Genomic DNA, 72089 nt, shown 5'->3' with positions numbered 1-72089 from the left:
CTGGCTGTCTGTTTGTCCATAACACTTTATTCACACTCTGATTGGTTGTCTGAAATGTCCCTCGCCCCATCATTTTTGATGGGCAATTTGCTAGTATCAGAGATATCTAACTATGAGAGCTAGAGCTGGTTGGGAATTTTTCAGTGGGTCTTCATTCAAAACTTCCTAATTAAAATGGGAAAAAGAACAAGACCCAAACAAGCATCCTTTCACAAATGTGAACAATCAACCAGTATTTTAGTATGAGTCTCACCAAAGTTGCATGCTGAGGTAGTATCACCTCTTTACTCCTGGGTCAGCAGTTAGGATACTTGCCACACATTAAGAAACCCTAGATCCAATTCCTGTTCCAGTAAGGTATAATTGTATAAGATGGAATAGCTGCCAAAGGAGAAGGGCCCATTCTGAAGGACCTTACTGGCTATAGTGCTCTTTTGTGAGATGGGAGACTGTGGTGCAGGTTCCTGGTCTGAATCAGGCCGAGTAGGGTCTCCTACATCCCTGGGTCTTGGGTCTTCTACATCCCATCAGAGTGCCTTAACCAATGAGCTATTGCCCACTCTGGGAGGGAGGGGTCTCTTTCTGTGAAAAATTTTACAATACATTCTTGGATTTATCCTGATGCAGAAGGGGAACACATTTGAGATCTTAAAAAAAATTGTGGGAGAGAAAAGGCATTTCCCACCCAGATCCAAAAAAGAACTTATTTCCAGGACCTCACAACCTTACTGTTAGATAGCTTGCTTGTTTGGAATATTTCTCTATAGGACTGGATAGACTCTTATCCCTTTCCTTCATTTTAGATCTATATAATAAGTCATGTAATACATAGTCTAATAATTTTCTGCATTGTTTTTAATATGATTCCTATTTTCCTCCGTCTCTAATATTTTTCACCTGCAGAAGTGTGGTAGGCGCATTCACTCAACACCAATAAGATAGAGTTTAGGCAGCGGAGACATTTTAGCAATAATGCAACACTTGCAATTTGAGATGTATTATGTTAAATAGTTGCTGACAGTGCACCCCTGGGGAAATCTGCAAACTGGGCCCAGAGCTTCAGTTTAAACTTGAATTCTGCTTGTTAAATCCCCAGTAGATCAGTGCTACAGTGTCTGCGTTCAGGTAACTGGAGACAAGAAGTAATGGAGATGACACCTCATTACTAACAAAATCAAAACATTGGATGACAAATGAGGTTTCCTTTCTTCTCCTTGTCCTTGTATCAGTTTATCTTTACCAATTTTAACTTATTTCCTCTTTGAAGAAAAATAACAATATTGTGTACGCTTTTTTAAACATGTCACAACGTCAGTAACACAATATATTTATATACTGAAGCATATCATTACTTTCCAGTGACAGTCTTGCTGTATTCAGATCCTACTCTGTTCTTTAAAATGGAAAAGTGACCTTACCAACCACTTGCTACAAATGAACAGAAATACTAAAGCAGTTCATACAAAATCATTATAAAATATCTAAATTGAACAGGAAGCCATCAGTACATTGTGTCTTGTTTTGAATGAAGGATAACTGAAAGCTGCCTATAACCTGTTGTCATGGAGCAATCCAGATTTTTGTACCTGTTGTATTAAAGGTTAAAACATTTTTTGTTTCATTCTATTTTCTTGTACAGTATTGTTGCCCCCTGCCTAGGTTACAAGTTCTGTTAGCTGTCATTTGGCTTCTTTCTTTGGATGCAGAACATATAACATGTGAGTCAGAAGAAAGCTTATAGTTTAAAGCAGCCTTTTAGGTGTGGGCATGAGAGACCAGTGTAATAGGGCCAACCTTTTAGTGTATTTGAATTCCTACATAGGTATTACTAAATGGTGGCTAGAGGCACTGTGCTAGATACTGCACAAACACATTATCATAGAATCATAGAGAAGTAGGACTGGAAGGGACCTCCAGAGCTCATCTAGTCCTGTGCCAGAGGCAGGATCATCCCTATCTAAACCATCCCATGCAAACCATAAGTTAAACTCTACATAAGACTACTCTCAACCCTGACACAACATAAACCTAATAGCCTAACTTGCCACAGATAAAGCAGGGAACCATGGAACCCAATGTCCTGCTCCTATAAAATGTCAATATATTGTCAAGAAGCCCTGGGTAGAAGGCCATGCCCCCAACTATAGAGGAAGGCAACCCCCCCCCCCCCAGTCCATACCAATCTGACCATGGGGTAAAATTCCTTCCTGACTCCAAATATGGTGATCAGTCTAACCCTGAGCAAAGAGGCAAGACCTCTTAGCCAGGAACGTCCGGCTTTGGTCCTAGCAGCACCATTGGTACACCCCAGTCAAAGAACCCAGCCTTGGCTGCAGCCAACACCCAATGCATCTGGGAAGCCTTAAAAATACCCTGACATATAACGACACACATTCTTGGTGTGACTTTGCTGAAGTCAATAGACTATAAAAGGAAAATCCCAACCTTGAAAAGCTGTTGGTATTGTCAATGGCAATGATTAAAAAAATGGCAGGTGCCCAAAATTATGATTTTTAAAATAAGATAATAGATTTTGAATTCTTTTAATTTATTTTCTGGTTCTATTTTATGGAGAACTTCACAGTTACAAAGTTTTTTTCCCTCTGAAAACAAGGGTTAGATACTTATCAGTACTTAAATATAATTAGATTTTATATTCTTCTGCTATTTCTTGAATCCAGCCATTGCAGCTTTAAAAATAAATACCAACTGTTGCAAAACTCACAAGACTTACAGGGCAAGTAGGTAAATTCAGCAGTTTTGAGCCTGTCTTTTAGTGAGAGAGGCTGTGTCCAAACACGTACCGACGTTTGGTTCCCTGGAGACAACTAGCAGTGGGACACCTTGTGCTGCTGCTAGTTGTCCCTGGGGAATGCCCCGCTACATGTCCTCTGGCGCATGGCAAGGTACCCCAGGTGGGGTAGGGGAGGTTGGAGCCAGCACTGAGATTGTCCCAGCAGCCTTACCTGGGGTCCCAAGGGCTGGGGAAGCTGCAGCCACATTGCTCCTGCAGCTTGGAGCAGCCAGAGTACGGCTCCAGCTGGCCAGTCTCTGGTTTTAGGTGGTGCATGCTGTCCTGAAGTGCACGCCCCACTTTCTTCTGCATTTTTTTTTGACCTCTCCATCTCCAGGGATCAGCCTCCCCCACCCTCTCACCCTTCCGTGCTGCAAGGTAGCAGCATGGGAAATGCCTGAATGTGCGGTGTTTGGCACCACAGACAGGTCTGCAGTGCCATATACTGCACGGATGCGCTCGTCTGGTTGTGGCCAGCGAGATCAGAAGCTTCTATCTGTCACAAATTCAAAAGTGGTGCTTGTTCATGGGGAACTCGCATTGCTCTGTGATGGGTTCATAGATTTCAAACAGTAACATGAGAAAGTTTTTTTTGTCCTAATTTACTTTTTCCATCTACTGTATCCATTTCTTACTTCTCAGAAACACTTTATTTTTGATGAACTATAGTGTTTATGAAAAGCAGAATGAAAGCTTGAACTCAATAAATAATGAAAGGAACTATATTACAAATATTTTATTTAAACATTTTGTTGAAATTTGCCTCCTATAAGCTGTGCAAGGAATGAAAACATGAATACTTTATTTGAAAAAAATATCATTAAATGCACTGAATAAATTATTTCAAGAATATTATTCAACTACCTTTAGGGCAAGCAGTTTCAAGAATATTATTCAACTATCTTTAGGGCAAGCAGAAAAATATCCATGCTTCTGATTTTGAACCTTCAATATTCAGGTTAATCTTATCTTATGTGCTGAATTTGAGTGGTTACACAGGCATAAAAATAAAACTGAAAAGTACTATACTGTTTATCCAGTCAAAATGTGAAGTTGGGAGTGATAATTTTTATTAGCATCTTGGGCATATTTTATTAGTTTACTTTTGTGAGAATGTTAGTATTATAATGAGTATTTACTTCTACCTCTTGTTTCCTTGTCTGCCTCTGATGTGACTCAGGAATCTCTACACTCTGTAACAGGCATTGAGAAAATCTCTTTTGGTGCAAAGGCTTAGGCATATGTTTAACTCTACTGGCAGTGAGGAGTTTCACTGAAGATCCTGTCTTTAGAGCTAATTTGAACAGGCATGTGCATTCTTATTCCATTCCTTGTCCAGGAGCACTTCTATGAAGCATGTCCCACATGCTAACTCCCACCCTACATGTTACATGCTAAAGAAATATAAGGGAAGAGCTATTTGGCACATACCCAAAGCCGATCTCAGGCTCTGGGTTTCCATTACACTAAAGTGGAGTGTGCATAGCACTGCTCTGAGAGCAGCTCCCTTACACTTTGCGGGGGAGTAGGAGTGAAGGGCAGGGTATGCTTTGTGATGGTCCCTGGTGCAACATGGAGACAATATTGACCTAAAGGACTTCCCAGTGAAAAAAGTTAAGCATGAAGTTAAGTCTCTGTAGGACTGGGGCTTTGATCTCTCTGGGCATGTCTACACATGCTATTAATGTACTTTAAGCTTACTGTGCAGTAAAATAAGGCACAGTTGGTTTTCCACAGGAGCGTGTCTACACAGGTGCCCATCAGGAGCAAATTTACTCTTGACGGGAGCAGTTCAGTGCAGGGTTACTCCTGCTCTGCTCTGCCCCCTTATAGCAACTAGGGGGAGCTCCAGACTCCCCTGGGTGCCAGCCCCACATTGGCAGTTTCCATCAGGGTCAGGCCTAGGCTCCAGGGGGTGGGCGGTGTTGTCCTGTCTCCAGGGCAGCAGCTTCCTAGCTTCATGTCCTGATCAGCAGATTGGGCAGGGGCTTGGAAACAGTCCCCTGCCCTAGGCAGCTGCCTGCTTCCCAGCCCTGTGCCTTGATCTACCAATCTGCATTCTAAATAAATACTGTACAGGTCCTTGCCTGGTTTGATGACTGCTTTGTAGGAGACACTTAATAGGGGAAGCTCAAAAGATACAGAGTAGAGCAGTGTAATTGATACGTTGTGATAAAATATTTGTTAATCCATCAATATCTGTCTTCTTTATCTTGCTAGCTCATGCTTGAAGATTCCAGGAATTCAAGTGCACACAGCTGCTTTTCTACTGCCTGCAAGTTTTCTTCTTAGCCTGCCTCTACTCTCTCCTGCCCCCTGCCTTCTTAAAAATTTTAAACACCATCATTTGAAACTGAATGGGTGCATCTACATGAGACACTAAATATGCAGTACCCCAATACCATTGCGTGTTAGTGTGTCACAGCATAAACTGTGCTAATACAACTAATATGTAGTAGTATTAAGCTACTGTGTATTAGCATCACTAAAAATGCAAGTGCTGGTGCTACTGTGCAGTAGCTCCAGTCACTGCACATTTACTTAGTACTTGATTAAGTATTAAAGTTAATTAATTAAGTACTAAATTAAATGAGCAGTAACTACACCGCATTAATTCATGTGTAGACATGCCCAGTGGGTTGTAGTTAATGGCACGGGCTAAGCAAAATTCCTTTCCCAGATGCCAGGGAAAAACATGTTTACTCTGCCATTAGAATGTCCCATGACTTGAAAGCTCCTGGAGTCACTGAATACTGGATGGTCTCTTTCTTTACCCACTCATCTCAATCTGAAGAAAGGCTTCAGCCTACCGCATACAAAGTTTTGCATCCATCCATGGTGTTTTTTCCCCCAGTATCTCATCAAGATTTTGTTTTCTCTTCCTTCTTCATTCAATCACTTACCTTTCCAACTCCTTTCACTCAGCATCTTGATTTACAGCAAAAAAACAGTGAATTTCGGTCACCATAATGTTATCATGGATCTCTTCCCCTTGTTTCAGCCAGAAGAACAAAAGGTGAACTGCAAAGGAATGATTTGCTTATATACCTGTTGTTATAATCTATATATATATATAAAGGGCTTAGTCCGTCTGTCTGTGTGTCTGTCTGCATGTCTATCTGTCCATAACACTCTTTAAGGGTTCCAGGAGCCTGGCACAGCAAGGAGGGTACAGGAAGGGGCCAGTTGAGGAAAAGTGGGAGACGGACTCCCGGCTACTGTGAGGCTACCATGAGCACTGGCGTTATTTGAAATTCATCCGTCATTCTTGATGGGCAATTCGCTAATTTTATGGTAAAGACATAAAACTCCTAGATATTTCTAGCATCTGACTTATTTTTATTTTATTTCTAAAAGCTTCCTTTATATCTCTGACTGAAACATGAAAGTATTTTCTGTTAGAGGACCCTTTGGAGGACGACAAAGGATTAGAGTGAGAGAATCACCCCAATGAGCTGAAAATCCAAGCAACACTTTTCCCATTTCTATTGTGAAACTAAGGAGGAGATTTTGTGCCATCCAGAAGCAAAAGTAGTAGAGTTGTCTTAGTGTTTTGCTTCTCAAGTGATCTTTAAAACAGTTACAATGAAATCTTGCTATACATTAGACTACTATGATGTAATATGTGCCACTGCCTTTGCAGGCTGCCATAGTTATTTTTTTCTTGTGTTTTGCTTTGGCACCAATGGCATCCCTCATTAGATTCTTTATAAGTACGTTTAAATACTCCTTTAGCATCATTAAGTCTGAAATGGTTTTATTTTGGTTTTATTCTTCATTCAGCAGTATTTGTGTTCAACATGTTTTCACAGCTCTTCCTACAAGGCTTCTTATGACAGATGTTATGACGCAATTGAAGGAATGTGAACGAAATTTTAGGTAATGGTCCATGCTTATTTGTTTTGTGTAAGCTGTGGTTTCTATAGCTACTGTACATCTGTTTCATGTGGTTTGCTGTTCATTTTCTGTAGCTATCTTAGGCCAGGTATTTAAATCACACTGTACTGATTCTGCTCAGAACAGCAATCTGATAGTTTCTCAATATTTGAGCCAAGTTGCAAATTTGGAAATACATTTGAAAACAGTGTTTAATTCTACTTGGCATATCTGACTCTCCAGCTTGCACAGAGGCCATCTTGATAGAAATTGTGACACATGTAGGACCGAATTTAGCAAAGTATGTAAAAAATATGCATAACCTGAAATGTGACTAAAATGAGACATGTCAGTGGGGGGCAACCCCTTTGTCAGGTTAAGCCCTGCACCCTCCCAAGTGCCATTCTGATCCTCTTCCCCTGCCTGATCTAATGCTCTGCTTTCTGCTCCCTGCACTATCTGCCGGTGTATTGCCCATCCTCTCCCCAGTTTGCCACACAAAAGCTATCTGTGCTACTTCTGGCACTTGTGCCACAAGTTGGCCAGCCCTGCCTTGTGTAATTTTGCTGAAATCAGTGGAGTGGGACCAGTGATGCATATGGCCCAGTATTTCTCACTTTTACTGATGTTTCTCTGCTGACATTGAAGCATAATGGAAGTTGCTTGGGCTCTCAAACTGTGTCTTCACCCATGCAAGTTCCAGGTATCCTTTATTTAATTTTAAGGAAGTCTCATTACTTGCATTTTATCTTGCTTGGTCATCAGCAGGGATCTGGGTCTTCTGTTTGTCAGGAACAACACATATTTTCTCCTTTAAATTGGATTTTCCCCTTCAAAGGAGAAAAACTGAGGAAATTGTAGATTTCTCCTTGCAGGCTGGCAGAGTCCGAGCCTGCAAGGGGCTGCTTTGGGTTGGGGGGAGTGGGATGCAGGGGGCACCATGTGCATGTGTGCACATTCACACCTGCACGTGGCTGGGAATACAGACCCAGGCAGCGGTGGAGAGCAGCTCCCCTAGTTGCCTGCAGGTAAGTCTATGGGGGAGGGCATAGGTGACATGGGGGGGGAGGGGCGAAGGGATATTGATGTGGTCACTGTGAGGAAGCAAGCAGGGCAGGGTTGGTAACTGGGCAGGAGGCAATGTCCAGCCAGGATCATTATGGGGCCCAGAGCTGGGGTTGATTTTTTGTATCCTTGAAAACTACTTTTAAAAACATTTCTGGACTTCAGGAAGCATGTTAAAATTTCTACCTATTGTTGTGTAATAGAAGTTTTCTTATATGAGTTAAATAGACTCCTTTGTTTAAAATAGGATGGAAGGTGACCTGGTACATTGATTTGTCCTGGGTAATTGTAATATTTAAAGGTCCATTTTAAAAATTGAATTATAGAATCACAGAATCATAGAAAATTATGTTTGGAAGGGACCTCAGGAGGCCATCTAGTCCAACCCCCTGCTCAAAGCAGGACCATCACGACCAATATCATTCTGGCCAAGGCTTTATCTAGCTGAGCCTTAAAAACTTTCAAGGATGGAGATTCCACAGCCTCTGGCTAACGTGTCCCAGTGCTTTACTGCTCTCCTGGTGAGCAAGTTTTTCCTAATATCTAACCTAAACTTCTCTTGCTGCCATTGCTCCTTTGTTCTATCATCTTCCATCACTGAGAACAGTCTAGCTCCATCCTCCATCCTCTTTTGAACCACCCAGTTGAAGGCTGCTATTAAATCCCCCTCAGTCTTCTCTTCTCCAGACTAAATAAGCCCAGTTCCCTCAGTCTCTCCTCAGAAGTCATATCTTGGTACCGAGATCATGGTGCCTCTTGGTGGCAGTGGTCTCGATTCTCCCAACCTTGGGGATGCCTGGCCTTGTCTCTTCTTCCAGTGGAACATGCTCTCCTCCTCTGTTGCTAGGGCTCCATATCTGTTCTTCAGGCAAACTGCTGCAGGTAGAGATGAAGACTTCTGCTTGCTACCAGAGGTCACAAGCTTCCAGCTTCCATTTACTTGGGAGTCTATGTCCTCTTTCTTCTCTAGTGCAGCTTTTGGCAGTCATTCCTCTGCAGTCCTAGAGGTCTCCTTCAGCATCCAATCAATGAAGTCCTCATAGTGAAGGATGCTTCGGAGCCTTGCCGCCTCCTCCTATAGCTTTCTTGCCTGCTTCCTGGGGGACACCACCAGGAGGCACCACTCGTACCGCAGGCACTCCCCCACCTGACTGTCACTGGAAGGAATCTGACCTGGGTGGAAGCCTTGACAGTGAGCAGTCCTGTCTGGATAGAAATCTTACAGGTGCAAGCAGAGGAAGAGCTGGCAGTGGCAGTGGCTCTGGCATTTGGATAGAGATGTTCCTGCCATAAACAAAGAATTACAGTAGATAACCTCCTGTGTAATCTACTTAGACCTATTCTTCTTTTATTGTAGCCTATCATTTTTTAAATTATCCATCCCATAGTCTTGTCAGCGCACACTGAGTTTTGGTTATAGTTTTACTAAGAAGCTTATTATGTGCAAAGAACTAGGGTTTTAACTATATTTAGAACTGTATCCCTAATAAAAAGAGAAATTAAACTCTTCATTCCAGAAAGTGACTTAAACAAGAAAACATGAGTTAAATGTGCATATTTATATACAGTAAAAGAGTTTATAAGTAGACAAAAAAGCCCAGTCATTTTCCTCCTCAGCTTGAGGTTCTCAAACTTGTTTTACTAGTGAAATTTATCATGGTAAAATGGACAGGAGCACATGATTTTCACTGTTTACAACACTGCAACAAAGGATATGATTGATCATTTTTTCCATTTTGCTCAGAAGAGTGTTTCATTTTTCATTTATAAGAGTTTCTGTGGCTCCTCTCCAGCAGTTTATACTGTTGATGTGGCAATAAAATGTGTGACACACTCAGTTGTTGTGCTGCTGGCTAGAATTGCATGAACTACTTGTCCTCCAGGGAGTGAATATGAAGCCTGTTACTGCAAAGTAAAGATAAAGCTGTACTTTCACTGAGGCTGCTAAATGGCTCTATAGACCATAGCAGGTGATCACATGAAATAACAGCTGGCTAGAAAATTTGTAACAGCTCTCTTAGGAATGGAATTTTTGTTCAAGTGTTCTGCACAGATAGGACTTTCAGTTACATTGGCAACATTGCTATTTCAGGTTTGCTTGTATCCTTTGAAAGGAAAATGGGGATTGGGGCAAAGGTGAGTTTCTTAAAGGTGACACTGACTGAGTACAGTCAGTAACTATGTTGGTCTTTGTACATAACTCAACCCAATTATTGCTCTGTTTGTTGTTCAAAGATGTGACTAATTCATACTTGTCAACTAGAATGCAGTTCAATATGACAGATCACCAGAAAAGGGCAGATAACACCACTACTATTGTATTTGTTACATGAGGTAGCCTATACTAACTAGGACACAATCTTGTACTTAAGTCTCTTCTGCATCTCAGTATTTAGCAGCATTGTGGCTAGGAGTTTATGGTTCATAGATTCATAGATGTTAGGGTCGGAAGGGACCTCAATAGATCATCGAGTCCGACCCCCTGCATAAGCAGGAAAGAGTGCTGGGTCTAGATGACCCCAGCTAGATACTCATCTAACCTCCTCTTGAAGACCCCCAGGGTAGGGGAGAGCACCACCTCCCTTGGGAGCCCGTTCCAGACCTTGGCCACTCGAACTGTGAAGAAGTTCTTCCTAATGTCCAATCTAAATCTGCTCTCTGCTAGCTTGTGGCCATTGTTTCTTGTAACCCCCAGGGGCGCCTTGGTGAATAAATACTCACCAATTCCCTTCTGTGCCCCCGTGATGAACTTAGAGGCAGCCACAAGGTCGCCTCTCAACCTTCTCTTGCGGAGGCTGAAAAGGTCCATTTTCTCTAGTCTCTCCTCGTAGGGCTTGGTGTGCAGGCCCTTGACCATACGAGATGCCCTTCTCTGGACCCTCTCCAGGTTATCCGCATCCTTCTTGAAGTGTGGCACCCAGAATTGCACGCAGTAATCCAACTGCGGTCTGACCAGCGCCCTATAGAGGGGAAGTATCACCTCCCTGGACCTATTCGTCATGCATCTGCTGATGCACAATAAAGTGCCATTGGCTTTTCTGATGGCTTCGTCACACTGCCGGCTCATGTTCATCTTGGAGTCCACTAGGATTCCAAGATCCCTTTCCACCTCTGTGCCACCCAGCAGGTCATTCCCTAGGCTGTAGGTGTGCTGGACATTTTTCCTCCCTAGGTGCAGCACTTTGCATTTCTCCTTGTTGAACTGCATCCTGTTGTTTTCTGCCCACTTGTCCAACCTATCCAGGTCTGCCTGCAGCTGTTCCCTGCCCTCCGGTGTGTCCACTTCTCCCCATAGCTTTGTGTCATCTGCAAACTTGGACAGAGTACATTTGACTCCCTCGTCCAAGTTGCTGATGAAGACATTAAAGAGTATCGGTCCAAGGACCGAGGCCTGCGGGACCCCACTGCCCACACCCTTCCAGGTCGAGACCGACCCATCCACCACGACTCTTTGGGTGCGACCCTCTAGCCAATTTGCCACCCACTGGACTGTGCAGTCATCCACATCACAGCCTCTTAGCTTGTTCACCAGTATGGGGTGGGATACCGTATCGAAGGCCTTCCTGAAGTCTAAGTATACAACATCCACCCCTCCTCCTGTGTCCAGGCATTTCGTAACCTGGTCATAGAAAGAGACTAGATTGGTCAGGCACGATCTGCCCGCCACAAACCCATGCTGGTTTCCCCTCAGCATAATTTGCTCTGCCGGGCTCTCTCAGATGTGAGCCTTGATAATTTTTTCAAAGACTTTACCAAGGATGGAGGTGAGACTGACTGGCCTATAGTTGCCCGGGTCCTCCTTCCTCCCCTTTTTGAAAATGGGGACCACATTAGCCCTTTTCCAGTCCTCCGGGACTTGGCCCGTGCGCCACGAGCGTTCGAATATTCCTGCCAGTGGCTCTGCAATGATGTTGGTAGTTCATCATTTATTAGTTCAATATGCAGAAGTGTTAAATTAGGGTTAAAAAAGAGTTCTGTTTGCCATGCCATAGCTGCATATTGAATTGCTGAATTCAGAAAAAAAATAAATCATTCACCTATAACATTATAGTTATCAATTCCTTTTAACATTCTTTTAAAATCAGAAATGGAATGTAAAATCTTTTTATTATGCCTTGTTTAAAGTATTTATAACAACACGATTTTTCCTATATATTGCTAAATTGTCCATTTAAAAAAATGCTGACATTAAATATCACAGCAGTCTTCTTAAAAAAACATGTAGGTTATATTCTCAGCCCAGAAGCTGGCAACACTGGATCAGCAAAACAGGGAAGTTTGAGTGAGGAATTCGCTTGGGAGCTTTCCTGGTCACCTTCTTTCTTTCCCTTCTTTCACTTTAATCTTGCTGAGAGGAAACAGGTGAAGGAGGAAGATGGGATTTTTTTCTAGAAGTAGTAGCAGAAGAAGAAGAAAGAGTTAGCAGGAGAATCAATAGGATAGCTGGAAGACATCTCAGTGCTAAAACCCCTGTCACTGCCAGCTGTTCTTCTTGTACCTGTGTGGGCTCTGTTCAGGCACCATACCCAAACTCCATTGTCACTGGTAATAATTTAGGGACACGACGAGTATAAAGTCCACAAGATCTTAAATTCCAAGTGAAGACAGGGGAAGCTGCACTACTGGTTAGTCTTGGTGGGAGGTGAGGAAGGGGCAAGGTATAGGACTGAAGATTGCATAGAAGCATAGAAAATTAGGGTTGGAAGGGACCTCAGGAGGTCATCTAGTCCAGCCCCCTGCTTAAAGCAGGACCATCCTCAAATAGATCTTTCCAGCCAGTGCTTTGCAAAGCCAAGCCATAAAAACCTCCAAGGATGGAGATTCTACCACCTCTCTGAGTAACTTGTTCCAGTGTTTTGCTACCCTCATAGTGAGAATATTCTTCCTTATATCTAACGTAAACTTCACTTTCTGCAACTTGAGACCATTGCTCCTTATTCTGTCATCTTCCAACAATGAGAACAATCTAGCTCCATCCTTTTTTGACCCCCCCTTCAGGTGGTTGAAGGCTACTATTAAATCTTCCTTTAGTCTTCTCTTCTCTAGACTAAATAAGCCCAGTTTCCTCAGCCTGTCCTCATAAGAAATGTACCCAAGCCCCCTCACCATTCTTGTTGCCCTCTGTTGGACTCTCTCCAATTTGTTCACATCCTTTCTGTAGTGGGGGGCCCAAAACTGAACATAGTACTTCAGAAGTGGCCTCACCAGTGCTGAATAGAGGGGAATAATCACTTCCCTTGACCTACTGGCAACACCCCTACCAATGTAGCCCAGTATGCCATTAACCTTCTTGGGAACAAAGGCACAGTGCTGGCTCATATCCATGTTATTGGCCACTGTAACCCCCAGGTCCTTTTCTGTAGAGCTGCTGCCCAGCCTGTCAGCCCCCAGCCTGTACTGATGCATGGGATTGTTCTGTCCCAAGGGAAGGACATTGCATTTGCCCTTGTTGAACCTCATGAGCAGGGCTGCCCATGGTGGGGGTGACTGCCCCAGGCCCTGCGCTTTGGGGGGCCCCACGGAGCTGGGCAGAGCAGTGGTGGCACAGAGCTGGGTGGAGCAGTGGCTAAGCGTTCAGCTACTCGCTACCCCACCACCGCTGCCGCTGCTGCCAATGGCAGTGACAGCTTTTTTGAGGCCAGGGCCCATGGGATCAGAGTGGGGATGGGGCCCTGCATGGCTGATTTGCTCTGGGCCGCACACCCTGCTTGGGCCACCTCTGCTCATGAGATTCACTTGGCCCAATCATCCAATTTCTCTAGGCCACTCTGAATCCTAGCCCTACTCTCCAGCACATCTATTACTCTTCCCAGCTGGCTGTCATCTGAGGGTGCAATCTATGCCATCTTCCAGGTTGTTGATGAAGACATTGAAGAAACCTGGCCCCAGAACTGACCCCTGGGGCACTCCACTTGATACAGGCTGCCAAATAGACATTGAGCCATTGATTAGTACTCTCTGAGCCCAAAGCTCCAGCCAGTTTTCTATCCACCTTACAGTCCATTCATCCAGCCCTTACTTCCTTAGCTTGCTTGGGAGAATGCTGTGGGAGATTGTATCAAATCAAGGTACACCACCTCCACCCATCTCCCCGCATCCACAGAGCCAGTTATCTCATCATAGAAGGTAATCAGGTTGGTCAGGCATGACTTGCCCTTGGTAAATCCATGCTAACTGCTCCTAATTATCTTTTTCTCCTTAAAGTGCTTAGAAATATATTCCTTGATGACCTGCTTCATGATTTTTCCAGGGACTGGGGTGATTCTGACTGGTCTACAGTTTCCTGGATCCTACTTTTCCCCTTTCTTAAATATGTGCACTATATTTGCCCTTTGCTAATCATCTCAGACCTCTCCAGATCACTATGAGTTTTCAAAGATGATTGCCAATGGCTCTGCAATCACATCAGCCAACTCCCTCAGCCCCCTTGGGTGCATCTCACCTGGCCCCATGGACTTGTACAGGTCCAGCTTTTCTAAATAGTTTCTAACCTGTTCTTTCACCGCTGAGGGCTGCTGACCTCCTCTCCAAAATGTGCTGCCCAGTGCAATAGTCTGGGAACTGCCTTTGCCTGTGAAGATGGAAGTGAAAAAGGCATTGAACACTTCAGCCTTTTCTGCATCCTCTATCACAAGGTTGCCTCCCCTATTCAGTAAGGGACCCACACTTTCCCTGCTCCTCCTCTTGCTACTGACATACTTGTAGAAACCCTTCCTGTTACTATTCACAACCCTTGCTAGTTGCAACTCCAGTTGTGCTTTGGTCTTCCTGACTTCATCCCTGCATGCCCAAGCACTGCTCTTATATTCTTCCCTAGTTATTTGTCCAAGTTTCCACTTCTTATAAGCTTCCTTTTTGTGACTTAGTTTACGAAAGTGTTCCCTGCTAAGCTAAGCTGGTCTTCTGCCATACTTGCTAGTCTTCCTGTGCATTGGGATGGTTTGTTCCTGCACTCTCAGTAAGTCTTCTTTAAAGTATAGCCAGCTCTCCTAGACTCCTCTCCCCTTTAGACTGGCTTCCCAGGGAGTCTCTCCCATGAGTTCCCTGGGCAAGCCAAAGTCTGCTTTTCTGAAGTCCAGGGTCCTTATTCTGCTGCTCTCCTTCCTTTCCTTAGGATCCTGATTTCTTATCTCATTGTCACTGCTGACCAAGTTGCCATCCTCTACTACATTCCCCACCAATTCATCCCTGTTTGTGAGCAGCAGGTCAAGTAGAGCGTGGCTCCTAGTTGGCCACTCTAACACTTGCGCAAGGAAGTTGTCCCCAGCACTCTCCAAAAAATTCCTGGATTGCCCTCCCAGCAGGTTTATTGAATTCCGCCATGAGAACCAGGGCCTATGATTGGGAAACTTCCACTAGCTTTTTGAAGAAAGCATCATTTACCACTTCCTCCTGGTCTGGTGTTCTATAGAAGACCCCCACCATGACATCACCCTTGTGTCTTTCCTCTCTGATCTTAACCCAGAGACTCTCAACAGGCCTCTTTCCAGTTTCATACTGAAGCTCTGAGCATTAAGTGCAACTCCTCCTCCTCTTCTCCCCTACCTGTCCTTCCTGAACAGTTTGTACCCATCCATGATAGTGCTCCAGTCATGTGAGCTATCCCACCAAGTCTCTGTTATTCCAATCGTGTCATAGTTCCAAGATTGTGCAAGGATTTCCAAATCTTCCTGTTTGCTTCCCAGGCTCTGTGCATTTGTGTACAGGTACCTGAGGTAACTAGTTGATTGCCCTGATTGCTCAGGAAGTATGAGAGCACCTCCCATGCTTCCCCCTTCTCCTTGCTCTTCCTCTAGGTCTCATACTTCCCACTTACCTCAGGGTTTTCCTCACCATCCCTGATGAACCTAGTTTAAAGCCCTTCTCACTAAGATAGTGAGCCTGTCTGCAAAGATACTCTTCCTTCTCTTCATCAGGTTGGTTCCCATCTATTCCCAATCCTTCTTCTTGGAAGAACATCCCATGGTTGAAGAAGCCAAAGTCCTGCTGGTGACCCCACCTGTGCAGCCAGGTGTTGTTCTGCAGGATGCACCTGCTCCTGCCCGAGCCCTTTCCCTTGACCAGGAGGATCAATGAAAACATAACCTGAGCCCCAGACCCCCACACCCTTGCACCCAGAGCCCTGTAGTCACTTTTGATATGCTCAGGTCCTCCCCTGGCAGTATCATTGGTGCCCACATGGATGAGCAGCATGGGGCTGGATGAGCCTCGGTAGTTGCTCTGTGACATCTCAGATCTGGGCTCTGGATAAGCAGCAGACTTCCTGAGACAATAGGTCAGGTTGGCAGATGGCTCCCTCTCTTCCCTGCAGAAGTGAGTCTCCAACCACCACCACCAGTCGCTAATTCTTTGTGGCAGTCATCTTGATCTTTCTCACCTTCATAAGGCCTGGCCTGTCCTCCTCCACCAATGGAACATGCTCCTCCCTCTCTGTTGCCAGGGCAGCATATCTGTTCTCCAGATGAATCACTGCTGGTGGAGGTGAAGGTCTCTGCTTGCTGCCAGAAGTCACAAGCCTCCAGCTTCCACTCTCTTAGGTATCCATGCCCTCTCTTCTTGAGTGCTGCCTCTGGCATTTCTTTCTTCACAGTCCCGGAGGTCTTTTCCAGCATCAAATCAATGAACTCCCTATGGTAGAGGATGCTTTGGAGTCTCACCATCTTCTCCTGTAGTTCTCTTTCCTGTTCCCTGAGAGACACCACCAGAAGGCACCACTCACATCATAGGCACTCCTTAACCTGGCTGTCACTGGAAGGAAACTGCAAACCACAGTCCCCACAGCGCCAAACCTGGACCTAGGTGAAAGTGTTGATGGTGAGTGCTCCTGCCTAGACAGAAAGCTCACAGGTGCAAGCAGAGACAGTGGCAGTGGCTCTGGCATTGCAACATCCTCCAACCATTTCCCTGGGTCTTTTAATTTGTCTTTTCTCTCTTACTGCTCTTCTTCCAAGCACACCTTCCCTAGGGAACTTGCTTGGAAGCTGGTCTGGATGCTCATTGGCCCCAAAAGGTTCCTTCTTTTCCTGCTTCCTCATGTCAAGCTGAAAGGCTTGCCCTTCAAAAAGGCAAACTCCCTGAAAACGTCTAACCCTGTTTTCAGCCCCTGTTCACAGACTTCCTGGTCACTGGCTTCCTGGTCACCTGGGGAGTCTCCTTTTATATCCTGCTAGGCCTAGACTGGCTCCGCCCCCTCACTAGGGCTTCTGTCAGGCCTGCAATCAGCAATCACTCAGTCAGTAACACTCCCAGCTGCTCAGAGCACATGCTGCAAACACACACAGCCTACCAAACAAACATCAAAGGCATAGGCAGCTCTGGATCCCTTACCTTTGATGCACAGGATCTGGTGCCTGGTGCCTGGCTTCTCTCCCCTTTCCCCCTCTTGCCTCTTCTGTTGCATGTGGGAGGCAAAAGAAAACAGCTATGGTCCTGATCTGCTGAAAAATTATATGAAGACTACACTAAGAACCTGTCCCAGTGCCCCCCAGGAACTACCATTTGGGGGATGTCAGGCCAGAGCCTCAAACCTGGGGCCTCAGCCTGACCAGCACAACTGTTCCCCCGGCCTGCTACTGTACAGTTGGTCACCTATATTAGTCAAGGCTGTCTTGAAGCCTTCGTCAGGGCCTAGCCCTCCGCCCACTCACTGGCACTGGCCAGGTCAGCAGACCCTCCAGTTCCCATATATAAATCTCTGATGCAGGACAGGAAGTATCTGGTCAACAGGGTCTTGATGTCAGACTGCCCTGCTGTTCCCTCCATCTTGTTCCTTGATCCTGCTATCTGCTTGATTTCCTGGCTTCCTGACCCAGTTTGTTCTCTGACTGCTCTACCTGTCCCCTGGCTTCCTGACTTGCCTTGTTCCTGACTCTGCTTGGATTGACTTCTAGACTTCCTGACCTCGTTTGTCACTTGAATCTGCTTGTTTCTCCCAGCTGTGGTGGGCTCCTTGATCCCTGAGTAACCCTAGGCCCAGCTACACATGGCCCAGAATGACAGGTGGCTCCTTCTTGGCTGCATTTTAAAACAAAATGCATATAACATATTTTGTATGGAACCTGACCCGATCAATTTGTGTTAGTCATGTTCAGAGAACACCAACTCAGTTGGGTCTCTCAAGGGACTTAGGTGGAAGGATGCCTTATTTCTTATCCCAATCAGGTTTATCTATGAAGTAGGCTTTGAGCTATTCAAACTGGGGCTGTTCTTAGAATATCATGACATCAAACTTTAGGTACCAAATAGCCTTAAACAGCAAGTTGCTTAGTGAGTTTATGTGCCGCTAGCATTAGGCAGCAGCTAAATGGGGATTTTTAAATCATACATTTAGACTGAGGTGCCTAACTTCCCCCAAAGTTCCACTTTCATCATCTAGAGGAGATCCACAAAATAATATAGGTGTGTAAAATAGGACATAGATAGACTTTGGGGTCATTTATACATGTGCTCTGGGAGGCAGTGGGGGCGCGCTTTAGAGTGGCTCCGAGAGCCACTCTAGTTAAAGTGCCTGGATCATCACATGTATTGGTGTCCCTGCACTGAAAAGTGGCAGCGGAGCTTAAGTTAAAGCTCCCACCACCATTTTTCAGTGCAGGGACGCTGATACATGCGATACTGGAGTCTGCTGGAGCACGGTAATTACAACGCTCCAGCAGACTTGATTAATAGAGTCTGCTCTGATACACTGTAATTACAGAGCATCAGAGCAGCCTGAGTATATGTGTATAAGTGTCCTGGGTGCCTAGATCCAAACGGTCAATTCAGAATACCCTAAAATTAATTATTCACCTCTTGGTTTGACTCAAAAGTTCTCCAGGCATCTATAGTCCTACTTCTGCACATGCCCAGAACTGCCTGGCCTAAGCAGCTACAGCATGGGTTTTCAACCTTTTTGGATCAGTGTACTCCTGGTGGCCAGACATGGAGCGGGGGAGGCGAGGTGGCACATGGCCAAATGTGGAGCAGCAGCAGCAGCAGCTGCATGTGAGCTTCCCCCCCTCCCCGCATTTAGCCAGGAGGGCAACGCCTGCACAGCAGCATGCGATGGTGCATGGCGGTGCTCTGTCCCTGCCCACCCACCTGCGCATACCCCCTAGGTCCTTCTTAAGTACCCCTGGGGGTATGTGTACCCCTGGTTGACAACCCCTGAGCTAGTGGGTTACCTGCTGCCTAAGCCCTCCTGGGATCCAGAAACTAGAAAGAGCAGCACCTATGTCTCCTGATGGGTTCTCTTCATCAAGCAGGCTCAGGACAAACCTGCTACATGGACAGTATCAGGTCTCTTCACACAATGCTGTTGTTAACTGATTTATTTTTAACAAAAGAAGTAGAAGTAAATGATGATTTAAAATACTAGTGACTATAAAACATTGACCTAAAATACCAGTGCCTGTCTTTTATTTAATAGGCTTGTGATTAAAGTGGTCACTCAGGAAATGGGAGACTTGGGCCTTCCTCTGAATCATCCATGGCTGACCACTCTTAAAGATAGGCTACTATGAGATCTCAGGTCTGATCCAATATGGCAGGTCCTCCATGCAATGGGAGTGCCAGCAGCAGTCGGTGGAATACTAGTTATTGACTCAGTTCTTTCAGTACCAGAGTTATTCACTAAGGAAACCAACAATTATACCTCTACATATTGGAGGCACAAAGTTTCCCTACCTAGAAAACATTGCTTTGCTAGGAGAGTATTCCAATATAGAGGGCTCCATTTCACACAGTTTTTAATCATACCAGCCAGTGTTGGTTCTCCTGATTCCATGCTGCTGCTGTTTTATGGGGCTTCTTGCCTGTCTAGAGACTTAACCTGACAAGCAATCAGCCTTTCATCTTTAAAGTTTTTGGCTAGGGAAAGAAGTTACACATAAACCCATTTAAGCCATCTGAAACTGTTTTAAACCTGTAACACAACAGAAGTTCAGTGTACATAAACCAGTTTCAAAATGGCTGAAATTGGTTTAAGATAAACGTGGTTGAATGTAGTATCAGACTTAACTGATTGAGTTCAAAACAGTTTATGAAACTTCTGTCCCAGACCCCTTCCTGTTTCAAGTTAAATCACAGTCCCCCAGCAACCCCAGGATGCACCTAAGACCACCTGCTGATTGCCCAAGAAGGACTTTCTAAATACCTGGGTGTAAAGAAACAGTCTGCCCTCAGGATTACGTAAGACTCATGCAAGGCTTTCTCTTGTTTTTTTGGTTTATTACATTCCATTTTAAGTTAGACTAAGTTGTTTGTGCTCTCACTGTGTTTTACTGGGCTGTATCTTAGCTTAAGCAAAGATTTTTGGTTGTTCTTTGTTGTGTGCTTGAGGTTGCAAATTACTGTGTTCAATACATACTCGCTTCAGAGAAAGGACTATTCTTGTTCAAGCTTTTATGAATTCAGTGCTACTACCTTTTTCCCCACCAACCTCCTCCTCAGCCTGGCAGGGGCTGCCTTCTCCCCGCTCAAGAGAGGAGTAGGCCGGAAGCCTGGCAGGCACTGCCCTTCTACCCAGGCAGACCTGGGCTGGGGTTCTGTGTAGGCCAGGGAGGGGATTTAAGCCCCCAACCTACAGCATGCTATCCTTGCGCTGGGGCCTGGCCAAGCCCCCTTTGCTCAAGCAGGGAGAGGGGAAAACCTTGGAGCTTCAGTCCTTTCCCTCTGGCAGTGGCTGGCAGGCTGGGAGGCATGCTCTAGTGTCCCCTGGCTTCTGGCCTGAACCACTGCAGGCATGCAGCTGCATTTCCTGAATCAAAAGTGAATGTCTGTGCCTTGCTTTTCAGTTTGATCTCTGCAGCGGTGACAATGCATAGGGGTGCACCGGGGTGCATGTGCACCCCCTAAGAGCTCTGGTACACCTCCTGACAGAAGTGTTCCCTGTTTAGACGATGGGCAGGGGACACAGGCGAGGGTGCTGGTGCCTCCCCTGAGAGCCCCAGCCAGGGAATGGGGGCACCAGGAGAAGCAATCCCTGTGGCCAATTGCACCGACAGGGGGCAGAGGGTTCCCCCATAGCTGATCACTCTGACCCAGAAGTGCCAGCAGTGTGCCCAGAAGTGCCAGTGGCACAACACTTCTGGGTCAGTGTGAATGGCTGCAGGGGAACGCCCTCATCCCAGTCAGCACGATCAGCCATGGGGGGACCTCCCCCCCAGTCAGCATAATTGACTGTGTCCCACCCCAGTTGTTGAGTGGCCGGTGACTCAGGAGGTACCAGTTGCCCATGCTCTGCAATAGGAGTGTGCGAAACAGACCGTATTCAATTCAGATTTCAATTCAGCCAATCCCACGCTTCTGTGGGATGCTGAGCTGATTATGCCAACCCAGAAGTGCCAGCAGTGTGCCACTGGCACTTCTGGGCATGCTGCTGGCACTTCTGGGTCAGCGTAATTGGCCACAGGGGAACCCCCTGGCCCCGGTTGGTGCGATCAGCCATGGGGATTGCTTCTCTTGGTGCCCCCACTCCTCGGCCAGCACTCTCAGGGAGGGCACCAGCACTCTTACCTGTGCCCCCTGCCCATTGCTTAAGCAGGGAATGCTTCTGTCAGGGGGTGCACCAGTGCTCTCAGGGGGTGCATGTGCAACCCTGTGCACCCCTATGCATCAGCAATTGTGCAGAGATTAACCTGAGAAGCAAGGTACAGACATTCATGTTTGATTCAGGAAATGCAGCCAAATGCCTTTCACTGGTACTTCTGGTCCACTTCCAGGTCTGCCAGTGAGTGCACAGGGGGGCCCCCTGCACCCCTGGCTCAGAAATTGGCTGTGGAAGTACCCCAGGTACTCCCCCCCCCCCCAGGCCCAGGAGACACCAGTCACCAGGCTAACATAAGGGAGTTTGCTGATTATTAAAGTAGATCATCAGATACCTTCTTTACAGTTTCTTCCTCTGCTACATTTTTCTATTCTTCTTTTATAAACTATTACTTTCTAGCAAGAGATAGTAGTGTGTAGAATATCATCCTACAGCACATGGCTCTTTCAATGCTTGCAACTTCTCAGTTGTGCTAGGGTTTTTTTTCTGTCTTGCCTGGGTGTTTCTCTCCCCCATCCCATACCCTCATCTCTGTTTTTTTAGCTATTGAGAATCAACAACTCTGTAACCTACTTCCCAACCTCAGGATAAGTAAAAATAACTGCTGTCCTAATTTCTGGACAGATTTGGATGCCATTATTTTATATCTTCCTCGCATTCTCTTTCATATCAATAGAAACCAGTGTCTTTCTCTCCCAATCCTAGATAAGAGAAATTTCAGGTGTTTTGCTGTATTTGGATTGTTTTCTCTTGTGGTGATGGTTATTATATTTTGATTTATAATACCAGCAAAAAACCCCACCTATTCCAGTTTTTGACATTTCACTTAAATTACAGTATTCTGGTTCTACCTCCTTACCAAGAGCCAGCGGAAGCTACACAGTTTATATAGGAGAAAAACCCTCTCCAAGATTATTATGGATAGAGATCACATTGCCTGAGGAAGGGAGGCCGACTTAGATGCCCCACTTATTATCTGCAGGTAGTCTACTTAACTCACCAAACCAATACATAGAAAATGAAGAGAAATAATGAAATCATAGACATTCATTCCCCATGCTTTCTGTGGTAAGGTTCATCCCTGCAGCTTCTTTCCCTGCTGTCTACTCTTTCTAAGAATATAGACCTTTCACATTCAGCGCAGCTACTTTTATCATAAGGCATAAGACTCCCCAAGGGCTTCAAGTGTTCTCTCTCCAATTCATTGAGCATTGTAAGAGCTCCCTTGGGTTTAATTTCTTTTAATATTCCCACTTCAAACTCCAGTGCTTTAAGTGGCTTTCAAAACCTATAAGGAAATAATATCACTTAATAAGCTTTTTAAATTGGGAAGGATTAAGGATTTCTTATTTTTAATTGATAATTTTCAGTCTCCTAGTAAAGTATGTTCTATTTTACCTCATGTCTTGTAATTTGTCCCTTGTGGCTACTTTATTTTTGCTTGGGTGTCTCATTTCATATTATTTATTTGTCTTTGCAAAATGAATCTATAAGGTATGTTATTCAAGAAGCCAAAGCAACAGATTCCGCTAGATCACTATCAGCTAGTGTAAACACTAGCTGAGATGACCAGTCACCAGTGAGTAATATACCATAATATGTCAGTGCTTGGCTTAGTACTTTTCAACATCTTTATTAATGATTTGGATTTGGGGTTGAAGAGTTTACCAGCCAAGTTTGAGGATGACATCAAGTTATGGGGAAGTGTGGTCACACTTGAAGATAGGCTGTAGTTACAGGCGGACCTAGACAGGCTGGCAAGTTGGGCGGATCAGAATCTGATGAAGTTCAACATCGAGAAATGTAAAGTGCTCCACATTGGGACGAGCAACCCCCAACACACCTACTGGCTTGGCAGCACCAAACTGACTAGCACCACGAATGAAAGGGCCCTGGGGGTAATAATAGACCACAGTATGAATATGAGTTGGCAGTGCAATGCTGTAGCCAGTAGAGCAAATAATACTGTGGCATGCATCAACTGATGCATCTCCAGCAAAACCAAGGAGCTGATTCTTCTACTCTGCTCAGGACTGGTGAGAACGCAGCTGGAGTAATGTGTCCAGTTCTGGGCACCACACTTTAACAAGGACGTGGACAAACTTGAGAGAGTCCAAAGAAGAGCCACCCATATGATCAGAGTCATACACGGCAAGCTATATGAGGAAAGGCTGAGTGATCTGGCACTCTTCAGCCTGAGGAAAAGAAGGCTGAGAGGGGACCTGGTAGCAGCTTGCTGCTACAGTAGGGGAGTACATCAAGGGCTCGGTAAGCAACTGTTCACCAGGGCACCTGAGGGGAAGACCAGAAAAATTAGCTACAAACTCCTGGGGGATCAATTCAGGCTCAAAATTAGGAAAAACTTCTTCATAATCAGGGTGTCCCGACTGTGGAATAAGCTCCCTCCAGAAGTGATGCGATCCCTACCCTGGAAATCTTCAAGAGGAGATTAGACAATCACCTTGTTGCAGTCACCTGTCCCCCAGTTATCTTTCCTGATTGGTGCTGGGGGCTGGACCCAATGATCTTCCAAGGTCCCTTCCAGACTTACAATCAATGAATCTATGTTTCTAAAGTTGTGATTTCCCCCTCCTCAGCCCTTCATACAAGTCAAGCCTTGTTTTTGGTCTTGGCCTTATAGCTTCTGGGGAAGTCAGCACCATCTTCAATGGTTTAACTTAATCTCTTTTATAGATTATAAAACTTGACATCTTTTCTAAAATAAAAATTAAAGGGGTATCATCTATATATACAAGAAAATGGCAAATTAAAAATAGGTCCAGTTCAAAATGGATTTATAAGTTTTATAACATTAAGTAGTGATTAAGCAAAAAACACTGCTTTATTTCATCAAATTTTGGAGACTGAAGTAAAGCATTATAATATGTTTGTTATTAAATATGAATGACCCCTCTGATTAGCCTTTTCTTTCACTGCTGTGAAATAAGATGGGATATCAGGAGGGACTCTTAAATAATAATATTGATTGAACAGGTTGGGACAGGTTTTTTGTTTGGTGGGGTTTTTTTTTAATTTACCTACCAAGGATGAAGAATTGTGATATTTTTTTTCCAATCGCACAAAAGAAATACAAGCCTGCCAGTGTAATTTTAAGATCCTGCTCCTGCAGCTGTAGCTTATTGCAGGATCAAGGTCTTGCTCCCTACTAATATTTTTCAGGAAGTCTCCCACACTGCTACTCTTTTACAGGAGGTAGTTCTACAGTGAACAGACTCAGCTGTTTTCATTATTATATTGTCTGGACCAACTAGTAATGTGGTTCAAAACATGGGCAGAGGTAAGTGTGAGCCTCCAGGTCATGTCTGAATGGGTCCAAGTTTTAGAAAACTTTGGGAGTTTAGTGAGAGCTCTTCAAATTGTGTATGTAGTGCTTGTAGTGTAAAATTTAACTTAATGTTGGAACTTTAACAGAGATTTTCATTGTTTTTAATATTTAAATAGTAGCTAACATAATACCAGAGTTTATGCCTATAAAAATACTAGAAGCTCATCTGTTGAAGTTTTATGCTGATGTAGTATGTTGCATTCTTGTGTTATGGTTTTGTCAGACACGTTTTAGCTGGAGTGTAGAGAGGTCATGGATAGTGTATTTAATATTACTTTTCATGTTTTTGTATTCAAAATCTTATTTTCCCTTGTGTCATCTTTTGAGTAAGGGGGCATATGGAATTCCTTCTCTTGTGTATGCTCAAATGAGTCACAAGTGTTTATAGATAAGTTTACTGAAGTTTCTCAAAGATTCTAATGGTGCAAATAAAATCACCAAGTACACTAGTTCATGTTTCAAAGGTGACTCACAAAAGCTAGCAATTTATTATGGGATCCTTTATGGACCTATTTTTGGTCTCACAACCTGACTGAAGAATCCCAGGTGTTCTCACTCAGAGCAAAGTGAAATCGTAAGGACTGCCCTGAAAGGAGTGAACACGCTCATTAAAAATGATTTCTGGTAGCAGACTAAGACAACTGGCAGTAAGAACTTCTTCCTGTTGTGACCCCTTTCCTCTCTGCAGAGGTATGATGCACAGATGCATTTGGGCACAGTGAACACTTGTTTTGGGGAATACTAAGGGCAAACTGGAGGACATTTGGGAATTACTGGCTATTGCTAAAAATAAACTGAATAAGTGTTTTACATCTTAGGTATATACTACTTTCCACTCATATTTCTCTTGCTACTGAGAAACTTGTGAATACTCAGGAGAAATGGACATTGGTTAATCAATTTGATTTTAAATGATGAATCTGTTCAGATGAATTAGAAAAAGAAATAATTCTAAAATAATATTTTTACTTACATATTTATATGATAACCCTCAGTATAAATTGGAATGTGATTTGAAATTCTGTTAAGACACTGGAGTGAAAAGTACAGTCAGGTGAAATAATTCAGCTATCTGTTAAATTTCATTTACTTTTATATAATATCACTCTGCTTGACTAAATATACCCCCGAAAAGAGTAGAGTTGATCTCTTGTCTGTAACAAACATCAGCGTGATGCTTGTGCCTTTGTCTTATTTTGGGAAAGGAGGGTGCATTGCTGTAAAAATGCAATGGGTTATGAATGTGGTGACTGTTTTGATAAATACAGTATTGGAAGATAATTGGATTCTTATTTTTATGGACAGCTGAATTTGCAAGAAGCAGTTTACAGGTATAGTATTACTTGCATTATATTAAAACATGAAGTAGCATTGGACATTGTTGAAAACCAAAATGTAGAGTTGCAAATGATTTGGAGGCCTAGGACCTTTTGATAAGCAATGTAATTAGTATTTCTGGATCAGTGGAAAGTAATAATTTTTTATATATTTTGAAATGTTAAAAAAAATGTTTTAGCTTGTAACTTATAAATGACCAAAAAAACCTACTTAAAAATAATAAAACCTGAAGCAAGATGCAATTATTGCTAGCCTTCCCTAATCTTTTATTTGAGTTTATATAGCATGCCGCTTACAGTGACCCATTATGCAACAAAATGTAGAAGCTGAAACTTCTTCCCTGGAAGCCTTTTAAAAGAAGGGTTATAAATGTTTTATGTTGCATCTCAGGGTATTATGTTGTTTCCCCAGGAGGCCAAATCTTCAGTGCATAGCTTTCAAAATGCAGCAGGTTAACTATCTGCTTCCTCATCTTACTGTCTTCATCAGCTAAGTGTTCTTTACACTAACCATGAAGTAATGAGTGTCAATGAAGGTAATTTATTTGGTACTGAGAATGTGTGTACCTGGGAACATATTATATGTTCAGGTATGCTGATTTTTTTTTAATGATATCCATTTTCTTGAATATCTATTCCTCCTGATAAGGATAGTCTGGATAGTCTTTACACTGCATTTGATTCCTCATTCCTAAAGCTCTTTAATGGCTTTTTGGTTTAAGAAAAAAAACACCTATCTTCTAAATTAATTTAATACAGCTGTCCCTTATATACACACTTACACCCACACAACACAGTATTTCGGTACAGATGTGAGATAAATCGCTTAAGAACAGAATTCATAGATTCATAGACATTAGGGCTGGAACGGACCTTGAAGATCAAGTCCAGCCTCCTACCCCAGTGGCATGAAGTCAGCTAGGGTCAAAGGATCCCAGCAAGATAAGCATCCAAATGTTTCTTGAATGAATCCAGAGTAGGTGCCTGCACCACTTCTGGAGGGAGTCTATTCCAGGCCTTGGGGGCTTGGACAGTAGAGAAGTTTTTCCTTTATTGAAAGACACTGTTTTGTTGCAACCTGATGCATGTAGTATTACACTGGACCTAAATACTGCAATCTTTTCTCAGGCAAAGCTGGAATTCAGACAGCACATCTGAGATCTCTGAAACAGAAATGTAACAGGGCAACTGACCTGCCGGTGGCAAGGGCAGAGTTGGCGACAGCTGCTATGTTGTAACCCCTGTCTTCCCCTGCCAACTGGGCACCTGGGGTTTCTGCCCCAGTTGCCACCATTTCCCTTCCCCCTTAGTTACACTACTGCTCTGAAAGATGCTTTCTGTGAATCACCCAGTCTTCCTCTACTAGAAGGCTATGCTTCATATCTTATGAGGCATAATAGATTAAAATATATAGCACTAACCCCGGGGTGGGCAATTATTTTGGCTGGCAGGCTGCTTAACAAGTTTTGGTGAGCTGTTGAGAGCTACCTAGTCCCACCCCTTGACAGGTGCTTTGACCCCTGGTTGCCATCTTGGGCCCAGAAGCCCTGACCTTTGCCACTGGAAGTCCTTCCCCTTGCCCCTGGAAGTACTCCTTTTGGGAAGGGGGCTGCCATCTTGGAACCAGAAACAAACAAATTATACTAAAAATCAAACATCTACTAGAACCATATTTTAATTCAAAAAATATTTTTGTCCTGATTTGTGTGTGTTTACATAGTGTACATAGGCGCGATTGCATAATAGTGCAAAATGAAGTCTTACTCCTGTATATTATTGGGTGGGAGGTATGGATGGGTATGGTTGGTATGGGTGGGTGGGTATGGGGTTTGTGCAGGGATGGGGTGTGTGTATGGGCGTGTAAGTGGGGGGTTGGGGGCGTGGGTATGACATTTGTGTGGGGGGGTGTTTGTGGAGATGTATGGGTGTGTGCATGCATGAGTGTGCAGGGTGTGGCAGGGCACTGGGTGTGCCTGCCACTTTAAGAGGTCGCGCAGCTTGTTAAGTCACCAACAGGTTGGGGTCAGGGCTAATTGCTGAGTCAGCTGACCCAGACGGCTGCAGTTGTGACTAGCCCTGATCAGAGGAGTCACCTGAGTGAAGGGAGTCTCCTGATTGAAAGAGGGCTGGGTTTAGACAGGGCATAAGCCCAGACCCTGAGAGCTGGGCTGGCAGTAAGATCTTGGGAGCTGGTGAAGGAACATCACACAGCAGGAAGGTCGCAACTCCTGACTGCCAGCAAGGAGATTAACAGCTGGAGGTTTGGGTAGGAACTAAGGGGATCCAATGTGGGGTCCAGAGCCCTGAGAAGGGGACTGAGTGCCTGAGGCCTGTGGAGAGGAGGGCTTAGGACAAGGCCAGAGAGGAGCTGTGTGCAGAGGGGTTTTGTGTGAGGTCAGGAGGGGCCCTCCTGGATAAGCTAAGAGAAGGGAAGTGCTGCCATAAGGAAGACCTATGGAGGGCTCCCAGCTTGCAGAGAGGAGAGGAAGTGACCTATGGAAGAGCCTGAGTGGGCGGACCCACAGAGAGGAGAGGGCTGTCCTCCAACCGCCAGCCCCTTGAAATCTTGACTAGGCTATGCCGGGGCCAGGGCCAAAGGGTGAGAGAGCCCACCATGAAAGATGGCCAGAGCTGGGAGAGCCTGAGTCTCTATTGGTCTGGTGGCAGGGCCAGAGTCCAGGAGAGGCACAAAGATCCTTGTGGGGCCACAGCTGAGAGGCAGGGGTCAGGAAGCATGCAGCCCAGGATGACAATGGCTGGTAGGGGGCCGAGTGTGAGCTGGGGGTCAGGGATAGAAGATTCTATGTGAAATGGAACCAGGGCCAGGGGGCCTGGTGGTTAGCAGCTCAGGAGAGGCATAGGGCATCTGGGGGAGATCCTGGAGAGTATGGATAAGACCATGAAGGACTGAAGACCAGTCCCGGGTAAGACCTAACACTGAAGCCTACTGGAGTTGGTGTGGTGGGGCTACCTGTGGCAGGGCAGCCTCCATGCTAGAGAAAATAATCAAAGAACACATTTGTGCAGGCCCAGCAGGGGAAACGATGCTGAGGGGAAACCAGCACGGGTTTGTCACAGGTAGATCCTGCCTGGCAAACCTTGTAGCCTTCTATGACCAGGTCACGCACTGCCTGGATGCGGGAGCCAAGGCTGATGTCATCTTCCTGGACTTTAGGAAGGCCTTTGACACAGTTTCACACCCTATCCTCATTGGTAAGCTAGCAGACTGCGGAGTGGACAGCTACACGGTCAGGTGGGTGGCCAACTGGCTTAGGGACCACACCCAGAGAGTGGTGGTGGATAGTTCCTTCTCGGCCTGGAGGGAGGGGGGCAGTGGGGTCCCGCAGGGTTCGGTCCTTGGACCAATATTATTCAATATCTTCATCAGCGATTTGGATGAGGGCGTGGAGAGCACCCTCTCCAAGTTCACTGATGATACCAAGTTATGGGGCAAAGTTAGTACACCAGAGGGCAGGGAGCAGATTCAGGCTGACCTGCACAGGTTGGATCAATGGGCAGAGAGAAATAGGATGCAATTTAATAAAGATAAACGTAAGGTACTCCACCTGGGAAGAAGGAACCCCCAGCACACCTATAAGTTGGGGAGTGTCCTTCTCAGCAGCTCGGAGGCAGAGAAGGATCTTGGAGTCATAATTTACTACAAGATGAACATGAGCCGGCAGTGTGACGAGGCCATCAACAAGGCCAATTGCACTTTGTCGTGCATTAGCAGGTGCATGACTAATAGAACAAAGGAGGTGATGCTCCCCCTCTATGTGGCACTGGTCAGGACACAGCTGGAGTACTGTGTCCAGTTTTGGGTACCGCACTTCAAGAGGGACGCGGGGAATCTCGAGAGGGTCCAGAGGAGGGCCGCTTTTATGATTAGTGGCCTTCGTGATAGACCCTACAGGGGGAGGTTGAGAGAGCTGAATCTCTTCAGCCTTCATAAGAGATGGCTGAGGGGAGATCTTCTGGCCGCCTATAAATTTATTAGGGGAGGTCAACGGGGAATGGGGGAAGTGCTGTTTACTAAGGCACCCCAGGGAGTGACTAGGAATAATGGGTGTAAACTAGATGAGAGTGGATTTAGGTTAGATATTAGGAAGAAATTTTTCACAGTAAGGGTGGCCAGGATCTGGAATGGGCTTCCAAGAGAGGTGGTGCTATCACCTAGCTTGGAGGTCTTCAAGAGGAGGCAAGATAGTTTTCTGGCTGGGGTCATCTGACCTCGGTCCTCTTTCCTGCCAGGGGCAGGGAGTCGGACATGATGATCCATTGTGGTCCCTTCCGACTCTACAATCTATGAATCTATGAAATGCCACATATGGGCCACTCCAGGGAAAGATGAGAATGGGGTGCCAGAAAGCCTCACTGCCACTGCCTTGTGGGTGACCCCCATGGAGGGGGAAGGCTAGGGGAGCACACCCCAAGAGAAAAGCACTTGACAGGGGAAGGTTGAGACTGTGTGGGTCCAGAGGCCCAGCAAGGGGCCTGAGGCCTAGACTGAGGACCAGCTGGCATACTGGAACTGGATGGGTCCAGCAGCCTGGAGAGGGGCCAGGAATAGAGTGTAGGGCAGGATGGGTCTGAGGGCCTGGAGAGTGGCCAAGAAAGTTCACCCTTGAGAGAGGCCAGGAGAGAAACCGAGGGGTCTGGTGGCCTAGGGAGTGGTTGGATGAGACTGAGGGGTCTATGGGCTGAGAGAAGGGCCAGAGGAGAGACTGAGGGGTCTGGTAACCAGAGAAGGGGCTATGAAGAGAGACCAAGAGGTCTGAGGCCTGGATTGAGGCTGAGAGAGGCCTAGGGAGGGGCTGTATCAGCAATGGGTAGAACATCTGCAAGGATGCCATCTGCAAGGCATGGGTTGTGGTGTAGGAGTGGATGTGGAGACACACAATTAGCCCTTAAGTCTTGAGGTGCTATCCGGGGGCACAGTTATGGAATGAGGCCCCAGGAGGGGCCTGAGTGCTGGTAGAAGCTGACAGGGGCTCACACAAAGGCCTGTAGGCAGCCTCCCTATTATCATAGTTACCATCAAGGCATGGCAGGTAAGACAGAAAGTCGCCCTAGGGACAGAACAAGGCATTGCTCTAGAGCCTCCAGGAGAATATCACAGCCACCCCTAGGACCCAATTCTGTGATGGGGATGTGGGTGTGGGGTATGCATGGGGGTATATGTGTGTGTGTGTGTGTGTGTGTGTGGTGGGGTGGGTGCGTGAGCCCCCTCCCCCTACAAACACACACATTATACACAACCCCTACCAACAGCAGGAGCAGAAGGTGGTGGGCTCTTGGGGTGCTCAGGGCAAGGCCTGTGGCTGGTGGACCCCTCCCCCCACCCCCAGCACACTGTCTTGGTAAGCCCCAGAACTGCACATGGCTGGGCCACTGGCTCCACCACACGGGGCTCATGTGCAGTTCCCAGGCTCTGTGGTCCTACCACCCTGCCCTGGGCCCCCGTTGACCCTGGGGGACCAGCAAGTGCCCCATGCTCCCACCCACCACTGTAACTTCCTTTGACTCCCCGACTGCCACCACTCTCCCTTCTCCTGCCCTCCCTGCCACCAGCTGCTGCTTCCCTACCTGCAAGGCTGGGGTCAGGCCTGTCCTGCAGGTGAGGGTTAGAGCACAGAGTGCACTGCTCCTGCAGAAGTGAGTGGGGCTTGGCTCCATGCAAGCACAGCAGGGGCAGCCCAGGGCTGGGCCAGATACAATGTACTGGTAGGCACCTGCCCACAAGCAGGATGAATCGCCTGGTGGGCCAAATCCAGCTCACAAGCCATATGTTGCCTGCCCCTGCACTAATCCCATAATTCTTTCCTTCTCTCTGCTGGTCATTCCAATAGTATCCTTTGGTTACTTATAGTCCCTTATACTCTATCTGTGATGAAACCTTTGTACTGAAAACAGTTACATGGCAGAAGGTGTAGGATGATGTTTGGGGATATCCACAGGTTTTGCTACTGACATGGAAGACTTTGGGCATTCAATAAAGCACGAGAAAGGCATGTTTCTGACATCCAGTATGCAAGTGTCATTTTATGCCCTTGGGGTGGTTATATCTTATTCCTATAGTGCCACTCCTTCCAACCACGATGAGTCAGCAAGCTAATGTCATGTTTCTGTTCAAACTGCAAGTAGTCTAATAGGTATGTGGACATCGTAATAAGCTTTGTTAGGATTCAGAGTTAATGCCCATTGTTGCTTAATGAAGGCTTTTGCACCATCTCCTGAAGTTGTTATAGGCCTTCTGTAGCCTGAAGTATACTCCACTGCTTCTGTTCTTCCATTAGACTTTGACCACTGGACTGTAGTACATACATCACTACAGTACAGGCAGTTCTTGGTGGAGAATTAAGTTATCAGAAGAAAAGAAACGTGCCACTGCATCATTTCTTTATAAATGTTATTAGATTAAATTACTTGATTTTTATAGAGAAATTACATGCAAGTGAAAAACTACTCTTGCAAATAAAAACCCAGCTGCTGGAGTATCATCTTCAAAGTGCATGGCAAATGTTAGCCTATCAAAAAATAAAGTTAAATCAGACCAATAAAAAAGAAATCAAGCATTATCATGTGAGCTACACTTATGAAGTGACACCTTCATATAGCCTCTACAAATGAAATGGCATATTAGCTTCATTTTCATAAAAAGGAAGAACTTGAGAAGCATATAAAAATTATCATGAATAATTAACATTGAGCTTGAAGCAGTTATCTAGCTAAGCACTGGCATTTCTCACTGGCACATCTGGTAATACTCACAGAATTAGGTTTTTCAATAAATGGCTTCCCCAAGATAAATCGCACTTGTGGCTGTTGTCAATCACTTTACCAGCTCAAACAAGATTTTTATAGAACTTCAAAGATGAAAACAGAAGTTATTAATATGCACTGGGAATTCTGCTATGATAGTTCACATACCAATAAAGTGTACAAGGTTTATGGGAATGCTGTCAAAATCCTCCATTTGAGAGGTGACATCAAAGTCCATACTATGACAACTATATGATTTGGCAGTTCAGTGGAACCCTTTTGAGACCCAGATCCTCTGCACAGAGGCCAAGGACAATAAATCACTCTGTACAGGGGTTCTCTCAAGGGCTCAGACATGTCCCTAGATAACAACATGCCAACAAAGCATTTTTGTAGCCACCAATACACTCTGCTTTGCTTACCCCCTAGGGTGTGAGGAGTTGGCTGATGGAGCTACATACCAACTGAGTGAAATTCTTTGGCCCGTTAAATACAGGTCAGGTTTAGATTAATATAACGATCTCTTTTGGCCACAACTGAATGTGCCCCAGCCCTACCTCCCACACTCTCCTCTGTACAGTTCTATCTGAAGGCCTTAGGACCCAACTTTGCTGCACTGTAAGGGTTTAGCCTTCCTGTACCAAGTCCAACCATTTTCCCACCATTCTCCAATGTTCAGCAGAAACCTATTTAGCTACAAAGGGGCTGAACTGGGAGCAGGAATTTGGGATTACAGGAGGAGCTTTTCAGAAGACAGCTTTAAGTAGAGGGTCACAATACTTTGGGTTGTAATTTACATAATACAATGCAGTAAATTAAAATTCTACTTCACTTTAAATGAAGTTAAAGTGTAAATGGTGTCCATTCTGTATAGCATCCAAAAACCCAGCAACACAGGTTACACATCATTCTCAGGCTCTTGTTTGCCCAGCTATAGGAGAAAGAAGAATCTGGTGATGGGTGAATCTTCCCATATATTATCTTCACCTCTTTCCAGTCCAGAAGGCAAATAAGCATGGAAATATAATTCTTGCCCTCTCAGCCAAAACATTCTGTATTCCACTATTTCATAGGTATATAAAGAAAATGAGTGAAACTGTGAATTCTACTTATTTGCTAATTCGATGAGCTAAGAACACCATTGTGATTGGATTTTTCATGATGGTTAGCTGCAGTTCACAGTGATTGGGGCCCATAGGTAATACACCATAAATGTCTAATAATTTGACTTGTTACAGTATGCTTATCTTGTTTTTAAAATATATTATACTCAGAAAGAAGTAAAAGTGAGGCCTAGTAACCCATTGCATAAAACATTTTTTGGAGCCAGAAGAATGACATAATGTGGTTATGTTTTCTCAAACTGACCAATTTGCTCTCATGCTTTTCAGATAGGAAAGTAAATTAATCATTTGATCTCCCCAATCTTTCTCCTGCCTTCTCCACAAATAAAAAGTATTGTTGCTTCTGAATTATGGCAAATGGAAAGTATTCCATTCTTGTTGAAAAAATTAAGCTGTTGTCTACTTTGGAAGAAACATCCTCATGTTTTCTTTATATGTGGCTGTGCAATTTAAAAAATCTTATTATTTTTATTTTCTGTCAGGATTTGGCTACAATTGCTTTTAAAGATAACTTAGTACATTTCTTTTGTTTTGATCCACAGGGCACAACTTGTTTTGTTTGCCTAGCATATGTACATTTGGCTCAGCAGGATCATGTACTTCAAGCATTACATTACTTATTTAAGGCTCAACTCTGCCTTTGGGTGCTTATGTACAACTTTCACTGAAGTGTATTACAGTTCTGTGCACAGAATTAGGCTTTGGGAGTTTAAATTCTATAGGGAAGTGCAAAGTGGTTCTTTGAAAAATAGGTTAAGCAGCTGAACAGACACATACCTACTTGGATAAAAAGCCTATTTAAGATAAATTTAGCACAAACATAACACATTTGGACAGTATAAAGAAAATATATTAAATCAAAGAATAACGTGTTTTATGTTACTTTAATGCAACTCTGAAACCAAAATTTCTATAGCTTCTAATGGGCCCAGATAGTTCCTCTGAAATGTGTATACAGAGGGGAGACAGCTGTTCAGGCGAGTCCTTCGCATTAATTTGAAGAGTTTAGTTGTCTCCATGCCATCTTCTCCCACCCTCAATCTCCTCACTGTTTTGAGGGTTCATTGAGAATACAGATTCAGTGCCTGACCAACACAGAATATGCATTCTTAATGAAACCTCATGTAGATATGGACTCACTAAGCCAGGAAGATTACAGTCCTCAGTAGTGGCAAGAATTCTTGTGGGTAATATTTTTTTACTAATTGCATGGTTGGGATAGACACAGACGAGCTTTCAGGTATCACAACACCCTTCAGGTTTCTGGGACAGAAATAGATGCAGCAGAACTGAATAGCAGATGAAACAAAGGCTTGTGCAATATTTTTGTAGAGCTCCTCCTAATACATGCATTCAATCACATTTTCATCCTTTAAAATGATTTTTACTTAATGAGATTCAATGGTATGTATGACTTGCATATTACAAAAAAAAAAAAGGCTTGTTTTTTGCGAGGTGCTCCAGAATGAGGAAGTAATTTGCCAAACATGTCTGGCAATTATTACTTGCTCTCTTTAAAAAAGATCCTGAGGTTGTTTCACAATCTGTCATTAAAAATCTTTTTTTTTTTCCTTTAATGGAGTTGTATTAAAACTGAGCACTGCAGGCCCACAAAATGTAGTGTATGTGACACTTAGTGCTCATTCATAATGCTCAGCTACTTTAGGGATGTTATGCAGTTCATGGTTGTAGTCAAGGTGTACTCTTATTCTATTAGGGTTCTGAATATAAAAGGAATACACTATGTAAAGTTTCCGAGAAATATTATTTATTTATTTCTGATGCAGGGATACCTGGGAGCCCTGATCATAAAACAAAACTCCATTGTGTTAAGTGCTGCACAGACACAGAAGAAAGGCAGTGCCTTGCTCCAAGAGCTTACAAAACAAGATGAGACCAACCTTCCAAAAATCTTAATTCATGTATTCAGAATGCCTTCCTTCTCCTATTTATCAAATCAGCATTACTTTTAAATCATGAAGCTGAGCTCCTATTGACCATGGGTATCTCATTAATCAAAATCCACAAATAGCTCACATCAGTATTCACTAGCCTGAATGATTCCATGGATGAAGCCTAAACTTTATTGACATACAAAGTCTTTCCCTTCTCCCCCTTTTCTATGTCACCAAAAATCTGATATCCTCATGAATCCCTTGTTAAAATTAAGCCATCAAATGAAAAGACTATTTTCTTGAAATTGGTGATGCGCCACCTCTCTCTGAACACTTTTAAATCATCCTTGCCAAGAATGGTTTATATCTGGGGTCATAAACATGCTTCTGATGATTGCCTTTTCATAGTTAGAATGGCCCAATTCACACAGTGATCAGGTCCTTTCAGGATTCTCTGTTAAATATACTGTAGGGACTTCAGTCTTCATGCATACTGTGGTTAGTTTGCAGGCACAAAACAGCTGCAAAGCCAGCATAACAAACCATAGGAAGGATCAGCCTCGGTGCAAGAAAATCTCTACAGTGTCCTAGAAGCAGCTCCTTGGAATACCTCAATGACTCTTTGGGACTACAGGGTGCTGGAATACTTTAGTGATTCAGTCAGATTTAACTAGCTTGTGGAAGGGTACTAGCCCCACACTTAGCTGGCCCAAGATAATGGAACTCAATAGTGACTGAAAGCCACCACCATACACAAGGACCCCTTTCCAGCAGTATATGATAACAGGGACCAAGGTTTAAATTCTCCCCTTTTGAAATTATGGAAGGACGATACTGTACCTGAACAAATAACTAGCTATATGGATAGTATTGCTCAAAGTATAAGTATTTCTAGCATGTTTATCTCTTTGTTAATTACAAGATTGTTTTGTCTCTCTGCTTGGTAACAAATATAATGGTCTTTGTTTCTGTGATGCACAAATAGCTTCTCAGTCCTCCACTCTTATTTTCTGAAACACGTATATTAGTGGAGATGCTTTGTCAAAGTGAGGGGAAAAAATTCTCAAAATACTGACACTGTCTTACTGTTGAAAACACAATGAAGTGGAGGCAGGGGAGTGTTTTATGGTAAAAGTATCCATCCAGGATAGGTTTTCATTTAAACGCTTTAGAATGTACAACTTGTAAAACATGACTTAACTGGGTAATTTTAGCACCTATTATCCTATAATATCATTCCTTCTTTCAAATGATAAACAGTAGTACAATAAATACTTAACAATATACTAATTGCCTCGTTATTTCCTTATCTAAGATGGATGTACCAGAGCATATGTTGTTTTAATATAAGAGAAAAATCTTGCTGTGAAAAATCTCTTATAAAAGCTTGAGTAAGAGACAAATCTTAGCCCTAATTTCTAAGTATAGTGGCCATGTCCAACCCTTAACACATGGCAGGGAGGGGCCTTTGGGTGTATGTGTGTATATGTTTTTTGTCTCCTGAAGCTAAAGTCTGTGCTGTGTGAAATGGGATTATGGAGAAAAAAGAAGAGAGTTTTATGTTTTTAACCTTTCAGTTGTAATGGCAGCCAAAGCAGTGCATCTGAAAGCCAAACCTTCATTCTTCATGCTCTAAAACTGCACTGAAAGGCTCAGATCATCACTATTTCAAGATCTGCACATGGAAAGGGGGACACTACCACATGGAAAATGGGTTTGATCCACCATGGATCTCTAGATGCTCTGTAGATCTTGTGAAGGTGGATGTAACTCATATGCTGAAGCAAACATAAGTTATCCTAGGACAGTGCTGTCTTCACCATTGGGCCCCTCCTGCAGGTATCCCACATGCATATCCTGTCATCATGGCTTTAGAAGTTTACAACAAATATCCTGAAGCTTCCAGCAGACTTTACTGTACTTCTAAATATGTGCACAGTTTATTTCCTCTTGTTTTGCAAAAGGATACAAGGCTATCTTTGAAAGCTAATGTATATTTTTGAAAGACCAGTGTCTAACAGGAGAAATAGCTAAACTGCAGAAGACAGTCAGTACCTTAAATGAAACTGTCTAGTCCTTTTTTCTGTAGGGCTGGAGGAGCACTTTTATAGAGGAAAGAATGCTTTCTTGCTGGGGGATGACAAAGCGTATGGGATGAAATCTTATTTGGAGCTAAGGACTAAGTCCTCTCCAACCTTTTTTGACCTTGCTTCTCTAACAAACACAAAACAACGTGGGAAGACAGCATAAAAACATCCAAAAAACATTCAATTGCATGCTTCTTCCCCTGGGGAGAGGATGAGAGGACAAACATGACAGACATGGGTCACATCACTTAATACTCTATTGGAAAGCATTCAGACACAACGGTGATGACTACAAGATAAAAAGAAAACTATACAGAACAGAACAGGTAAAGAAGTCTGGTATTCACTGTTAAGTATATTAAATATTTGGTGCATTGCTGTGGTTCAAGCAAAATGAAACACCAGAGAATAAACTCAATAGACTGAATTTTTTTGTAAGAAATTGCATCCTTGTTGAACTTGAATTCTTAGACTTTCACTTAATTCTCCGGTGAGTGCAAAAAGAATTGCAATTGCCTAGATTTTTAGCCCTGTCCCATTTGGTACATAACCACTTTGATGTGATAAAGACCTTCTTGTACACTATAAAGGACAAATTCTCTATAAATCTCTGTTTACAATCTTAAAAAGGAAACTGGAGGATATATATTCGCATGTTTGGAATTTTTAATTTCATCAATAAAGTCTGTAGTTACTAGGATGGTTTTCTGTGGGAGACAGTCCAGATTTTATTGTCTCTTAATTCAAGTTACTCTTGTCCATCTTCACTCTCTCAAAGAACAACAAAAACACACAAGTCTGGGCACTTCTACAATATAGATATTGATTTTGCCTTAAATATGTTGTACCATTGCAGATACTATACATAACTATGTGAAGGGATAGTAACTGTTACCTCTTAGGACATTTTGTAGATTTTCTTGCAGGGATTTAATATTCAAATAATGGCTGAGTTTGTGCCTGAGGTTAAGATAATGATTCTGGCTGAGTAGAAGTATCAGAATCATCCAGTCTAAGTTTGTGTCCTACAAGGTTGTGATTTAAAAAAAAATAGGTCAAGTCAGTGAATGGTACTTCAACTCATTTTTCAAATCCTATTGTATGAGATATATGCTGTCCTCATGATTTGTGATCTTAAAAATTGCTAAAACTACAAAATTCTGAAGAGCTTTATTCAGAACAACAGTAACCCCTACTGGATTGTGACTGTCTCCCTGGAAACTTAGGAAAGAAAACATCTTGTACTGCTTTGTGGGAAAGGCATAATCTTCATAACTATTATGCAGAGCCAGTCATCCCTCTGTTTGCAATAAATTTCTATGTCATCATTTGCTGGGCTAAATTGGAAACCCTGCTGAATTTACACTCATGCTCACTGAAAGACATCTGTTCCTTGTAAATTCTAATTTAGAGTAATGATGTAACAACATTGTTTTTATTTACAGATAAATTATGCCAGTCATTTTTCTTCACAGTTAATACTTAAGCACTGTAGATTATTTTCTGGAAATATTCAGCTATGAATGTCCTTACATAAAAGTAATATAATAGAATTATCCCAAGATATCAAAAGTGTGCCCCAAACAAATACAAATGCTCTACAGATAGTCTAGATATACCAAGCTGAATGCGGTTGGGAAAAGAGGAGAAATAATGGTATTTTGTGTAAGTTCAAAACACGAGAACTGTTAAGTAGCCATCTTACTTAAAAGCAAACTCCAGAAGTACAAAGTTCGATTTCTCCACCTCTACACAAAAAAAGAAAAGAAAAGTATTTCAATACTGCACTCTATTACAATCCTTTATTATCTCAATTCTTTGCTTGTGTGCACATGCACACTGGTTCCTTAGTTTTCTCAGCCATTGTACTTTTTCAGTAGTTCTGGTTTGTGCTGGGCTTATGTTTCCCTAAATCCCTTCTACTCTTTTTTTCTCAGTAGATAAGAAATGCCTGCTACAGCTACTCAAATCCTTTCTTGTTAGTGGAAGTCCACTTTCAACATGGTCTATATGGCCCTTCTAGTGGTTTACTTATGCAGCAGGACTTACACTTAGTACAACTGGACACCACTGACACTGGAAAATGCCTAACTCTAGTTGCCATTCACAACCCCGATCCCCCCCCTGGAGGTAGGAACAGGCACTTTTCTCTCAAAACATTGCTAAAGAAGAAGTACTTTGACTGAGGCATTTTAATTAAGTCTTATCTTGAGGTAAGGTCAAGTATCATTTTTGCAATGAAAAGAAAAATTTGAAGACTAACTCCAGCTTCAGGGAAGAAAGTTGTGTTTACCAAATTGCTTTCTCAGACCAAAGCCTTCCACTCCCACAATCTGAGATCTGGTTCCAAAAGTCCCACTGTCCTATCTCCCATGTTTCTGGTATGCCTGAAAACTGAGAAAAAGGTGCAGACATGAAAACAGGAAATGCCAAAGAGAAACCCTAAAAGTCTAACAGCAGACTCAACCATCTTAAATAATTTGGTTAATAATAAGCAGGTAATAGTATTTTATTTTCTGTATTGCTGCTTTCATACAAAGTGCATCCTTGATTGCCTAATTATATAAAGCGGTTAACCTAAAGATGGTGAGAAATGTGAGGGGATAAAAGAACATTAAGAAAATAGAAGATAAGCAGAGCAAGAACTGCAGGAAGCATGTTTCATCTGGCAGAAGTTATGGGAAAAGCTCAATTTTCAGGAGGGAACAAAAGAGGGAGTGGAGAAGTGAGTCTCTCTCTAAGACTTTCAGACACAAAGATTTGCAATACTGTCTCCAGACATGGACTATCAGTTTTCCCACACCGAGACAGAGACACTAAGGGCTTGAACTTTAGGGGTGTTAGCAAAGACTGTGGAAAGTGATTAGTGTCATATTTGGGTGCTTAGCTTAAGACCTCTTAAAGAAGATGAATTATATAAGGTGAATGTTCAGGAGTTTTAGAGAGTCAAGCCTCTTTAAAAGTTTGGCACCTGGTAGTCACTTTTGAAATTCTTGGCCACTGAACACCAGCAACTCCTTGTGACTTTAGAACAGCTATGGGTATTCAGGAGGTCCAGGACAGAAAGCTTAAGGGTGTTGTGACATCTTATCTTTGCCATATTTTATGTCTCTTAAGATGGGAGTGTCTGCTGGTTATGGCAGGGTAAGATGAGCCAAGTGGGCTCTATGCGTCTCAGGGAGAATCCTCTTCAGGTGAGGATTATTTTTTAGCTTGTCTTCCGTAGTACATGTTGTAGTAAATTAGACTGGTTCACAAAACCAGTTTGAGTTGGAAGCAATCCTCCAGAATCCCAGGATGCACTGCTCCCAGCTCCACCCTCACCTGCATGATCCATCCTCCAGAACATAACTGTTTTGGACTGACAGCCCGCAGCTGGGGGAGCCCCAAAGTAAAAATTTCCCCCCACCCCTTTCCCTCTGCACTCCGAGGCACATCCTCTCCCATGCCTGCCCCTCCTCCTTCATTCTCATTTCTGGCTCACATTTATCCTCCCCTCCCCATGTCCTCCAGGGCTCTTTCACAGCTCCCAACTCCCCGCCCAGCTGCAGCTGCCATCCCTGTCCTGGAAACAAGGGAAGCTCCTGTACCACTCCAGGGCTGAAGTGTGGCTAGCTTCAGCCCAGAGAGCAGTGGCGGTGGTGGTAGATGGGCAGATTCTCCCTCCCTGCCTGCTTCCTGCTGGTGGGAAACAATCAGAGACTGGGGTCAGCCCAGGAGAATGGCAGCAGCAGGTGGGTTCACCCACCCTGTATGCTTCCCCCCAAGGTGTTTTCTACCAGCTGGGAAGCAGGTAGGGAGGGAGAACCCACCTACCCACTGCCACTCTCTGGGCTGAGCCCAGTGTCCACACAGCCCCTGGAGCTGGACAGGAGTTTCCCATCCCTGCAACAATGTCTGCAGCTGCAGGTGAGCAGGGAACTGTGATCTAGGGAAAAGCCCCATGTGGTGGCAGGGAGTAAGCCCTGGAAGCTAGGAAGGGAAATGTGGGGAGGGGTTGGGGAATGAGCTGTGAGAGCTGCGGAGGGTAAGATACAGGCAGAGCATAGGTGATGCATGCCTCCTGTGGCTGGGGGGACATGATGACCGCCTGCAGGCAGCGATGTGGGCATCGGTAGAAAGGGCGGGCTGAGTGGGGACCAATCACAACTGGCTGCGGTGATGTCAGTGGTGGGGTCCCCCCGCAGCCAAATGCTGAGCCTGGAAGTGCCGGCAGCATGCCTGGAAGTACCAGTGGCACTTCTCGGGGGGGAGGAGGGGGACACCAGCGCTCTGCCTGCTCCCCCTGCCCATTGCCTAAGCTGAGAGTGCTCACTCTCAGGGGGGGCACCTGCGCTCTCAGGGGGTGCACCCCCTACGCGTCGCCTATGAGGCAGGGGGAGCTTGGCAGCTCCTAGCCACGCTCCTGCTTGCTCTTGCTCTAGCAGCAAGTCCAAGCAGTGCAAGTCACAGAAGGAATTAACCCTTAATGTGTGACTGCTAAGAAAACATAATTTTAATGCAACTTAGCTTTAGCGCATCCTAATCATAAAGCGTAACAAGACCCTACGTACTGCCTGAAGCTGGCACCTGAAATCCACAGAGAGACTTATGTTCTTAAGAACATACTGGGCCAGGAAGTCCAGGTGAGGGTGATCCCCTGCCCTCCATTAATGCTGACTTCGTGAAGGAACATCTTGAGAAGCTGGATACCTTCAAGTCAGCCGGCCCTGACAATCTTCACCCCAGGGTACTCAAGGAGCTGGCAAGCATCATAGCCCAGCCTCTAGCGCGGATCTTTGAAAACTCTTGGCGCTCTGCTGTAGTGCCTGAAGACTGGAAGAAGGCCAATGTGGTGCCTATCTTCAAGAAAGGGAGGAAAGTGGATCCGGCTAACTATAGGCCCATCAGCCTGACTTCTATCCCAGGGAAGATCTTCGAAAAGTTTATTAAGGAGGCCATCCTTAATGGACTGGCCGACGCCAACATCTTAAGGGATAGCCAGCACGGGTTTGTTGCAGGTAGGTCTTGCTTGACCAATCTCATTTCCTTCTATGACCAGGTGACCTATCACCTGGACAAGGGAGATGAGATTGATGTCATATATCTTGACTTCAAAAAAGCCTTCGATCTGGTGTCCCATGATCGTCTCTTGGAGAAACAGGCCAATTGTCGCCTTGGGTCCTCCACGATCCACTGGCTGGAAAATTGGCTCCGGGGTCAGACCCAGAGGGTAGTAATTGATGGAAGTCACTCATCGCGGTGTCCTGTGACCAGTGGGGTCCCCCAAGGCTCTGTCCTTGGACCCATACTGTTCAACATCTTCATTAATGATGTGGACACTGGAGTCAGAAGCGGACTGGCCAAATTCGCCGATGACACCAAACTTTGGGGCAAAGCATCCACACCAGAAGACAGGCGGGTGATCCAGGCTGACCTGGACAGGCTCAGCAAGTGGGCGGATGAGAATCTGATGGTGTTCAACGCTGATAAATGCAAGGTTCTCCACCTTGGGAAAAAAAACCCGCAGCATCCTTATAGGCTCGGCAGTGCTATGTTGGCTAGCACTATTCAAGAAAGAGACTTGGGGGTCATCATTGACCACAAGATGAACATGAGCCTGCAATGCGATGCTGCGGCTAGTAAAGCGACCAAAACGCTGGCTTGCATCCATAGATGCTTCTCAAGCAAATCCCAGGACGTCATTCTCCCCCTGTACTCGGCCTTAGTGAGGCCGCAGCTGGAGTACTGCGTCCAGTTTTGGGCTCCACAATTCAAAAAGGATGTGGAGAAGCTTGAGAGAGTCCAGAGAAGAGCCACGCGCATGATCAGAGGTCAGGGAAGCAGACCCTACGATGACAGGCTGAGAGCCCTGGGGCTCTTTAGCCTGGAAAAGCGCAGGCTCAGGGGTGATCTGATGGCCACCTACAAGTTTATCAGGGGTGACCACCAGTATCTGGGGGAACGTTTGTTCACCAGAGCGCCCCAAGGGATGATGAGGTCGAATGGTCACAAACTACTACAAGATCGTTTCAGGCTGGACATAAGGAAGAATTTCTTTACTGTCCGAGCCCCCAAGGTCTGGAACAGCCTGCCACCGGAGGTGTTTCAAGCGCCTTCATTGAACACCTTCAAGATGAAACTGGATGCTTATCTTGCTGGGATCCTATGACCCCAGCTGACTTCCTGCCCTTTACGCGGGGGGCTGGACTCGATGATCTTCCGAGGTCCCTTCCAGCCCTAATGTCTATGAAATCTATGAAAGAACAGGATCCAAGGAAGCGTACATGCTAGGTCAGCGGCTGCATAATCTAGTCAATAGGAAATGTCAAGATGGGTGAGTTTTCAGGACCTGGATGTCTTTCTGAGGTGTAGAGACCAACCTGTTTCCAATTAGGATTCACAGTCATGAACTGTCTCCTGGAGTTATGCACCTATACCAGTCCTTTCCCCATTCTTTGTTCTTGGTTGTTACTTAAAGCTGCCTTAAGCTGCTCAGTTTCAAGTGCCCCAAAATTACATCAGCACGGGCAGTTGTTTACTACCTTGCTATTTTTTTGTTGCTTTGCTCAGTTTGATTGGCTAATTCTTAATTTCACTAATAGTAAATTAAACTATTTTATTATACTAATAGCAGTGGTGCTCAATCTTTTTGGCCCACGGTGCTAGGTCTGGTCACAGGCCAGATCCGGTCTGTGGGCCTGATCCAGCACACAGTGTTGGCCAAGCCAGGCTTGATGCTGTGTGGGATCAGCCCGCTAGGCTGTTAGCTAATTCCAGTTAATTGACCATAACCCATGTTTAAAAACTCTAAAAATCTAATAGATTTAAAGTTAAACATGTCTGTTTAGTGGCAGCCAAGAATGTGAAAAAACAATAAAAAAGTGAAGTCCAGGCAAAGACCAACAATATATTTGGGTATATATTTGTGACAATTTATTTTAACAAAGACCAAAACAAAGACCTCAAACTTTTGCAAGGAAACACCAGCCTTTACTCTGAAAATCTACTTTGTCATGTTCAGACTGTTCCCGCAAAAAAGGATTTTTAAATGAAATAGTTTTCCTTAATACCATTTTTTTAGGAATAGGTAAGTCTGTTCAAGTAACTCAGAAAAGCTCTTTCTTTAATAGTTTGTCATAATAAAGGAGCAAACACTACACATCACCATGATTCATTCATATAGTGGCAAACTTTAAAATACAGATTTTTGATCTAATAAGTAAAAACCTAAAAATCCATTTTAAATAATGTTAAAATTGACTCAACTTGAAAAAGTAAGTAGTAAATTTATTCAAAGTTAGAAATATAAAACTATCAAATTACATTCAAAACAAGAGGAATTATGAGGATACAGCCAGTACATCACTTACTTAATTTAATTTTAAAATGCATTTATTCATTCTATGTAGAAATTGCTTTTATCAACAGTTGTTAATGTAAATTTGCACCACAGTAACCAATATGTACTGTAAAGAAAAAATACTTTTGTCTTTAAAACCACACTGTAACATTGCCTAGGAAGATTTGAAGTACTTAAATCAAGAGAGCAAGCACACATCTATTTGCAATCTGATGGACAAGTTATTTTGGCTTTGTTATTTTGGCTTTGCTGAAGAATTATTATAGCGTCAGTGCCCCAAATCTAATAACTTGACAAATCTCTTGCATGCATGAAACTCCGACAATAATCAAACATACTAGAGTAACTTTGTCAATCTTTTATCACAATATCTATTAAAATTCATTACTGTTTTTTAGATGCAAGACATTCCCTTCATACATAATTTTTAAAGAATGTACAAACTCAAAAATGCCACATTATTTCACTAGCATGCCATCATGCTGGGCCACACAAAAGAGAAAATGCTGTCCTGTGAATGCTTTGAAAACTGAAAATAATTACAAGTTTTAAAGTGTTAAAATATAAATGCATTTGTTAAAATAACACATATTTGTTTACTGGTTTCTCGTTTTATAATTTTGATTTAGGATTACATTGGAGATATAAGGCCTAATCTAAAGCTAAGTGTACCTAGCAAAGAGGTATTTGTTCACCGTGAAAATGTATGATCTTTCAGCAACATCAACGTTCTGGCAGAAGCCCCTAGTTTAGGTACTGCACTTACATGGGCAGTAGAGCTTATTTCTCTCAAGATGGGCAGATGTGTGAAAAGTGGGCACTATCCTGGTACAAAGTACAGATCTGCTAGTATGTATTGGTAAATTCATACTAAAAGCACTTTGCTAGTATGCTATAAAAAATATTCCTATGCCAGTAATGTGCTCCCATGAACATGTATAGATATAGTCTAAGTCTGACTAAAATTAATGCATGTCTTTGACTAATTCATGCTCATAATACTGTTAGAGACAGCAAGTTTGCTCTCTGATAATTGGAAAGACCTAGCACCTACAAGAGCACTGAAAACCCATTGGTATAAAAAAAAAAATCCATTTGTAAAGTATCACTTTACTTTTCAATGCTGTATACATTCATTAAAAAAAACTAGTTATGCCCCACCAAATATAACATTCGAAATGCCTGAATTAAAATATTACAGGAAGCGGCTCCATTTGTTTTGTACAATCACGTTGCTGAGTATTAGAAAAATAAATTATGTGTATATTTTTAAAGACTGTCCATAATATAAAAAAGTTACGGGATCTTTGACAAATACAAGTATTGATTGAGCCCATTATCAACTGTGTTCTGATCATAGTTGAGAAATTAAAAATAGGACATTCTTATGGTCTCTTTCATAGTTTTAAAAATAATTTTTCCTTTGAACCTCCCCTCACAGTATATAAAAATCATTTTGAAGCTTGAAACTGAAATATTTTCTTACCAAATGTTATTTTCTTCATCATATTCTCACAGAATGATTGAAGGTTGCTGATGAACACAGCTGCTGAAGAGAAAGAGAGAGAGTGTATGTCAAATTCTGGTCCTGTCAGCTCTGACAAGGGCCCCTTTAATGTTAAAACTTAAGGGCAAAAGAAAATGGTAAATCCCAAAATGCAGTTGCATTCAGTCTTTTATTTTTAATATATGGGATTTTCATGGCTTTTCTGCAAGGGTATTTAAGGGGAGACAGGAAGGGGAGAAAAATATACTAATCATTTAGATATGTAACAAATTCTCTGAAAAGATTTCTAATAGTTAGAAAAGTAGAGCTTTATCTTGCAGAGCAATGAACTTCAATATGCTACTGCTGTGTCTACATCTTCAATGGAATCATTGTCCACCACTGTGTATTAGTTTGGGTAGGGGGCTTCATCTGGCTAGCTGCTTGGTATTAACAGCGCTTAAAAGTTGGACTGACTTAAAGGACAGATGTATAATATTCCCAATGGGGTTTCAGAAGTAGTGGTTTAGGTTTTATCTTGTGGAGTATATAAAACGTTATTCTACCTAGCAGATACCAGACTAGGAATAAAAAGATTTTGGGAATTTTCTGTCACTGAATTTGGGCAATAACAAACTACTCAAATTCACATTTGTTCATATTTATAAGAGTAATATTAAAAATCTTCTAATTCCATTCTGTTTTTTCCTTTTAAAGAAGAGTGGGCTTATTGTCATTGAACTATTTTCAGGACCTTGGTAAGCTGGTCATTCTTCTCTGAAGCTTTGTCCCTGCTTTAATGTAGATGCTATTTCCTATGAAACATGAATGTCAACTAGCTGATTTTGAACTTTCAGTTATATATATGTATGTATGTATGTTTATACACACACACACATATATATACATACACATATACACAAGACACCTTATAGTTTTACATGCTGTCGCACTTGTTGTCAAATGTTAAATTAATAAAACAGCCCCACCACTATTTAAAATGTCTTTGGAAGTAGTAATCAAATAACACCTCTGGTGTCAAAACAGGATAAGTAAGGGGAAGGGCAGGAACACACTTCAGATAACCCTGTTATTCTGAAGTATTTTAAATACATACTTTTTAAAAATTCTGATGCAGTTTTATAACTCTCTTTCTAATATCTGTTGTGGCCACTGAAATACTTCATAGCAGGAAAAGAAGACAATTTCCAACCACCACAGAAGTGGAATTTAGTGATCAAATTCATCCACAAAATACCAAAATGTTCATTGTGAGCCAAAAAAAATGTAGGCATATTGGCTAAACACAATACTGCAACAGGTCAGTGGTCATATGCAGAAAATGCACATGAAAGCAAATGATGAAACACATTTTTACTGTTGGTATCACCAATGTTTTAATATAATTCTACTACAACAACTTTCAGTTGTATAAAAATGCTGTACAGCACTGATATTTGCCCACTGACAAACACTGATGTGCTAAAGTCTTTAGATATGTATTGTGACTAAAATGGTCAGGTATCTACCTACCTGTGAGTAATTTTATACACAGATAGTAGTGTCACATGAATTAGCTAGATATGTCTGACTGATGTTTCACAGTATGAATTTTTAACTTATGTTTTAGTGAAGACTAAGCATTCCAGGAGACAGCTTGGCATGCACATACTTTAGACGATAGCTACTGCTATCACTGTTAGTACAGTTAATTAATAGTAACAGATATATTGTAGGAGTGTTGACCAGCCAAAGTTCAGAACGGATTGCTGTTAGCCGTAAGCATATGAAGTTGACAATCCCTAATAAGAGCCATGTTAGTTTGAATGCAGACAGAAGTCAGGCTGTATATGCACCTTTACAAACTAAGACATAATCGAGACAGCACAAGAACTTGCATTCACAACAGCTTGTGATTTCTCTCTATATATGGAATTTAGTCTATAAAGTTGCATATCTACCAAGTTTTAAATTCTGGTATAACAATTATCATGTAACTAATATAAATTGTACACAATTTTTTCTATTTACAAAGTACTCATGGGCTTTAAAGATTTTGGCGCTGTTTCATGGTAAGTTATTCATATAGTAACTGTACTGTTCTTAAAATATTTAAGTGACATTGGGCAAGTAATTTGTTATATATACATATACATTACTATACTGTAATCCTAATATAATTCATGAATATAAACTAGGAGGAGGAATAAAAGACATTAATCTTAAAACAGCTCACTACATTAGAACCTTGAATGTACCTCCTTTTCCATAACTCCTGAAATTAAATGTACAGATGTATATTTGAAATAAAAAAAGAAATCACTGATAGCTTTGAAATAAGGTATATTAACTAGCAAAAAGTTAGCCTTATCATAAAGTTTTTTTAAGAATGCCACAAACTATAGCTATACAATTTGCATTTAAAATAGACACAACTGTCAAATTAAGTTTAAGTTATTTTACCCACTATCTTAAGAACTGCTTTACAATCATGAACCCTGATGTGAAAGGCAGATATTAACAAAAATAATTATTTAGCTGTTAGAACAAGAAGTGCTAGGCTTATATATTTTATAATATGTTTACTACCATTTCAGATAACAAAATAAGAGTTGAAGTATACTACCAAAGGGCTAAAATATGAAGGCAGTTATCAAAGTTTGTGAACAAATCTTTTCATTTAGAATCTACATGTTTATAAGAAAAGTTTGTTACTCATCACTACAGATGATTCAGCTGCAACCCCTCTAAAACATGTCATCAGTTTAAATACTAGATATTTTTATGAGTTTTCCTACGTTTTGGATTAATAGTTAAAAAATGGCATTCTCTCTGTCTCCGACTCTCTCTCTCACAGACACACACACACACACACACACACACACACACAGACAATCAAGCCTGAATATGTACACAAGACTTATTGAGGATCACCAATTAGTAATTTTTAAATTAACTTTAGCATTAAATAACATCTCGAACACTCAGAATAGAGACTTTTGCAATACTGCATGAGGGATGTAAATTATAAACATTTAGTTTACTGTGCCAAGTTCTGCCTTGATTTACACAGGTTCCTGAAACCCACACACTTCAGAATGTGACCACATTTGGTTTGCTGTAACCTATGAAAATACATATTTTTAAAGATAACAAAGTGTTGGTAAAACTTTTTATAGCTTTCGATCTCTCTAATCTCAATTTAAAAAGAAAAATATGGTGTGGGAATCTTCATGCAAACTTCACTGATCTGTAGTCTGATTGTAATACTAAGGAAAAATCTAGCATTTGCCCTGAGGGAGAGGGAGAATTATGTATTAGGTGAAATTGGATTCTCATCCTGTGTTTCACAAGTTGCCACATGAATAGGTAAGCCTAGAAAATAAGGGCCAGGTTCAAAAGGTTTTTAGGCAGTTAAATTCCACTGCGGAAAGGAGTTTAAATCCTGTTCCCACTGAGGAGGGTTAGGTGCCTAAATAGCTTTTGTGAATCTGGCCCTAAAACTTTAATCTGGACTCCTATCTCTCCAGCCTGTAAAACAGAAGCAAGATTCCCTTGAAATTGGATCGTACAGTTACTGCTCCTTGGAGAATATAATACTGTTCGCATTCTTAGATTTCTGTGCATTTTATTCAGAGTTTGACTATTAAACAGCAAACTTCAACACAGCCATAGTTCCTATAAGAAGGTTTATTGAATTTAACAGTTGAAACTGAGTATATGCAGTTTATATAAAAAAGCATTCTGTTTTCATGTAAACTGCAATCAAAAGTAACTTTACAAAATAGTCAGCGTCTTACTGAGGTTGTAAGTTTCCCCTAACATGTAAAACTATAAAGTATTTGTGCATGCTCACTATCTTATTTGCTTCTTTGTACAGAGGGATTTGTTAAAAGAAGCTTTGTTAAACCGGTAGATAGTCTATGGAATACGGGTTTTTGTTTCTTCACAATTAGGATACATAAGAACAAAACCAGTATTGATGAGTATAACATTTTTTTTTCCCAAAAAAGGCTGAGGCAGCTTTTGTTGAATGGTATCTGTATTGGTGCATTCTAAACACTCCGGTACGTTGGGAGCATCTGAAGAAAGAAAATCCTTTTTTCCTTTTTGATTTTGAACTTCTTTCCCCAAACAAGCATTGATAGCAAGTTCCAAAGTTAAGTAGGGGGAGAGGGAGTAGCAGCATATTTCTTATGTACAGCCCAACACCATGCACAATTGCTCAATATCTCAGGATAACAGAAAACAATAATGAACTTGACATCACATGGAGGCATATTCCCCGCATGGCACAAATAAGTCTGTCATTTCTCTGGGAGAGGGGGAGCAAGCATGGGGGTAAAGCTTAAGTCTACATTTCATGCATTGCTATTGTGCGTTGTCTTGCTTTTTCCACAGCTTCCTCAGACGTCTGAATTGGAGCTGAGGTTTGTCAACCTGGGGTCTGCATTGATCTCGTATCTGTAGTGATATCCCTCCATGTGATCCCTACACGCATCCCTGATATTGTGCATCCACTTTTTGATTCCTTTTCGGTTCAAATATAAAACCAGGAGAAAAATGGCTCCGATGAGGGCCAGGACTATCCCTAGGAAGACGTAAGAAGTCTGGAGCTGGGACTGGATGTCGACTGGCAGGGAGCAGTTCAGGTCCGAACTGCGGATCTTCACCAGCGGCTTGTCCAACAGGCCGTCGGGGTAGGAGCAGCTCAGTGAGCCCTTGCCCTCCACCTGGTTGCTCTCCTTGAGCCAGTTCACCATGTCCTCGATGTTACAGTCGCAGACCCAGGGGTTGTGGCTGAGGCCGATCCTCTGGAGCCTGGGCAGGCTGCGGAGCTGGGAAAGGGTGGCGTTCCTCAGGCGCATGAGGGAGTTGTCACTGAGGTTGAGACTCTCCAGCTGGCCCAAGCCCTGGAAGGACACGTTGTGCAGGCTCACCAGGGAGTTGTTGCGCAGGTCCAGGTGCTGCAGGCTGGGCAGGGCGGAGAAGATGCCCTCGGGCAGGGAGAGCAGCCCATTGTCGGCCAGGTCCAGGTGGGCCAGGCTGGGCAGCGCGCCCCCCTGCAGCAGGGCAGCCACAGCGCTGAGGTTGGCCAGGGCACCGGCGAGGCTGAGCTCCCGCAGGGCGCTGCTGGCGTTGCCGAAGGCCCGCGGGCTCACGAAGTCCAGCGGGTTGCTGCGGAGGTCCAGCTGCCACAGGCTGGGCAGGGGGGCCAGGGCGTCCGCCTCCACGGCCCGCAGCTCGCAGCTGCTCAGGCGGAGGTCGCGCAGCTCGGGCAGGGCCGGGAAGGCGGTGGCGGGCAGGCTGCCCAGGGGGTTGCCCGTCAGGGAGAGGCTGCGCGTGGAGGGCGGCAGGTCCCGGGGCACCTCCCGCAGCCCCCGGCCCGCGCACTGCACCGTCCGCGCCGCTTCTGAGCACTCGCAGGGCGGCGGGCAGCCCCCGGCCCTGGCCCTGGCCCCGGCCCAGCCCAGCGCCGCCTGCAGCCCCAGCAGCCCCAGCCACAGCGCGACGCCCCAACGCGGGCGGGCGGGCGCGGGGCTCCCGGGCGGCATCGCCGCCGGCTCCCGCGCTGCGCTCCCGGGGGCGACGGGCGCCAAGGGGCCTCCGGCGGTGCCCCCCGGGGCAGGGCTCGGGCGCAGCGGGACGGGACGGGACGGGACGGGACGGGACGGGCGCAGCGGCCCGAGCAACTTTCCTGCTGCCCCCGCGCCAACTTTCCCCGCGCTGCCCTGCCCCGGTACCTCCCCGCGCCAACTCCGCCGCCGGCCGGAGCGGACTGCGAGCAGCGCGGCCCGGCCCCGGCTCCGGCTCCGCAGCCCCCGCCCGCGCCGCGCCGCGCCGCGCCGCGCCTGGCCCGGCCCCCGCCGCCAGCACCAACCAGCGGCAGCGGCGGCCGGACGGGGGAGGAGATGGCGCTGGCGAAGCGGCGCCTCCTCCGCCCTCGCTGCGTCCTGGGGGCTCCTGCTCCACGCGGTGTCCTCCGAGGCCGGGGATGCCGGGCCGGGCCCCTGGCTCGCGGCGCAGGCGGCGGGCGGGGAGGAGCTGACCCCCCAGACCCCTTTCATACAGTCAGGCCCAGCCCCGTCCCGCGCAGCGACGGCACAAGCTGGGCCCCGGGGGCAAGGCAGCGAGCCCCCAGCGAGGGGAGCCCGAAGCCGGCCACCAGGGAGATTCCCCCCCACCTTGTCACCTGGGGGAGCTGGCAGATCTCAGCACATCCCCCCGCGGGTCGATACCTTCGCGCGCACATCGAGCCTGCCATCCCCCATCCCCCCAGCAAGCGGTGTCTAGGACGTGGGGCCACCGGGCGCAGCGCTTGCGAAGCCCGAGTCGGAGCCGAAGGAGTAAAGAGCAAACGCGAACAACATCCCTAGGCAAAGAAAACAGAGCTAGAGCGGATCTAGTGTCAAGCGGCCGCTCGCTCTCCTCTGGGAGGGGCGGGGGAGGCCCAAAGGGGGAAAAAAAGATTCTAAAAATAAGTTCTAGCCTCGCAAAATAAGATCACCTACATGACCGTCTGCCGCGCACACACGATGCAGCGCCTCGAGGGGGGCGGCAGGGAAGTGCTTTCCCCTGCGAACTGCTGGGGGGGGAAGTATCCATCAAACTGCGATTAGATGGAGACAGTCGCCCTATGTAGGCAGATGCCAACGTTTATGCTTGGAGGGGGGAGTTGTTAAGGCAATTTGTAGAAATAAAAATGATCCGAAGCGGCAGCAACTTTTTTTGGGGGGGTGGGGGGGGGGTCCTTGTGGAGGGCGAGGCAGATTGGCTATTACATCTTCCCGACGTGAATGAATGGAGCCACGGAAACACAATCACTTGATTTCACAGAGATGCCTAATGCAACATGCAATGCACCGTGAACAGTGAAGGACACATGCTACGGCAGTGAAGGATTTTGTCTGAAATAGATACATCAACTAACTCGTTTAGTTTCCTGCCTCTGGAAGTATTTTTGTTGCTGTGAAGGCATGAACCGTGCCTGAACTTATTTAATGGGTTTCTTTTCAACCACTTGACTGCCAGTTGTTTGGCAGAGAGAGAGAACTTACAGAATTGAGAAAGTTTTTTAAAGCTCTCCCTCTTTCAGGTTTGTATACCTGTATCTTCTGATTTTATGGAGGTCACCTTTCTGGGATCCCACCACTCCTCAGCTAAAGCTAAACCAAAGCAGTTGGTTTTATTACTGTTGCAGATTTGGCAAATTACAAACTGTAAAAGAAGAGAACAATAGCACTTCAGGTCCTTATTTCATGTCCTCTATCATCCCCTTCCTGGAGAAAGCAAGGGGATGTTTGGACTTCTGGGCAGCATCCAGATGAGCACTGACACTTTTCCCCCGGACAAGTAGCAGTGGCACACTTGGTGCAGCTGCTACTTGTCCCTGGGGAATGCATGTGCCATGTGTTCTTTGGCACTTGGCAGGTTACCTTGGCTGAGGTAGGGGAGGCTGGGGCCAGTAGCTGTGCTGGTCCCAGCAGCCTTACCTGGGGTCCTGGGGGCCTCCCAGGGCTGCAGCTGTGGCAGGAAGCCTGGCCGGTAGCCAGAGCATGGCTCCAGCTGGCCAGGCTCTGGTTTTGGGTGGCACGTGCTGCTGCCACATGTATCGCCCTGCTTTTTTTGAGCTTGGGTTTTCTTGACCCTGGGATCTCCTGGGGCTACCCCCCCCCCCCCAAAGCACTGTAATGTAGCAGTGTGGGGAACGCCTGCATATCTGGTGTGTGGCGCCACAGACAGGTGGCACCACATACCACACATCTGCATTCATCTGGATATGGCCCTGTGGTTTACACCAGTGTTTCTCAACCCGTGGGTCATGACCCAAAAGTGAGTTGCAAGAATATATAAATGGGTTTCAAACAAATTTTGAAAACAGATTGACAAACTTTAAAAATGGATTCTCCTTTAAAGGAGAAAAACATGAGAAACGGTGGCTTTTCCCTTACAGGTTGTCAGAGTTTCAGCACGCAAGGGGCTGCTTGGGGCCCCCCATGCCACATACATCCCCCCACATTCCCCACACACCCACTCTGTGCCTTACACACTGGGGGACTGGGGCCTGGGGGCATGGGGAAGTGGGTCAGGAGTAAAGGGCACTGGGTCAGAACTGGCTATCAATGCTTACAGATGGGTCCTGGTACAAAAAAGGTTGAGAACCATTGGTTTAGACCCCTGAGGGTCATGACTGTGATTTTATTTTTCTAGTTTATTTACCAGAATAGGCATAAGTTTTGTTCTCTTTTAGGTTTGTACTCATCTGTCCAGAGAAAGCAATCACGAGTGCCTGTTATAAAATTAACCACCAGGATCTAATGACTACCCACCCTGAATAAAAGAAAAACTCAAGCAGCAGGTTTGCAGTTTGAATCGAAGACTTAGAACTTTAGCATATTTGAGATTAAGCAGTAACAAGATCAAGAAATTCATAATACTTGATTTTTAACAATCCCACGGCAACTCTAGAATTGTTGCAGTGCGGTTAGAAATGACTATATTTTAATACCATAAAACTAACATAAACAGTCCTATTTTAGAACTACTGATTTGGTGTTTTGTTATGGGAGCTTGTAAAAGAGGAGCTATGCCAGTTATTTGTCATTTGAGGTATGCTTATTATAGTGAGTGATGCTGCTCAACTAACCCATAAACCATGATAGAACCTTTGAACAATCACATTTCCAGCAACAGGCCAGGAAGCTGCATTCCCAGGTATGCTGACTCAATAAATGCCAAACTGTCCTGGGCTTGCCTTTCCCCTTACACAGAATGTTGCACTCTTGAACTCAAGGGGCATGTCAAATAGAAGCGGTGCAAATTTGAGCCAGGGCTTTTTGCCTCGGCGCACGTGATTGGACATGCACTTTGTTGTGGAGCAAATTGTGCCACTTGGGGCAAAATAACCGTGGCTCCTCCCGGATCTGCAGCCAAGGGGAGCTAGAGCCCAGGACCAGCACTTGTGCTGTCCCCAGCAGTATAAAAAGCTGCCCTGTCCTGGCCCCATCAGTACAAAAAAGCTGCCATGGCAAATAACTCAGGGCTACTTGCTCTCAGGAGCTTCTGGGGCCTGGCCACATGGTACCTGGGGACACTACACCTTGTGCCAGCTGGACTGCTGCAGCAGCATCCCAAATCTATTTTTAAAAATACCCCCAAATACATGTTTTTCCACAATTAAAACAAAAGACCACTCTATACACATGCACGAACATATATATATCTAGAGAGAGAGAGAGAGAGAACATGATCAGTTGGGCAATGCTTTATTGGTATATTTGCAATGTGGAAGCCTACCAGTGTCTCTATCATCACGATAAAATAAATTCTAAATACTTATGTGTTGATGTGTGCTTTTGGTTTTGTCCACATGTGATGGGTGTGTGATGGGGGGATGTGGTGTTTGCAGGAAGGGGATGGGTGGGGGTGTGGGGGAAGGTGTGTGTGTGTGTGTGGAGGGATGTAGGCTGGTGTATGGGTAGGAGTGGGGCAATTGCTGGGGGGACTGTGGGTGTGGGGGACCTTGTGGGGGGCTGCTCAGGAGGGGTGGGTCCCCTGGCCCCCACAGGGTGCAGCCCCCCCAAAACAGCACATGGAATACTTCTCTCCCAGTTCCCAGCTCCCCCCTGGAGGGCCACAGCCCCCCCCCCCCTGCAAAGGGTCCCAGGCAGGGGCCCTGTGGGGAATAGGGGCTGTGATCCTCCAGGGAGAATGTGGGGCCCTGTGAGGGGGAGTATTCCATGTGCTGTGTTGGGGGGGCTGCACCCAGGGGGGCCAGGGGTCTAATTTTTTCATTCCCGTATGTGCCTCTTGCCCTGCCTCAAAGGGGTTTGAGACGAGGCAAGAGGCACGTGCGTGCTTGTCTGGATGCACCCAAGGTTTTTCTTTGGCCAAGGGTTGGCCAAGGCCCAAGGGTACCCACACTCTCTGCCTTCAACTCCCCAGCTTCTCCTGATTAGACAGATGCCTACCTGGATTCCTGATCTTGGTCCCATTTTTGTTTCCTTGCAGACTTCCTCAAATTTGTAGGACATTCTGTGGAGCAGAATAGAGTCCACATTGGGCCTCAGGGTTTTTTTGGTTTGTTTATTTGGGGAGGTTTTTTGGTAACTGGCTATGGTCAGCAGCAGGCCCTATGGACTACAAAAAACCCCACAGGGAGACAAAGCTGCCAAATGGAAACAAGAATTAAGTCGTGGGAGAATAAGAGGTGATGCCCAGAAACTGAGCAGACAGGAACCATGTAGAATTCCTAAATTCCAAAGGATTCTCTGTTTCCTGTTCCCCTGTCCAACTCATTGCTTTGCAGTGGATCAACACTAAAATAATTCAGGAGTGGCCAACCTGTGGCATGCATGCTCCTAGCGGCACAGGCAGCCTCTGTGTGTGGTGTAAAGCAGACTAGGAAGGGGACATATAGCACAGTCACAGGGCAGGGAGTATAAAGCAAATCAGCAGATCAGGCAGGGGTCACAGGGCAGGAGGCAGAAAGCAGAGCATCTGATTGGGAAGCAGATCAGAGTAGCACTTGAGGATTTGTGACATACCGGCAAAAAAGATGGGTCTCCACTGGAATAATGTATGACATTGGTTATGAAATAATTTGTATAAGCATGGCAGAATCTGTTTATAACCCAGGGTGATATTCATTTGAGGGTTTTTAAGAAATGAAGTACGAAGTAGCAAAAATACAGATGATGTACCAGTATTTTAGCCCTAAAAATAGTAGCAGTTCATGAAGACTCGAAAGTTGATACTGTGATACTAAACTACAAAATCAGTTACATGATTTATCCAAGGAATTTTAGATAGTTAAAGCTAATTTAAAATCTGGAAGAAACGATTTACATCTTCAAGAGAGAACAGTGTAACATTTGGATAAATGTAATCTGATAGGATCAAACCAGCCTAGCTTCTGAAAGAGAAAAGTCCTGTCTTCCTAACCTCTTGGGGTTTTTGAAAAGTTGGTTTAGTGTTTTCACCTACAGCAACCGATACACTCTATGTTCAAGACATTTACAAAAATAATGATTAAGGTCAGTAGAACTATTAAAATGTGGCTGAGAAATTTACAAGAAAAGCTGAGCTGAATCTTATTAAAGAAAAAAAATCACACTCATTTTGATATGAAATACAAATGGATTGATAAACACACACAATTATTTTAGTACTTTAATTTTTCTAAATTATTTTAAATACAGATAGCCAATGTTGTGTTTAATTATGTTTATGTGTTGAGACCATGGGCTGTCATGACCAATATTGTCTTTGTTGTCTCCCTCTACTCCCTTTTTTGTCTGTATCCATCTGTTCCTGCTTGGCTTTTAATGTTAGTTTTTAGGGTAGGGATGATCCTTCTGTTCTGTTTGTACAGTGTGTAGCACAATGGAGTCTAGTCTGTGGCAGGTGCGTCCATGTGCTACAATAATGGAAGCAGTAAACAACAAAGGTTTTCCCATTAGCATATGCTACCCGGCAGTTTTCCAGGGTGCTTGTGTTTTCATAAAGCAGGAAGGAGGCACTTATTAATTTATCCATTTGCTTTCCTTTTTGAATAAAATACTTTCTCATAACCATACCCAAAGAAGGAAGCAACACCTCTTGGCAAACAAAATTATATTAAGTGTATTTGCTGGAAATGTTTGCACTGTGTTGTTGAAAAATTCATATATTTTAAGGTGAGTTGTAACTGATAAAGTTCTCTGAACACCTCCATTAGATAGACCATGGATGCTTACTCAGAAATTTCTGCATCAAGCCCACAATTTCAACTAGTAGAATGATTCAATCTTGACTTATAGTGAAGAAAAGAAGAATTTACCAAGTAAGAAGAATCCCCAAGTAAGGTATTTAAAATTACTGGGTGTATATAAATATGCAGAGTAGAGCAGTTTTCTGGTTGCATGATTTGGAGTGGTAGATGAAGCTCTTTTGTTCATGAGAGGTGGATTGGAATATTGCCCCTTGAAGACATTTCAAAAAATTTAGTTGGCACAATTTGTTTTATTTCAATGGTAAAATAAAAAGTGTTGAAGATATACTTGTGTGCACCCCAGGGTAAGTATTCTCTCCCAGATAATTTTGCAGTATCAGTAAACAGAACCATTCCAAACCTCCTTTTCAAATCTTAAAAGCCAGAAGCCCCAAACAATATTTTCAGCAAGTTGTTGCTGGTATCTAATTAAATTTTTCATTGCAGATGTAAGCTATTAATGTATCTGTGTTCGGTGTGACATCTGTGTGATGTTTAGTTGCATATCCCTATTGGTATGCATGTTCAGATAGTTAGAAACTGTTTCCCTTATTTGCACCTCCACATTGGTACGCATGGTTGAAGAAATGACAATGAGCGCAATAGAGCAGTGCCCCCAAGTGGTAAAGAGGACCAGTGACAGCAGTGGCAGAATACCCCTCCTCCCCGCTTCTCTCCCCACCCAGCATCAGTGAAGTGATGGGAAAAATGTAGGGCTAGTAAATACACTGGCTATACTAGCTTCCAAGTTTACCCTACATGAAACTAAGAAAGAACTCTGGGCTTGGTGGTGATAAACTATTAATAGCTCATTGAGTTGGGCTACTGACCAAGACTGCTTGTTTGTCCCATTTTCTTCCCCCCTTTAATAAACCTTGTTATAGTTTAACACTGCTTACGCGTGTGGAAGCTTATTCACACTGGAACACCCAAGTAGCATTCATTTTCCCAGTTTTCTGGGTGGCGGCTTGAGCCAAGATAGAAAATGTGTATAAAACCCTTAAAGTGATTTTGGCCCTTGCTAGAGCCATCCAGTGTCTGGCAGAATGGCAACACATAAAAGGTTCCTTTTAAATCAAAATGATATTCTGTTGGTAAGCTACTCTAGATCTCAATTGCATTAAAAAGCAACAATATTTATATAGGTGTAGGTTGTAGCCATGTTGGTCTAAGGACATAGGCAGACAAGGTTCTTTGGGTGAATCTGATATCTTTTATTAGACCAACTTAAATAGTTGGAAAACAATTATTAAGCAAGTTTTTGGGTTCAAAAACTCTTTGTCGGGCTAAGGAAGTTTGAGCAGTTGGTGTGTGTTCTTCCTGGATGGAATGAAAAGTAAAGAAGCCAGAGGCTGGGCTGGTATGCATACAAGATAGGCAGTCAATGAAGATGTAGATTGAGGAGTCAATGGGTGAGAGACAGGCTGCATACCAGCCCAGCCTCTGGCTTCTTTACTTTTCATTCCATCCAGGAAGAGCACACACCAACTGCTGAAAGTTCCTTAGCCTGACGAAGGGTTTTTGAACCCGAAAGCTTGCTTAATAATTGTTTTCCAACTATTTAAGTTGGTCTAATAAAAGATATCAGATTCAACCAAAGAACCTTATCTGACAATATTTATATTTCACTTATTATGGTATTTCAGTGTAAACACTCGAAGCAATATACATTATTATACAAACTAACACACTCATCCAACTTTATAAATGACGACTGAATCCATAAATGGGCTTACACATACCATATTTACTCGAATTTAAGATGACCCTGACTATAAGACAACCCCTGCAAGAATTAGATTGTATACATGGAAAATGTATACATCTGTTATAATTTTCTAAGTATAGAATCTAATCATTGAAAATGATTAGATTCCATACATTCTAACTGTCTGCAAGTGGGCAAACAGTGGGTGGCAGCAGGTGATATGGGGAGGTCAAGCAGTTTGCCTACTTGTTCTTGTCCCCATCCCCCTCCACTCCCCCTAGGCTCCCCCCCCCTCCCCACCTCTGCTTCCTCCTCCCTTTCCTCCCGTTCTCTTCTCCTCTCCCCCCCTTACCCTTGTTTCATGCCTCTTCTAGCCTGGGGACTGAGCATGTCCCCAGCCCAGCCCAGCCCATGTAGCAGCTATGTGGGCTGCACGCAGATGCTACCAGCTGGGCTGGGATCAGGCTCAGTGCCTCAGGCTGCAGGTGGATGGAGCTTGCTGGTGCAAAGCAAAGGTAAGGAGGGGAGGGGGCAAGCAGGAGAGCAGAGGCTGCATGTGGGGAGCAGTTGGGAGGAAGAGGCTACAGAAGGGAGATGGTGGAGTGTGAGGGCAGTGGTTGGGGGGTGGGGAAAGGAGAGGGGAACAGAGAGCAGCTGCAGCTATGACCCTGACCCTAGGTAGGGGCTGGAGACTGAGCTGCAGCAGCTGCCTGCCCCACCCCCCATATACAATTTTAAGATGAGGGATTTCCCCTCCCCCCCCATGCTAAACAGGGAGGGAAAACCTCATCTTAGAATCAAGGAAATATGGTAAATGACAAATAGTTATAATGGAAAAAAAATCAAGTTATGTAAAGATAACATATATATCAGATAAATTCAAGTGAATGGAGAAAAAAAGACAAAAAATATTTTGTGTATCACAGAGGTGTGTCCCAGTGAGATCAGACAGGGAGCAACAGTGCAACCGTATTTATTATATGAACAGAAGGCTTAACTGAATGCTTTTCAAGAATAATAGTAGGCAACAGTAGGAGGCAAATACAATACAGAATAGCCCCAGAAGTACATACACAGAAACTTAACACTTAATACATAACACCCCTCTACCCTAGTTAATGTAGTCCTTTAAATACTTGCATAGGACAGTGACTTGTCTTGGATGACCTGATTCAGGGCTTGGAGTCTCATTTGAAATGGCATCAGGTTCTTTTTGCTTTTCTTGAGTTCCTTGGCAGTATTTGACAGGTTTGAAACAGCAGCTGATGAAAAACTGGACATGTCGGTGGCATGATGTCTTCTGGAACTGTAGATAGTATACCATCTGGAACTCCCCCCTGCATCTGGTCAACATGTGTGCAGTGTCTTACCATCTGGATTCTTGGCCTTCTATGACACTGGTCCTGTAGCTTCAAGGACATGCTCTAGATGACAATCAATCTCTGTATCAAATCAATTTCTGCATCAGTCTTTGGATAGAGAGCAAAAGAAGGTTTCATTCAAATTGGTGCCATGGTTGGATCCAATGCAAATGAAACTGGAACACAACCCTTTTTCAAAACTTTGCTCTATATATTCAGGATGTCTTGAATGTGTGTTGCAGTGCTATACATTCTTGTTAACTTTGGCATTTATGAGGCAGAGGATCCCTTGACGCTTCCCACAATGGTTGTTGATGTAACATTTGTTCTTCAGGTCAGCTGTTTGTTTATTGTTGTTGACAAGTGCTGCTTCACATGGAACAACAGACCACAATAACTTGTGGGCTGGATGAAGTGGGCATCACTGATCTGAAGGAATTTCGTTAAACTGAACAAGATCAACTTCTTAGGCTACTTTGCAATTCTTTGCAACTTCTCCTTTTTTTATTGGTAATAGGGTATGATTTAAGGTGATAAGGAAGTGGGCAGAGTTCCAGTCAAATTTGCCTAAGAAGAGATTCCTGCAGCTCTACTACGGGGGCAGTTTCTTTTTGTCACAAAGGCTCGGTGACTAGTCAGAATTCAGCTCAGTTCTGATGGAATGGGATTCATTTCCTAGAGGCATAGCATGGCTGAGATCATTTGGGGGTGGACAGAATTAGAAGGCATAGATTTTTGAGGAGGAGCAGGGTAGTGAGGATGGAAGACAGGGCTGAGTTCAATGGGAACTCAGTGAGAAAAGGGGAACCTGTTGCCCTAATATATTTTTCAGACACTGCCAATTTTCAATATCTCCCTCTATCTTTTCCTCACCCCAGCATTATTAGATTTATAAAGCATCTACAACAGAAAGAGAGTTCAATAGCTGTTTGAAAAGGAACTTACCAGCACCAAGGTGGAAGCAAAACCCAAAGAGTGAACTTAAGTCAGGGTGACTGGATAATCTCCATCCCAGATTCTGAAAGAACTAACACATGAAATTACCCAATTTCTGTCTTTGACAAGAAAGCTGATTTTCTTCCCAAAGGAAATACAGTTCACTAAAGCATTTGATACAGTGCCACGTGGAACACTGTCTAAATTGGAAAACATGGGTATTTGTAGAGGAATTGTAAGGTGGGTAAAAAGAGTTTGTTCAAGGAAAGATGGCAGTCAGGGTTGGTCCAAGGGTAATTGGCACCCTTTGTACCTTGGTGCCCCCACCACTTCCAATGTGGGGGAAAATAAGAAGTCTAGAATGAACTTTTACCTCTGAGGTCTTTTCAGAGGTCTTTCTCCCCTTACCAAACCAAAGGTCTTAGACCAAGGTGGAGCTGTAGCCGGCCAGGGCTCTTATTTAGAATGCTGTTCCTGTTATTTTGTTCTGCATCTAATTTTAGTGCCCCCCAAATTTTGGTGCCCTAGGCAACTGCCTAGTTCACCTAATGGTTGGACCGGCCCTGATGGCAGTCATTATTCAAAAGGGAGGTGTCAGGCTGGGTTATTAGCAGTCTTCTACAAAGATAGACTTGGGGCTAAACTTAATACTTTCATGGCATAAATATGAAGAGACTGCTGATGAAATTTGCTGATGACCCACAATAGAGAGGCATCATCACTAGGAAGACTGGGATATCAGCCAGGACTCCAGACAAAACTGAAGGATCTTGAGGACTGAAGTAATAGAAATGGGATGAAATTCAATAGAAGAAAATGCAAATAAAAAACCAGCAAAAATAGCTGCTATAAGCTGCAACTGGTCAGTTGGAAAGAACGGAGGTAGAAAGAATTGGATGTACAAGCCAATAATAGTATGACTTAGAGATACCCAAATGATGTAGTTCTTAAAAAGGCAAATGCTAGGCTGGGATGTGTTGGGAGAAGTATTTCCAGGAATGAGAGAAAGGCACTCCTAGACCTCACCTGAAACACTGGATATTGTTCTGGCTCTCATGTTCAAGAAAAATAAACTAAAACTGGAACAGGTATAGAGAAATGCTACTAGGACAATCAAACTTCCCATTTTTAGACATCAATAAAGCACTATTCCAGTGTAGAAACCTACCTGTCTGCAATACAAAACTACAAACAACAAGAGGCCATTGCTAGACTGATATTCACTTTAATGAGATCTGCAAGTCATCATGGGTTGGCAGAATCAGGCCTCATATTCAGACAGGATATATTCTTGCAGAAAAAATGAAATAGAACTTAAATGACTATTTGTGGTCCAGTTTATTCTTAAAGAGATAAGAGGAAATTGGATTTCTCCATTAGTGGAAAATATTAAATAATGTGCTAATGGAGAGAAAACAATTTAGCTCTTCTCTAACAACTTGTAGACCTCTCTTATACTCCTTAGGCCAGAGGTTGGCCCATGGCCAGAACTGGACCACAAGTGGGGTAGATTCACCCTGTGAGGTCCAATCCAGCCTGGGGCTACATGAGGAGTCATGTAGCACATAGCTGCACCATGCTACCTGTCCCTTTGTCACTATCTTCTTCTTCCTCCTCCCTTGTGCCTGTACTTGCCCTTACTGTGGAGGGGTTGGGGATTGGCAGTAAGGATAAGAGTAAGTGGCTTGGTACTCTGGAAAGTGGGGATTTATGGCTTGCAGCAGGAGGCCAGGTCTCAAGGTCTGGCCCATGTTAGCAAAAGGTTACCAATCCCTGCTTTGGGTGTATTCGCATTGCTTGGTCTAAGAATAAGGGTCAAAATCAAATATAATACCCCTATCTTATTTTGCCATCATACATTGTTTCATCTTTTTTTCTTTTATCATAATACATTCTGTTGTTTTTTTAATTCTAGTTAAACTGGTAGACTATATAAGCTTATTGAATGATTTTAGCAAAAACCACACCTTAGGTAAGTTTATTATTATATATAAAATTATAGTTCATTTTAGTGAATACCTATGTAGCAAAATCTGTAAATAAACTACAGGGCAATTGGGGTTAAGGAGGGTCTGCCTTATAAGAGGAGACTAAAAAGCTTGGCTAATCAAAGGCTGAAAAGAGATATGATTATTGTTTGTGAATATATCATGGGGGGAAAAAAGAACAGAAAGGAAAAAAATTACTGTGTCACAGGAGAGAATGGGAGGGGGAGGCAACAAGAGGCAGAAGTTAAATAAGAAAAAAAAACACTTACCCACAGCAGGAGCTGTAACAAGGCGGGAGCAGGAAGAGGAACCCGTGCAGCTCGTCAGCTCTGTCTTTATTCAATTGAGACCGGCCAGTGATGTCAGCAGTAATCGCCGGCTGGCAAAAATAAAAATGGCGAACAATGGCGAGATAAGTGGGGAAACGGACCGGAGGAGCGTGCTGGAGTGCAACGCATGCCGGAAATCCCCCAGGAGGCATGGAGCCTCGGCTGAGGAGTCAGCGGAGGCTTTTAAGGAGGAGTGCAGCGGCAGCGGCGGGGAACATGCTGGTAACAATATCAATGAATTAGAAATAGTCTCTGTAGGCTGCAGGGACAGCAACAGTCTGGGGAGAGTGACGAGCCGACGAAGACCCATGACTTAACAGGTGGGAGCCATGGGAGCAACGGGGAGGAGGCGGAAGGAACCCTGTGGGGAGAGCCTCAGAAGGAGCAATGGGAAGGGCAATGGACGAACAGGGTGTTCGCCCTGAACTCGGAAGGTGAACAGCCATATTGGGTGAGACTACGGGACACCTGGACGGGGCCACTTCAGAAAGGGGAGAAGTGGGGTAGTGCCAGGCTGACGGAGGGAGCCGCAAAGGATAAAGGATCCACTGAAGAGGAGGCTACAGGTGTGTGACCCATGCAGGGGTCGCACCCAAGGTAGACCTCAAGGGAGAGGGGCCCCGGAATCTGCAGGCAAAAGGGGCTACCTAGATTCTTGGCCTGACGACAGGCGAGTTAGCTTAGAGTTTCATTGGTGATTTTGGTTTATGTTTCCCCGAGTGGAAGGGTTGAGAAGGAAAGTGACAGGATTAGTCTAACTAAGTGCCCTAGGGGGGGAAGAAAACAAGGACCCCAGGGCCCAATGATGTGATTTAGTCTTTTTATATTTCCCCGGGTGAAGGGGTTAAGAGAGGAAGGGAACAGGCCCAGGTAACCGGGTGCTGGGAGCCGAGACTTTAGGACTCTGCATTATGATTTAATCCATGAAGCCGGGATAAGTGATAACCCTGCACAGATTCTTCGGTTGACTGCAAAAGAGTCTGGGACAGAAAACAACTGTGAAAACCTCGGTATCAACACAGAAGAAGGACTTGGCTAATTCAACCAGCTAGGTGGTGTAAGGACGGGGTGTAGGGGTGGCGGAGCCCCATAAGTTACTGTCAGACAGCCTGTACACCACCGAGAGACCCCAAGGAGGTGGCCCCCCCTGGGAACATTCAAAGTTGTGGCTGGCGAGATAAGGGCAAACCACCTCAGGAGTGAACAACTTCTCGGTCAGCAATGAGAGTCTAAGAGGCGAACACCACTCACCGCATAAAGCAAAGCGGCACATGACCGGGTGTTTGAGTCCCGACAGTCACATACTGTTTAACCTCAAGGACGATGTTGGCATAAGAAAAGATGAGCATGAAATTGTCATAAATATAAGCTGGAAAACAGAGGAAGGTTTCTAATCATTATAGCAGTGGTTTTCAACCCTTTTAGATTCAAGACATTCCTTGTCAGACTCAAGGCACCCTTCAGAAGATGCCAGCTCTTAGTTTTCACGCATTTTTGAATACAGAAAAATAACAGAGCAATTTTTCTTTTGCAAAGAACTCAGAAAGACCAAAACAGGTCAGAATGGTTTTACACTATAGTCTCCTATGTGAAATTTCTGGGTTCATCTTGTGACTCATGCTTGCCCACCTCATAATGCTAACATTGGCACTCTCAAAAAGGTCTCAGGGAAGCCCAGGGTACCATGGCACCCTGGCTGAGAATCACTGCATTGGAGTAATCAGGTTCTGGGACAGTTATCTAATGGTAGTAGGGGTACTAAATAACTACCTGTTTTAGATGGAGCTTGATAAATTTCTGAAGAAGATGATAGGACATGGTGGCTGCAGTAACAGAACTGAAATTGGTGACTCACAAAGTCCTTTCTACTGCCATCTTCCCATTTTTTTTGTACCTAGGGGTCTTAGAACAGAACTGGGATATTTTTGTGTTGTTGTTTAACTAAGATATAGTCCTGTTTTAACTTTTTCCCTTTTTGAAGACACTGTTTCCATGCCTTTTTTTCCAAGTTATAGGATGAATTGCTACTTATATTTACTGATGTCATTTTGTAATAATTTAACATTCAGTTTCAAGTACTAGAATGGTATTATGCATTATGAATATCTACAAACAGGCAAATATTTTAAGTTGCTAAGGCAGACAAGGTTCTTTGGATAAATCTGATATCTTTTAGTAGACCAACTCAAATAGTTGGAAAAATTCTTCTTAGCTAAGGAGCATCCATGGGTAAAGATGGTTTATATTTCAGGGAGGAGTCAATGGGCACATCTACACAGATGCTACTGTGCAGTAGCATTGGTAGGCACTAACTGTGGCATAACACTACTGCACACATTATTAAGAGAGGAAAATTTTTCTATTAAATTGTTAATGAAACTAGGAAGACAAAACTTGTTTTTAAAAAGAATAAATTGTGCTAGGTAAATATTCTTTGATGGGATTACAAAACTAGTGGTTGAAGAGACTAGAAATGCAGAAGACGTGATTAATGAACGTGATTACAGTGAAGCATTTCATATGTTTTCATAAAATATTACTTAAAATACTTCAATTTTGACTATAAAACCCAGGTAAGATTATTTTAACTAGTAAAATTATTCATTATAAATTGATCATATTTTCTGTTCCCAGATTAGTTCTTATTTTCGTTAATTTAACTGCAAAATAGTTGAAGATACTGCAGAACGGCATGCCTTCTTTACACTGTTTGTGTGCACATGTGATGTCCTGCCCATTGTGCATACCTTGGAGGTCTCATTATGACATCAAGGAGCTCTAATGGCACAGATCAATTTTTTATTCTTATTCTTTGGATTACACCATGATTGTGTATAATGGTTTTAAATTAGCTGCGTCTGGCCACCTGTTCTTTACGTTGGCATGGAGATACTGTCTCTCACCCCATCCTTGTTAAAAAACTAGGCGACTGTGGCATCGATGCCTACACGGTCAGATGGATTGTGAATTGGCTGAAGGGTCGTACTCAGAGGGTGGTGGTGGACGGGTCATATTCGACCTGGGGGGAAGTGGGTAGTGGAGTCCCCCAGGGCTCGGTCCTTGGGCCCGCGCTGTTCAATTTCTTTATCAGCGATTTGGACGATGGGGGTGAAAAGCAACCTGTTCAAATTCACTGATGATACCAAAATCTGGGGTGAGGTGGGCACATTAGCAGGGAGGGAAAGACTGCAGAAAGACCTGGATAGGTTGCAAGGGTGGGCTGACAAAAACAGGATGCGTTTCAATATGGACAAGTGCAGGGTGCTGCACTTGGGCAGTAGTAACCGGCAACACACTCATAAGATGGGAAACTCCCTTCTTGAGAGCATGGAGGCAGAAAGGGATCTTGGAGTCATCATTGACTCCAAGATGAACATGGGCCGACAATGCGAGGTCACGGTCGGCAGGGCTAACCGGACCCTATTGTGCATCCACAGGTGCATCTCAAGTAGGGCCAAGGAGGTGATCCTCCCCCTCTACGCAACACTGGTCAGGCCACAGCTGGAGTATTGTGTCCAGTTCTGGGCACCACACTTCAAGAGGGATGTGGACAACATTGAGAGGGTCCAGAGGAGGGCCACCCGCATGATCTGGGGACATCAGGGCAGACCCTACAATGAGAGGCTACAGGACATGAACCTGTTCAGCCTTCACAAGAGAAGGCTGAGGGGGGACCTGGTGACCATCTATAAACTCACTAGGGGGGACCAGAAGGGTTTGGGGGAGACCTTGTTTCCCCCAGCGTCCCCTGGGATAACAAGAAATAACGGGCACAAGTTGTTGGAGAGTAGGTTCAGATTAGACATCCGTAGGAACTACTTCACAGTTAGGGTGGCTAGGATCTGGAACCAACTTCCAAGGGAAGTGGTGCTGGCTCCTATCCTGGGGGTCTTTAAGAAGCGGCTCGATGCCTACATAGCTGGGGTCACTTGAGCCCAGTTTCTCTCCTGCCCAGGCAGGGGGTTGGACTTGAAGATCTACAAGGTCCCTTCTGACCCTACTTCTATGATTCTATGATTCTATGACTCCCAATGGGCATAACAATGTAAGAACTGCCAATTAATGGGTCAGACCATAGGTTCATCTCGCCCAGTTGCCTACGTCATGCAGTGGCAGAGAGTGGATGCTGAGAGGGAGAGTGAACTGTGTATGACCAGAGATTTTTCTACTGTTCCTTTCCCACTTATAGCCTCCAGCAATTAAGGTTTAAGAAGTTCTAATTCAGAGTTGGTATTCCCTAACTCCCACACTCAATAGGTACTATTATCCCGTCCTCCAAGAATTTGTCCAATGACTTTTTTAATCTGGCTAAACTGTCAGCTTTCACAACATCTGGTGGCAATGAGTTCCACACTTTAATGACACCCTGTGTGAAAAAGAACTTCCTTTTGTCACTTTTAAACTTACTACCTACTAGTTTCATTTTGTGACACCTAGTTCTTGTATTGTATGACAGAGTAAATAATAAATCCCTGTTTACTTTCTCTTTGCTATTTAGTATTTTGTAAACCCTGTTCATGTCCCCCTCAAGCATCTCTTTTCTAAACTGAATAGCCTCTTTAGTTTCTCCTTATATGGAAGCCCCTCCATACCACTTAATCATTCTTGTTGCCCTTTGTGAGCAGGATGGTCAATCTTATCCTCATCTCTCCTTTATACTCTCCTGCCATGACTTGGATAAAAAGGAAAAGGAAGAAGGGTAATGCCTTTTGTTGTTCTTGGTTAGACTAATGCCACCCTGAGGTCAAATGCTCACAGTGTAAGTTTTATTTCTGGCTTAACAGTGGTGAGATAACAATGTCCTTGCCAATTACTTCATTGGCAAAGTAGTCAGTGTTACAATCAGGAGATCTTCAGACTAGTTACTTTGTATGTGCTGGGTAAGGATTCTTCGCCGCTAATTATCTCATTAGCAGCATGCGCTTTCCAGATCCCTCATTATTCACGTGTGCACAAACCAGAGAGTAGCCCCCTGTCATTCCCTCCCTCAATCTGTTTTTTTGCTCCCCATTTCCACACTCCCACTGGGATCCAGATTTGGGGTTAATCCCAATCCCCCTTTCTCTTGCTGAGGATCACAATCCCTTCTCCTTAGAGGTCCCGGCAGATTCACCGCCTGGCATCTCAGACTTTCCCTGCACTCACTGGCACAGCAGGAGTTGCCAGCAGGGCAATCTTCTTTGCCGCTGACCTGCCACGTCTCTCAGGGATCTGCTGCCCAGCATCTCTGCTCCTCCCGCACTTGTCGGCACAACAGGGTTCCCGGGAAGGCAAACCCCTTTGTCACTGACCTGCCACATACTTCAGGAGTCTCACTCTTCTTGGAGCTCTTTCATCTCTCCGGTAAGTCTCTCTCCTTTTTCTCCAGGAGCTTCGCTACTCCTCGCTTTTCCTTTTGGTACCCAAAGGCAAAAAGTCTTTCTCCTGCTGTAATTTTTATGCCCCATTCGGTGGGCTAATCACCCGGTTTTATCCCAGGTGTGCAATCCTTCCCACTTGGCAGGGTTCATCATCAGGTCAATCTGACCCAACCTTGTCTAAGTAACAGGGCTCTTGCCTGAGTCCCTGTTACACCCTTCTTTGGATCTTCTCTAGTTCTTCTGTATCCTTTTTGAGGTGTGGGGACCAAAACTGGGCACAGTATTTAAGGTATGGGCACACCATGGATTTATAAAGGGGTATGATGATACTTTCCACTTTGTTTACAATTCCATTCTTAATAATCTCTAACATTTTGTTTGTCTTTTTGATGGCTGCTGAGCACTTAGCTGATGTTTCCAGTGATCTGTCCACAATGATTCCCTGGTCTCTTTCATGTATGGTAACAGCTAATGTATTGCCCACCATAGTGTGGGTATTGTGTGGTTTATTTTTGCCCAGGTGCATCACTTGACACTGATCTACATTGAATTTCAGTTGCCATTTAGTTGCCCATTTGCTCAATCGTGCCAGATCCTTCTGTAGTTCCTCACAGTCCATGTTGGTCTTTACCACTTCGAATAATTTTGTGTTATTCACAAATATAGTCTCCTTGCTACTCACCCCCTTTCCCAGATCGTTTATGAATATGTTAAACAGCACTGGTTGCTGAGGGACCTCACTGTTTACTTTTCTTCATCCTGAAAACTGACCATTTATACTCACTCTTCATTTTCTATCTTTGAGCCGATTTCTAATCCATGAGTGGATGTTCCCTATAATCCCATGACTACCTAACTTCATTAAAAGCTTCTGATGGGGGACCTTGTCAAAGGCTTTTTGGAAGTCCAAATATACAGAGTTACCTGGATCATCCCAACCCACCTGCTTATTGACACCCCCAAAGAACCCTAGTAGGTTGGTGAAACATGATTTCCCTTTGACAAAATCATGTTGATTCCTCCCCAGCAAGCCATGTTCATATGTATGCTGAATAATTGGTTTTTTTAAATTATTGTTTCCACCAGTTTTCCAGGAATAGAAATTAGGCTCACTGGCCTGTAGTTTCCTGCGTTCCCTCTAGAGCTTTTTTTAACTATGGAGGCCACATTGGCAGCCCTTCAGTCCTCTAGGGCTGAGGCTGCTTTTAGTGATAGGTTGCATACTACAGTTAAGAGCTCAGTGATTTCCAATATGAGCTCCTTTAGCATCCTAGGGCAAATGCTATCAGGTCCTGGTGATTTGTTAATGCTTAGTTTATCAGTTTCCTTTACAACTTAATCTATTAAAACCTCAATTTGGGTCATCTCCAATGACGTGTCTCTAGAGAGGAATGGATCTGGTGACATAATCTCCCTAATTCTTTTCCACAGAGAGTGCATTTAGTTTTTCAGCAATGGCCCTGTCATCCTTGAGTGCCCTTATTACACCTTTATCATGCAGTGGACCAACTGACTCCCTGGTAGGACTTCAGTTTGTAATGTACTTAAAAAAACATTTATTGTTACCTTTTGTGTCTCTAGCAAGTTTCTCCTCAAATTCTCTCTTCGCTTGTTTTATTGCAGTTTTACATTTTACATTTGCTTTGCCAGTATTTATGCTTTTTTATTTTCTTAATTAGGACTTGACTTTCACTTTTTGAAAGAAGCCTTTTTTCTGTTTATTGCCTTTGCAACTCTGCCATTAAACCATGCCAGTTTTCTTTTGTTTTGCTTTCCATTTCATTTTTATTGATCTGCAGTATGGATTTGCTCTCTGTGCTTTCATTTGCTATCTCTGTGCTTCCAATACGGTGTTCTTAAGCAGTTCCTATCCTGCCTGAAAACTCCTCACCTCTTTCTTATTTTGGTGTAGTTTCTCTTTTTAAAGTCAAAGCCTACTGCGGTAGATTTTCTTGTCTCCCCTCCTACATAGATGTCAAACCCAACTGCATTGTGGTCACTATTGCCAAGTGACTC

The 72089-nt window shown here is 44.0% G+C and overlaps 1 protein-coding gene and 1 long non-coding RNA gene across 2 annotated transcripts; both read right to left on the bottom strand.

The window, feature by feature from the left end:
• Positions 1 to 32714: 32714 nt before the first annotated feature.
• On the bottom strand, positions 32715 to 41207 carry LOC132251606 (uncharacterized). Its single transcript, XR_009463611.1, has 2 exons — positions 40105 to 41207; positions 32715 to 39559 (listed from the first exon to the last, which is right to left on the bottom strand). It is a non-coding gene; the product is annotated as an uncharacterized LOC132251606 (long non-coding RNA).
• A 3852-nt stretch (positions 41208 to 45059) lies between these two features.
• TPBG (trophoblast glycoprotein) lies at positions 45060 to 53013 on the bottom strand. Its single transcript, XM_019496804.2, has one exon. The coding sequence runs from the start codon at positions 52705 to 52707 to the stop codon at positions 51046 to 51048; it is 1662 nt and encodes a 553-aa protein (XP_019352349.2). The 5' UTR covers positions 52708 to 53013; the 3' UTR covers positions 45060 to 51045.
• Positions 53014 to 72089: the final 19076 nt, after the last annotated feature.

Source organism: Alligator mississippiensis, chromosome 1, assembly GCF_030867095.1.
Source record: "Alligator mississippiensis isolate rAllMis1 chromosome 1, rAllMis1, whole genome shotgun sequence".
Classification (NCBI taxonomy): domain Eukaryota; kingdom Metazoa; phylum Chordata; order Crocodylia; family Alligatoridae; genus Alligator; species Alligator mississippiensis.
This window is presented reverse-complemented; position numbering and strand designations above follow the sequence as displayed.

Coding starts and splice junctions, on each gene's coding strand:
- TPBG (XM_019496804.2), bottom strand. CDS start 52,707: ATGAAAGGGGTCTGGGGGGTCAGCTCCTCCCCGCCCGCCGCCTGCGCC.